The following is a 72,089-nucleotide window of genomic DNA, read 5'->3' as shown; positions in this document are numbered from 1 at the left end:
TGGCCTCAGGGCAGACGCACGGTCACCGGGGATCTCCGCGGGTCCGTCAGCGCAGCCGAACGGCCGCACCGTGGTTTAGCTCCGTCCTCTGCCCGGCGTCGACAACGTCGAGCTAACGTGTCCTTTTTCACTCTCCACTCCTTCAGCCCCACGTTATCACGTCCTCACAGCAGCTTCTGTTAACCTGGCGATGATGTTGTAACCCACCTACACAGCTGTTAAATGATTGGCTGTTTGTCTGTCGGGTCTTTGAGATGTTGTGACTGTTACATTCTGATATGATTTTTTTTCTGGATGCACTGAAATCTGTTTTGGCATTTTCCTCCCAGTGCAATATGTTTTACATGTAGGCTAAGTTTCTGATAGGATCCAGGTCCCTGTTGTGAAAAATTGGGAAATATCTTCAAAACTGGATGTGGCTATATGGATAGATTAAAATCCCAGATGTTGTATGTCACATTGCTTTATTGTAGTAGCACCCTCAATGACAAGAAAATTTCAAACTGGCACTTGCACTGCTATTTTTTATTTTTAAGAAAAACTCCTAGGCCAGGCTAACCTAGAGAGGGAGGCTGATATAGAAATAGGAAAAGCAGTGTGTGTGTAAAATAATTATTGATTATTTTAGAGAAATTAACAACCTAGAGACTAAACACAGAGAAAATGTCTGAAATAGAAACAGAAAGCAGTTTCCCTGTTTGTGTGCAACTGGAGCAAAATAAATAAGTTATAATTTATTATATAATTTATTTTTCATCCTTTTTTTGATATCGTATCGTGGCATATCGTATCGTGACCCTGGCATATCGAAGTGCATCGTTTCGTGAGTTTAGGTGTATCGTCCCATCCCTACTGTCCACTGCCACAATGAAAATAATCTTTTTACATCGCGAGTCATATCGGAATCTAATAAGAGCAGCAATTTTTGGCCCACCTTAACCTGGTGGTGAACTCTATAGTTAATACGCAGCGGTTATTATTTTACCATCAATCAAGAGCGAGGCAGACAGGGTGCTCTCTCACCTCACAGCGCTGCCTTGCAATCTAATTGTGCCCGAGCTTCATCAGTTTCCAGAACAATCAATTGCTCCTCCAGCAAGATGCAGGCAGCCGTGCGCTGGACCACTACACCGCCTTTAATATGAGCTCCACAGTCCAGGCCTCCTAACCAGAGAGCCAGGAGGCAGCTTTGTTGGCCTGACGGGGGCCCTGGCTCCGAACCTGTGTTCCATCACCGCGTTTTTTGCGGTATCTCTCCTGACAGGTCGAGTCTCTCCGTGAAGCTTTGAAAATCAAGATGTGGCGAGAATGTGATGAGACCCTTGAGGAAGTGGCTGAACTTTTGAACCGGCGTGCGCGGGGACGGTCAGGGCTACACAGACAATATTAAGTGGCCTACTGCCTCGGAGCTGTCACTAATGGGGTAAACATTGACATATGAGTGCGGCCTCAAACAACCATTCATCTGAGCAACTTCGCTAACCTTGAGAGGAAGCAACATCCTCCTGTCTGTGACAATTCAAAACAAATAGAGAATAGATTATTTTCATAAACACATTTCCAAGAGGAATCACGCTTGACTAAGATGCATGGGCCCTGAAACTGCATTGTGTGTTTCCACTGCCAAGCCCCACAGTAAGAGTTATAAGTGTATTATGATATTGTATTTATTATAGTACAATAAGTGCACACCTGTCTAATATGAAACTCATTTGTTTTTCAATAATAAACTCTTCCCTCTCGTTTTTTTATGGATGTGCTTGTCAAGAAAAAAGGTTTATATTCATTTATTTTGCTAATTCATGCAAGAACCTCACTATAATGACATGACATGAGATGTAATGAAGTAACCCCGTGATGTGTATCAGAACCCTAAAATGTTGCCTTCGGGTTTTCGGGCTCACACAGTGTGGTAAACTTATTTGTTATACGTGTGTCATTGCTGAAGATGAAGACATATGGCTCTTTTAAAGCCGCTAACAATACCAATCAATAATCATGAATGTCTCAGTATTGTCATATTTCATAAATCAGCTCCATTGTTTTGGGATGACAGTGATCATTCTCTACAGAGTCGCAGCATGAATGCCTGCAAATAATCTTTATCTTTATCACAGTCATGTGAACTGACCACACTCACATCCATTATTTTTGCGAGGCCCTGATACGTCCTGCGATGCTGGTTTCAAAGATTTAAGGACTTCCGGACTTCAGATGTGAATGCAGACAATAATAAACCCTCGCTACATGTGACAGAAACCGTAAAGAGACTCAATGAGATTACGACACGTTTGAGATTTACATGCATGTTAGGAACATTTTCAACCCATTTTCTCCATTTAGGTTGCACCTTGTGGTCCTCAACACCGATCCAACATCCTATAAGTGATTTTTTTTTTATTATTCAGGCTACTTAGAGCAACTTGTCTGCATGTCTAGGAGTTACTATTTAGCAGCAGATTTATGTTTAAGAGCACAGCGGGATAACCTGCTTGGCAAACTGTGCTGGTTCCCGGCCAAAGCTATCTGTAACACAGTTTGAATCAAGAGGAGGAGTAGGCTGAGCGGGAAAAACAAGCCAGAGATATTGTCACAAAGCCTGGATATTTTTTTTTGTACTTAATGAAGGAAATGCTCACATGAACACAAACTCGCCACTGTGCCGCATGAATGCCGGGGCTTCCTCTCAAATACAGTAGGTGATGATGGACGCGAGTAAAATGAATAGGGCTGTCTCTCTCTCACACACACACACACACACACAACACCTCACGGACACATTCATACACCAAAAATAACAGGCTCTTCCTCATGCTGCTACACAAAGCACAATTGAGAGTGATGTGTGCTGCAGTCAGGCAAAGGTTGAAGTACGTGGGAAAAAGCACAGGCGCATAACCGCCAAGAGGCATGCAGCGGGGAGAACTATCTGTCACTGGACTTTTGCAGGGCTCTGACAGAGCAGCTAAAAATGACAATCTAATAGCTGGGATGACATTTTGTTTAAAAACGTGGTGACAGAATGATCCCATGTCTCTGTAACTGTAGCTGCTGCCGGGCCAGGAGTCGGCCATTATTCTCTACTTAGCCACTGTCTGTCTTGGTGGTCACCGTGAGTGCTGCTCGTAATGGGCTATGATGAGTTTGTATGACTTATGATAGGATCTCCCATGTCAGCCCATGTCATGCAAATATTTATGTCAAGTAGGAGCACTTAAGTATGCGAGAACATGCTCTGATAGATGTGAATTCCCCTGTTGGACCCTGCAATGATAGAACGTTTCGGAGGCAGTGGCCTACTTCCTCTCCCCCGCTCCCCAGGCCCGGCCACCAGCGCCGTGCCAGGGCACTGCCCCCTCTTCCTCTGAGAGATCCTGTGATTGAGAGCGTTGAGCGTGGTGTTTACTTTGGCTGCGCCTCAGAGACAGGCAGATGGAAGGAGGGAGAGAGTCAGAGCAGGACAGAGACTTTGGGGTAGGAAAAGACAGATAAAAAGACAAGAGGAAGAGAGGAGCGAGCAGACAGCGACAATCTCAACATCTCATTTCTCAACAGGCACCAATCACTGTCCTCCGATGTGCTTATTTATGCCTCGGCGGCGTCTCTGGCGAATCCTCTCTCAAAAGCGGCAGGCGAGTGGTCAAAAAAACATTTGCAGACATAATATGATATAATGTTGGTTTGTGGGATTGCGCGAGTGGGCTCTGTTTATTCACTCTTGTAAGCAGCATTTACAGGGAGTAATTTGAAGTGTGAGAGCTGATAAATACTAGTTGTGTCCCCCCATTGTGAGGGAGCGGTCTAAGTGGTGAACTCTCTCTTTCATCCTCTTCCATTGCCTGTGGCTTTCTCAAGCGTCAACATTCTTCCACTTATCTTTATAGCCATTAGCGCTGTCAGCCTCCCTGCGTCTCTGCTCAGGCTCACTGTGAAGCCCTCGCTGAAAAAAAATTCCATGAATATCTGTTGACAAGCGGGGATGCCGTAAAACATAAGTCGCAAACAAATTGAGTTATTTGTGTTTCTCGAGGAGTAAACAATGACGGACACGAGGATCTGGAGAGGGGAGGAGCGCAGTGGCCGTTAGATGGATACACCCCGGCCTCGGCCCCTCTGGCAAAACACACACACACGCACACATACACAAACAAACAAACAGTAGAGCCTGAGCTGGAGTGTAAAGTGGCTTCTCAGTGAGTCACTGAGGGCTGTTTGGAGGTGATGGAGTCGGCAGGGTTCTTCACTGTGATGATAAACATGATGACTGACTCTGCATGCGCTTTGCTGAGGGTATTACAAATATCACTGCCATCTACACATGGACTGACTTTCCAGTTGTTAGCATACTAAGCTAAAGCTAAAGCAATCTCATATAGTTCGCTGGGACCAGGCACATCCACTACAGATCACATTAATATGTGGTTTTTAAAATACCATCTATAAGTGACATCCTCCTTGTTTTATTCAGTTGTGGTAATTTATATGTTTTTTTTCACTTCTTGTGTTTTCCTTGAAATTATGATTCACAACACAACATGGAAAGTATATACTCAGTTGCCAGTTCATCAGACAGACCTACCAAAACCTAATACAGTCTAATATCACTGCCCTGTCATAAAACCTACCTTCATGCATGTAAATGTATGTAGTATGGTTGAGGATACACTCCTGTGTTCCTTTTTGATGTCATCTATCTATCTATCTATCTATCTATCTATCTATCTATCTATCTATAGATTAACAAAATATTATCAAATACCTAGCTCCCATATTGAGCTTGGTACATATAAATGGGGAATATTAGAAACACCACGCAATATAATGAAACAGAAATAAGAAGCAGAATGCAAGCTATTGAGTCGATTTCAATACGAATTGAGGGTTATAATGAGAGTGGGATTAATAATACATTAAGCAGCATTAGGTTTATCCAGGCAACTGGGTGTATACCCCACAACACACACAAGCAGGCATGCTTAACCATTTGATGAACTGTGTAAAGTGTTAAACCAGAAGAAAAGCTGCAACAACTGAATTAAAACAAAAACGTTATGACCAATGAATAAATAAATATCAGCTCATGTAATTTATTCCTGGTTGAAAGACTTGCTCCAGCCTCCAGCCCTCAGTGAAGCATTAAAGTACCTCAAGCATCCTATAGGGGGAGCTTGACATCACTGCTCTGTGTCAGGAGGACACACGAGCACACACACACACACACACACACACACACACACACACACACACACACACACACACACACACACACACACACACACACACACACACACACACACACACACACACACACACACACACACACACACACAGAGTAGACCACACACTGGTGGAATGTGCAATCCTGTCGTCAGCTTGTAATTACAAACTTCAACAAGCAAATCCAACCAGAAAGTTTAAAAATAGAGAGAGAAGGAAAAAAAAGTTTTTCATTTTAAAACCGATGTGATGTCTTTCACACCTTTGCACTGTTTTGGCGTGAAGTGGCACACAGGCCTTTAATTTAACACCATGTTGTGAAGATTACAAGCCATTTAGGTCCAATTAGAATGAAAAGGGAAACACATCCTAAACATCAACCTCTTAACCCAGCTGCCTTCAGCTATTGTCGATCTACTGGCCTAATCCCTATACGAGTGTGATAGAATTTGGGACAGACAACATGAGGATTTAGCTAATCCCCCATTAAGGACCTCTGTAATCCTCTTGAAAGTCCTTGCATACACAGCAGGTTAAACGCTGCAGTAACAGCAGAGGTCAAAGGGATTAACCTCGCAGAAACTGAGCTGATAGTGTTTCCAACAACAACAGAAAAAGAAAAGTGTGTACAGCACAAAAGATATTTCTTGGCTCTGCTGCACGGAAAACGCCATAAAATTCAAAAACGCTCATTAATATAATTCCACCGCATATTGCACACAAGTTTTGTCTCTCATATAGTGTTGAATTATGCACAGAATCATAGAGATAAATGGCACTGCTCCTAAATTAGATTTCCCATAATACATTAAAAGAAGACTATCATAACAAAACATAATGCAAACATTGATACACTTTATTTAGGCATAATCACATTTTAATGTTTCTTTTTTTTCTGTTTAATGAGCAAGTTTTTTTTTCTGCTCTCATAATCTTCTATCATTGCGTAATCATATTATTACGGCTATTATTATTTTTTAATTCCTGCAGTAGAATTCCCCGTGTGGTGGTAAAGTCCCTGTGAATTCCTGTGTGGATGGAAACTGTATATGCTCCATATGCTCTGTGGCTACTGATGTCAAGGCAGAGTGATTAGGTGGAAGTGGAGTTTATGTAAGCAATGGTAAGCGCAAATCAGCCCCAGATCTCCCCACAAGATGCTCAAGCTCACTGAGCTCGCAGCACTTCACACAGAGCATTGAGATATGTGATATTAAGTAGACGGCCATAAAACCTTGTCTGGACCCATGTGGTTGACTACAAGTAATAGGGAACAGTCAAATATATATTCAAGTTTTCAATGAAAGCCTGTTGAAAGTGTAATGATGTTAAAGTGCTGTCAGGGGAGTCCCAGCCCGATGTTTTATAGGCTGTTTATTTTATTGGAGGACTAGCCATGAATCTAGGTAGCCTTCAGTGATATTGCCACAGTGAGGTTGAACCCCTCAGTCTGCATGAGAGATTTTATTAGCAAAGCATTTGTTTCTTCATACTAAAAGCACCCGGGACTATGTCTCTCCAGTTCAATGGTGAAAATAACAAACAGATGTGTGGTTCAGTTTTTATTGTGTTCCTGGAATTGTGTTTTTTATTTATTTATTGCGTTTTATTCAAGTAAAAAGCAAAATTTTTAGTTCTGTAGCAAAAACATATAGGCATCTACTTTTATTTGCATTTACTGCAAAGCTGTCTATGATGAGGAAATGAGTAAAATAAAATGAACGCCCGTGTTTAACATAGTAAACACTTGCTGTATGTATAATTATTTTTTTACAGAATAACTGCACTGAAGTCCAAAAGAACCTGAGTTAATGTCATTGCCAACATGGATTTCTGCTTGTGTGCAAAGCTGTGTGATTGTTTACGAATGTTTCAAAACCCCGGGGATGAAATAATCACTTTTTCCCACAAAGCAGAGAGCGCACTTCCATAGCTGTGGATGGGATGTTGGGCAATTTCTGTTTCATTTTCTCAGCTCACTAACTGTTGGCTACACTGCAATATGTGATAACTACACCAGTAATATTTGGTCTATGGGACTAAATCCATTACAATAAGCATTTGCATAATACAGTAGTGTTGTACAACAAATGAGGAATATGTAATGGTCCAATCTGTGTGGGACAGAATGAACACTGCAAGTAAATATGTAATGATTTCCACATGGCTGCACATCTGATCTGACGGGGAGGAACAAAAGCCCTCACTGTGTCTTACCAATGACCCCCGTTCGTATACAGTCACCAGTGTGGTCAGCACTAAACCCATCAATGACCTCACCGGTGCTATTGGCAGAAAGTGCTGTAAATCGAGAAAGCATCAGGTGTGCATCATACAAGACGACGGGATCCTTGGCAGATGAGCGCGGCCGGCGACACGTAATCAGCGGAGTAAATACTTAGTAGCTGTTTGTGCAAACTGACAGGCCGGGGTGACTGATGTGGTTGCAAGAGAGTGGGCTGAATGGATGGCACAGATCAGCCCCCGATGAGGTCAGAAAGCAAAAGCTCGGGCTGCGTTTGGCCCAGCTGATCTCCAATTAAACAGGGGCCTTGACATCACACACCAGAGCAGACCATGTGAGCCACCTCTGGATCACTCGCCAAGACATGTCACACACACCCTCTTAGCTTTCACCACTAGCCCATTATGGAAAGAACACACACACACACACACACACACACAAACACAGAGGAGCAGCACAGAAGAAATGGCTGCACCTAATTTGGTCTTTATATTCAGGCAAAGCCACGTTGAAGGCACCGTGGTCATCGGCTCTGATGTTAGGTACATGATCTAGTTTCTAGTGCAGGTCTGAGGCGGACCCTGTGGGGAGGGAGTACAGCGAGAGACCCCTTTAAAGTCTTGGCTATCACATTTCTGGCCCTCAAAAAACGGAGCCCCCATTCAATATATCTATGACTATTATCTATCAATTAATACATGTCTCCATTGTAGGGGTCCGCTGCCCTGCTAGCGGCCTGACCAGGCAGTGAACTCTTGCATTCCTAAAAAACACGGTCATCCAGCCTCTGTAATTTGTCATGTTAGAAGTTGACAGTAAAAGGTCATCCACTCCCATCGCTGGAGGCAAGAAAAAGCACAAGGATGAAAGTGTACGTTCAGACGATGGCTGTTGCTGGGCTCTCCCTATTTGTATAAGACTGGGAAGACACGCACACACACAGCTTTATCTAATCTAGGCCACCTATCTGTCTTATACTTCCCTGACTACCTGAAAGCAGAAGCACCAGCGGCTCCATTAAAAAGCACTCCGGCTCTTAATAAGCCACCTATTACATGCCTTAAACCTACCTGTCTAATATAGCAATGTTTGTGCATGGGACTGAATGTATAATGCGTAGAGCACAAGGCCTCTCTGTGCTATAAGTCCAAAAAAAAACTTATTTACTACTGTTTTCACGATTTAATCTAATATCTGCACATTCTGGGAAAGATATTTTTACAAGATGTGGACTGAAATATCGCCCCTCTGAGAGCAGTTTGTGTTGAAGAAGAGAATATGTCACACGGCTCACGGTATTCGTACTTCACTGTAGAAGATATCAAGACATATTGTCAAGCAAACACCACCTTCCAACATGTGTATATTTTATGTTGTGGTATAGTTGCACATTCAGTTTCGAAGTCGACAAGCTATCCATTAAATTGGGCCACCTCTGACTCCACTCCAAAGAGAGGGCAGGTCTGCCAACAGCTCATCCATCATGCACAATATCAATCGATTTCCAAACATAAACAGAGCATCTTTGATATAAGGGACAGCTGGATCAGAGGGGGCACGGCAAAGGAAATGCACTTATAGGCATCACGGGTGAATAGTCCAGCTCCTGTCTGCTGCCCCCTCTCCCCGAGAGTGGCATGATTTATCTGGGTCGCTCGCTTCCTGCAATTATTTTACTTCCAAACAGAACACCATCAGAGCCTATAGCGCCATGACACTGTGGGTTAACTCTAATGACTCCTCCGGTTTATCTATAGTCCAAACTGGACAACTGTTAACCCCTGTGCTTAGTGCGTTCGGTCAAGAACTGGACTTAGGTACAAATCAGAGGTATTTGTACTTTACTGGATTATTTTTTATTGTATGTCACTTTATATTTCTGCTGAACTATGTATGCAAAGATGCAAAGATATTCAGTTTAATTACAAAAAAAACACAAAAAGTGACCACATGACATTGATATAATTGCTATACAGTGGCCTCTGAACAGCTATAACATGCTGCTTACATGTTAATGTACAAATAACAGCAGTTAGTTATGTCTTTTATCTACTACTTTTGATACTAAAACTAGAATTTACTGTTGATACTTGTGTGATTTTACTTGTAGAGGACTGTGTATGCTCTGTTGTCAGTTTATTAGCAACCCCTAGATAAAACTAATGTAGTCTAATTTAATCAGCATTGTAATAAATCCTTCCATCACGAAGGTTTCATCGCTCTGTTTTTGATGAAACTGTGATAAGGGGGTGTTCAGTCAGCTGTATGATGATTTTAGGGGACGTAGTTTGCGGTGCTCTGTCTGCTCCCGCCGCTGATCAACTCATTATCTTGACTGCAGTGCACCCATAAAAGCAGCACACCTATGCAAAACAAAGCTAATGGCACGGAGGTTAAAAAGGGCGTGTGTTTCCGACACTGTGAAGGAAGGAAATAGAGTATGAGGCATTATGTATGTATGAGGGGGGGACGAGCAGCGTGTGCGACGTAAGCACTCGGGAGCTGTGGCTGACCATGTTAACAAGATGGGAGTCTCGAGCCACGGTGGTAATGAGGGGGACGATGTGGAGAAACGGACAGGTCTGTGGGCAGCTTTTGACACGATTAGCAAAACATGCCGATAACCCTCAATTCACATGGGCAGCAAAAGAGGACAAACCCAATTTCTCACTGCTTGAGTATTAATTGACATGTGAGCAAAAGCATTCACTGGAGGCGCTCGTATTTACAACAATATTTTCATTGTCAGCGTCCGTAGCTTCACTTCGGCCATTGCCTCCACACACACTGCAGCCCAACAACCAATGCACACATATCTTTCAATTATGAAATGTTAATGTTTTATTAATTATTCATTGATAATCCTCTTGAACATGATATGGAGCAATTCCGTTCAGCTACATTGAAATATTATCAATTATCGCGTTTTAATTTTTACCCTAGTGGCTCCCCTATCTCCACTTACATTACCCTCCTCTGCTCTTGCATGCAGCATTAGAGAGGCGTCATTAGTGAGGACCAGTGGGAAGGCTGCCCGCACTGGAGCAAATGGAAGTCGTAAAGCAGCACTACTCATCGCATGGACATTACACATTGACCCTCCCAATCCCTCAGCCTCTGCAATTGGCTGACAGTGTGCACCAATGACACGGTAAACCACAGGCTTTTCAAACTCAATTTAGTCCGGCATTAATTATTCCTCTAAGTATTCTATGTCCCCGTTAATATTGAAATTCATAAATGTATAAGGTTATGGGCGAGCATGTTGTGGTACACTTACCAATGTGATGATACAATTCCCATTTGATGGTAGCTACCTAATTAAGACTAGCGAGCTGTGTACTGCAAGACTCATATATCTTTGTTATACCAGACAAATGCTCCCCTTGGTTTACGACCAGAGCAAGTTCAGAGTTTTTTGTTGACTGAAACTTCCATTAACTTTCATTTAAAATTCACTTGCTGCCGTATAAGGAACTACAATACCGCCATGTCCATCTATATCTCAATACGCCGGACAAAAATGAATTACCTGTGGTGCTAAATTGAATTTGTTGCAGCGCAGCCTCAAATCCTCAGAAATGTTTGGTGCCTTAAGTGGATTAAAAATCTCTCCATGATGTAAAAGTATTCAATACAACTGGTTGCTCAGTTTCAGCAAAAACAATGCACTGCTGGTGCACTCTGCTTCTGTCATCTGAGGTGAGAAGGGTTCAGATCTTCTGCCTGGGGGCGCCGCTGATCATTTGAACCCTTGGCCTTTGGTCCCGGGTTCAGAGGTGCAGACTCTGCATCTCAGACACGACACAGCCTTGCCCTGTATGCAAAAGGGCTCATGACACAGGCAGGATTTCATTTACTGCTATACCTGCAGAACAATTAAAAATGGAAGCCAAGTATAGGTTTAGAGGCTAGATCCAAGCCATTGAGGAGGATACTCAACATGCAGTGAGAATGAGTCACAGCACATACCAGTGTCTGCAGAGCTGCTGTTATTTATAGCATAATACGGCTGGTTCCTTTTACATGGGACATTTTTAGACCGGTTGAACTTGATGACACGGAGGGCTGGGACATCCCAAGATGATCTCAGTTTGAAAGAAAACTTCCACCAAGTCTAACAGGCCAGAGTGAATAAACTGAAGTGTCCTCAGTGGACAGGGATTAGCGTTACATAAAAAAAAATCAGATGAAATGCAACTTGCAAGTGTGTTTCACCTACATAGTTCAAAGACTGAGCTTGGAGGCATGTGATAAAAAAAAAATAGACTGAAGCATGTAATACAAAATGTGATTATTGGAGGACATGCTTACTGAAATATAATACTAGTCTTCATAGTTTGTAGGGCTGACTCGATTATCATATTTTGATGGGGGGGGGGGGGGGGTGGGGGTGGGGGGGCGGAAATAAGGAAAGTAATGGCAAACAAACACTGCATATCTCCAAAATCAGGCAGGTTTCCAGGATGCCAAGTAGCCTACTCAATTGCTGATGAGAACCGGTGTCAAAAAGGGAAAAATTAGGGGAAAAAAAATCATGATCGATTACCATGGCAACGAACGAAGCTTCGAAGCTTCGAATTTTTTGGGTCAGCCCTAATAGTTTGCTTTGGTTAATCTTGCACATCTAATTGAATCTAAATCCATTCCTTTTATAGAAATCTGTTTCATATGACAACACTTTAAGGTGGGTCGATCTAGACACAAACTGACTTGAGATAAGTACTTTGTTTAGGTTTGAAAAACATCCTGATTTCAGTTGGAATCATAATTCATTAAAGTTAATGAGCAGTTGTGGTCGAGGTCAGGAGAAACCAGCGTTAAGTACTTGCAGCAGAAAAGAGGAAATTAACAGCGGCTTCCCATGGTTGTGTTGTTCCATGCAGCCATCCACCACACCTCACTTTCCTTGTATAACCGAGTGCATTGCTATGAACGCCCTGCAGAAAAAATGGAAAGTGATGGTCATTATTTCCATATTTAATCCATTCATCGCATCTCGCCTCGATCTGTGACGACAGGCTTTTCACCGCACCTTCAGGCATTGTCATTCGCTCCAGCTATAAACTCCTCAGTCTTCCGATGTAGTCGGACAACAACACATTATATGAACCAGTCGGTTTAAAACGCACTTAAACTCTAATTTAAATAAACAAATTTTTTAAAACCACTGTTTCAATCATCATTTCAAATTCAGGATTCTACTGTATAGTTGCATCTTTTAGCAATACTATGCTCCTGTATTTTACTGCTATGTGGAGCAGGGAACGATTCGAGTAAGGTACAAAAGAAAAAGTTGAATCCCTTTCCCTTCTGTACAGTCTGCAGGGATCCCATTCTGCAATAATGGTGTGGGGCTTGTGACATTCAGTGCTGATAGAGGACATCATTTCACAGGAGACCTCACAGAGCAGCTAGACCAGGAAGAATGTGGCCAGATGGAACTGGGCTGAATTGTCAACATTTCCCTGTTGACTAGCCAGCTAAGCAAGTTGTGAAACGCAGGCTGATTTTTACATTCAGGAGGCAACAGACATGCGACACACACACACACACACACACACACACACACACACAGACACGGACACACCCACACATGCACGCACTTCCCAAAAAAAAAGCACTAAAAACCAAAACTAAAGTGAGTATACAGAGCCTCCTGAGTGCCTCGTCTGAGAGGGAGAGGACAAAGGTGAGGACTGGCTGTAATAAAGCCGTATGCCCGCTGTTAAGAAATGAAATGTAAAGCCATCACTGTGATCCATCTTCATTAAACAATTTCCCCTCTCCCTTGCTTGCGAGGGTATCAGTTTCAAGGGGTCAGGTGCTATTTCTCCTCCTCTTGGGTGTCGGCATGTGTTTAAATATACTGTAGAGCGCAGCACCGGTGCAGCGCAGTGAAGCAGAGGAATGGGAGGCCATTGGTCCCGTGCCGATTGGCTGCCATTCAAGGTTACTCTTGGAGGGTTTCCCATCACCCCCCTCTAAGTGATACATTGCAATCTGACAAATGCAAACTGTGACATTTAGGAAAGCACTGGGAGAATAACTACTGTTGTGTTGTTAATATGGGCTCCTCACTGCCAAACTAAATTGTTGGGCAGTCAGCTCTACTAGCCTGATGTCCATTACACAGCCGGATCATTTCATAATTGAACTGCATGCACTTTTCTCTCTTTTTGTTTTTTCTCTCTCGATACACTGGCCTCCAAATTGTTAATTGTTTTTTGACAGGGGAATTGCACACTGGAGAAATGTCAGCTAGTGCGTTATAGACGTACTGGGAAGCACAGTAAAACATTAAAAGATTATAAAATTGTTGTAACACTGTGCAGATAGTGTGCATCACAGTTACTCCACATCAGATCCCACCAAAAAACTGGCTTCAACATCTGTGAAGGCAACAGACTGTTTCTTTTTGGTTGCAAGGTTCATAGTCTGCTTATCATTCAGGGAGCGTGTGGTGAATGTGAAAACTACATTAATTAGGCACATCTAAGCAGAGCATAAAGATTAAAGTACTTTCTTATAGGTAAACAAAAGTGTGCGTGTGCAAAGATCAGATATTGTTTTGACAACGTAATTACATGATTTATGCTCTTTTTTTTTTCTTTCTTTTTTTTTTGGTGCTCCAAGTCAGGGATGGCCTCTGTTTTGTTTTGTTTTTTTGCTGATTCACAGGGAAAGTACAACAGGACAGATCAGATGTATTGCCTTTTTCTCAAAGTCATGTTTGTCTAAATAAGAACTCCGTGATCAATCTTCAGTCTTTCAGTTAAGTTTATTGTCGTGACTGGCTCCTCGTCGTTTTGAGTAATCGCTAGGCATTTTCAGATAGCTGATTACCTCCTCACTGCGGGGCAAATCTGTTATAATTTGAGCAAGCAGGTGCCATCTCACCGCCTTGTGCAGCCAAAATAAACATAGAAGATAAGACCTGTACATTCCTTAAAGCCTCAGTGTAATGCTGCATGCGAAGATTTGTCAGAACATAAAAAATGGCAGCAAAATCATATTGCATTATGCCGAAGAAGTTACAGAGAGCAGGAGAGGGAACTGGAGAGGACTCACGGGAGAAATTTCTCTCTTTCTGTTCCCAAATGCACTGGGCTGTTGCCTATATGGTTTTGCAAGGCGTACATTAATTATACCGCACACAGGAATCGCTTCACTGCCATTGTCACCGAATTACCGCTTTTTCGCTATACAGATCGGCTTCCTCTTCTTTAATGTGCTATTTAATGCAGTTTCTCCTAATCCAGTTCATAGATAGAGGTGAATGGAAATGGTGCTATGTGTGTTTTATGCAAATTGCAAGACAAGGTGATTAATTTATAATGGGTTTCAGTGCAATTGAAGGCAGCGGGAACTGATCAAGGGCAAGGACATTATAGAATGGTACAGGCTGCATAGGGGTGGCTCTGCTTGTTCTGCACTGTGCCACAGCATGACAGTATCTCATTACATCTAGACAAAACACCTCCCCCATTGATAATGAGCATTTTTCATGAGGAGGGACCGTTTTCGTCTCTTGTTGTATTTTCCTGTTCTGGGCCGCACATCATTCTTCATCTAGCTAAATCACGTATTGATCCAGCACCATATCTCATATTCATGCACTATAATATGTTGTGTGCTGTGTGCAAGCGATGTGCCTGAGCCACTTGGAGATCCTCTTGTTTTCCATGGATGCTACGTGCTGTATGAACTGCAATGCATCACCATCCACAATTTAATAACAATAGTCTTTACGTGCGGGCTAACTAAAATGTGTTTCATATTGACGTTGGGGAAGCTCTTTGAAAAAAAGTTGCTCTCTCTCTCTCACACACACATACACACATGCAGCCACCACTGTTAATGGAATTGCATAGATTGCTGAGAATAATTTCCTTGTCTGGGCAAATACAACAGGAAAACTCTGTTTCTATGTTTGATGCCATATACTGATTGTGAACTATAGTGAGCATGCAGGCCCGGGCAGCTTCAGCACTTTACAGTATCGTTGGAGAAATGCTGACGCTATCTGACTCATCTTTTAATTGATAATTCCACAAGGGAAAATACTGAGTCTGACGGTACAGTGTCTGGTTCTTTCTCACACTCTGTCAACCGTGGGATTTAAATAGAGCAGAGGAACTTGGCTGCTACTTGAAAAGACGAGCAAAATATGTGTCAGTCAGCCAACAAAGTGTCACTGCTGCACACAATTTGCTTAAATACCGGACCGGGTCTGGTGTTGTTTTTAGACATCTGCAAATGTTCATGCAGAAGCCCCACGTTTCGACATCGCAATATGATTTCTTCCAGTGTCGTACCTGCTCGCCGTTTGAAGGAAATGCTCATCATATACTTTTGACTGAGGAGAGCAGGAGCCCTGAGCAGCCCAGGAGGCTTAGCAGAGAGACACAAAGCAGCAGTGGCACCGTTCATACCTTCAGGTGACAGAGTGCTGATGATTATAGCAAGGACAATGCCCTGCATGTGTCAAACAATTGGCAAATAATTTATGTCATTTTTTTCCACTGTTATTTCCACGGAGGGCACTAACTGTGTTGCCAATATCAAACCTCCTGCAGAGGAGAGACGGGGGAAAGAAGAAAAAAAAGGGACTTGCTACAAAAGACTGATGGAGGAAGAGAGGAAGAGGGAGCAAGAGGAGTGGATTGGGGGAGGGGAATAAGTGCCAGGCTCAGCTTTTTCCTGACTGAAGATGCACAGCCATCTGTGAGGAGACAAACACACGTATGGCCATCATTTGTCCAACATCTTACTTGATGTGAAGGCTTTTCACTCGCCATGCCAACCTGTGTGGCAGATGATGTATGTGTTTCTTCAGTCCCGTGATTACTAGCATGGAGCTGCAGAGCAATGCTCTTCACCTCATCAGTTCCACAGGCTGCGCTCCAAGGTGGGTGAGGGATTCGCTGCAAGATGGCTTCTGACACACAGCACAACCAAGGCGTACCAGCATGAATATTATACAGTGCATTTCACCACAGCCACCCACTGTGAACAGATCAATCGAGGTGGATGAGGTGAATTAGAATTTTAATAGAGTGCCTAGGTGCAGTAATTAAAAAGAATGATTATATTTTCCCTAAATGTATGAAAAAGTGAATGGTCCATTGGGGCGGTGCTAGCTGCTTTAGTGTTATATACAGTGTACAATGCCTATTTGTTACTGATATACGCTTTGACAGAAATAACACTGAAATTACAACAAATGAAATAATATATATCCATATTATTATTATCTTTCCTCATCATAACCGTCTTACAGGTTGTGGTGCTTAATGTTTTTTTTTTTTTATATCCAATAATGTTCAGGAAAAATAATGCTTTGTTTATCCATGCAAAGCCGCTAACCTGGATGTACATAACATTTTTGCCTGGTGCTCTGCCAGCCATTAATCACTGCCAGGATTCAAGCAAGTATTATTAAGTTTCACTTAATTTGGAAAATTAAGCCCATTGCTCCTTTTGGTCTGTAATTATCTTTCATGGCTGGTGGGTGGTGCATAACAGGTTTATGTATATATGGCGGATACGGCACAGATGTAAAGATAAATGCAAAGATGATGAGGAGTATGGTGGCAAAGAAGCCCAGACAACAACATGTTGTTCAGACAAGCTGAGAGACAAGCGGGTGATAATTGTTGTGGGAGCCATGGGAGCAATAGGCTCTTTGAGAGAAAGGTAACAAACCAGCAAAACAATAGAGATGAATCACACTGGAGGATCTGCTGCAGTCTAGTTTCCACTGAGGCCCTATTAGACTCGGCTCACAAGCTTTATGTTTCAGCCACAGACTCCTGGTTAGAGCTCTGAAAGCTCAGACTTCAGTAGTGACAGATTTTTTTTTTTTAAACGGACCTTTGCCGGACAACTTTTATTCTATTTTATTTTTTTATTAAACGTTGCATTGTAATTTTTTACTCGTCCAAATACTTCAATTGAATTACTGAGCTCCAGTGATAGGACAACTTGACCTGAACATCTTGTGACAGGACGAGGCTCTTTCCAAGTTGAACTGTGGGACAGGAAGGATGTTATTGCTTTAAAGTTCACTACAAAATCCAGCCAAGTGAGCTTAGTCTCAATTAGAGCGCCGTGGGCTGTCTGTCAACAAAAATATCTCCATTGTTCGACGGCTTCGTCCAGAAAGACAGCAATGTTTTTGTAGGGTGACCTGGGCAACTATGCTGTGTCAACTGGTGTCAGGCTACGAGTGCGATATACCAGCCTGCCCGCAGGCTAAACCCCAGACCAGGCCCCTTGTGTCCCAAACAGCGCAAACCAAAGATAAGGTTCCCAGTCTCCTCCTTGACAAATATTTCTTGACAAAGGGCCAGAAGAGGTGACACGGCCACGGTGACAAGACAGGAAACCGGTCGGTCGGCTCCTGCTCGGCATGACAGCACAATGAGGTGGAGAACGTGAACGTGGCGAATGCAGAAAAGGACGATCCTTCCAACACTATAGGAGCACATCAGCTGTAGTGATAATCCTCTAATGCACTACGACGCTTAAGATTAGTTCCTTTTGTTCCTCCGGGGCAGAAGTCGAGGGCGCTCTCTCCTAATGGGACGCTGCGCCACAGAGGAACCTTTGTCCCTCATCAAAGAGGAGGAAGTCCTGCGCTGCTGTAACTACGTCAAGCCTGTCTGAATGCATGTTACACACGACGCAGCATCTTTCATGTTCCAGTTAAGGAGAAGAGGGACAAGTGAACGACTCAACCTCTGACCTCCTCCCACATGACTTTTTCAGAGCATGTGGCGATTCGTCTGAAAGTTTGTGCCCTGAGAAAAGATGACCAGCCGCTGTCCAGAGCAGCAGATAGCATGAATTCTTTATACTTGAATTTAGAATTGGGTAGATTTTCAGTGGGTGTAATTAATTTCCCATGAACAATGCAAGTTTTTTTTTTTTTTTTTGTGCCTTTCGGAAACAAACCAGGTCATCCAGTTCAGTGGTTCTCAAAATGGGACGAAGGAAAAACTCATTAGGTTTCCCCTCACCTCCCTCAGCCGTGGTTGAGCTACAGCAGGTTAAGTGTCACTCAGAAATTAGCGTTCTCCTGGTAGAGCAGTGGACGCCACATCAGCTGCTACCATTTTTGTAACTACATTAAACAAACCCTCTGAAGGCCTCAATGATGCATGCAATCTTAATTTTTATTACAGCAATTTATTATACACTCCCTGAGCTTATGACAGCCCCGACTGTCATTAACAGATTAATTATAATTTCCCCCTGCGCTTGGAGTTAAAGAGAAATATGAATGCATGCAGGCGCCCCTTAAAAACAATGAGAGTTGGGTAACCGTGTTTCATCATTCTGGTGGTTTTACCCTTCACCCTATCCTGAACGTAAATGAATTCAAGGAGCCAGGGATCTACTCCTGAGGTTCCCGCTGCAGCCACTGTGCATAAGAAAGCACTCAGAATCAGCTGATCCACTTCAAAAGGGGGGGAATCTCCGCCCAGTTCATCATGTGCCATGAAATTCAAAGAGGACAGACATGAAAGCTGCCTTTTGGTGCCTCCTCCTTTGTGTCATTGTCAGGTAGAAAACGGAAAAAAACAAAACATGACAACAGTATCCATCGGGAGTGGAGATGACTAAAATTCCTACCGAGGCCACATCTACACATAGCTGTTGTCAATAACTTACAATTGCTATTTGAAGACATATGATTACCCTAAAAAGACAACGTTTGTCATTTCTGCAACAAGTCACAAAGACGTCAATAGCTCATAAAAAATATAATAAAATACATGATTTCAGCTGTAAATGCTGAATTTCCTGTTGTATATTTCCCTTTAACGTGATGCATAACAGCCAGATTAACTCATGGAAGCTCTCCGAGTGACATACAGTTGGATTTTAACCATGGTAACCGCCACAAGCTCAACAGCTAGGCCTACTTAATATCGTGCAAAGATGACTCTGACTATTTTGAAAGACACTGACTACCTTCAAACAGACAGTTAAGTTGTTCTTATGCAGGTAAGCCACTGCTTTTACTGATAGTTGAGGCAAATGTTGTTGAAATATTACTGACATGACACATCTAAAGATGACATCTGGTGTCCATCTGGTTTACTTGAAGCTACGGTGACATGGTGATAATAGTTTTGGTCCAGAGGAAAACTTCCCGGATGTTGCACCTTACTAAAACAATCTAGATGGGCAGGTTTCCAGTTGGCTCACCAGCACCAACACGTATTTAATACTCAAATGAGCCATTTCCAAATCTCCATCTCCAAATAAAACTTTGAATATCAGATTTAACATTTGAACAGGTTATCTGCTGTGAATTTCAGGATAGTATTAAATGAAGATAAAAGGGCTGCAGTACTGATGATATCCACAAAGTTTGAGCAAAGAGCAGATCTGATGTGTGCATGTTCGGAGCACACAAAAGGTGCTGTGAACCAGCTCAAAGCTACTGTGCACTGCTATTTATTGAAGGTCTGTCACCTGCAAATTAAAGCAGGAACACAGAGATATTGAGGTCAGGTTAAGTTTAGCTAATTTGTGTTAAAAGCTCTAAGGCAGGAACATTAAAAAGCTAGTTGGGAGGAAGGTAATAGCCCAATATTAGACAAAGGTGGGGGATTAAACTCATTAGATCACCCTTAATCATCCCTAATGACCCTCACCTGTAATTTGCACCTCATAAAAGTTCTTCCATCTCAGATTCATCATCTTGGGTTACATCGATGAATTTAAAACTACAGTAAGTGAGCGTGAGCGAGTGTTGGTCCATAAACATTTCTAATTTGTCACGTAAAATACTTTAATAGGCTATATGAAAACATTAAAATCTTATAAATTACAGCATAATGGTCATAGATAATACTGTCTGATCATTATGTCACTCCTCAAACATAAAGGTGCATATGCAAAAAGCATTTAGACACAAATGTCACGACAGCTATTATATGGACATTGTCGGCACTTAGAGATGAAGTGACTTGCTGGTAGTACATAGAGATGTCAATGATTAATGGATTATTGATTAATTGCTGACCAACAATGCAGAACACAAGGATGCGTAGTGTAAGTGTCAGACGTACCCAGCTGCACCACTAGGTAGCCTGTTACAGTTAAATCACTGTTTGTTGACCACCTGTCATGCTAACAGATTGAACTGGATAAAGTGGCAAAGTGATTAAGTTGGCGACTATACTAAAGTTGACTACAGTGAACAACACACAAGTCAGTCAGTGCAGAATTGAAAACATTTAGCAGCCACATAGGATCATACATTAAAGTCTTGTACAGCCTTTTGTGACACAACACAACACGATGCATTGTCTGTCCAATCTGCCACACGCACACTGCGACACAAACTGCCACACTCGTGTCAAACTGATCCAGTGTTGTGTGCTGTACTCTGAACCCACACCACGACATTTCAGAGACAACATGAAAACGCTGTAGACACAAGCAAGCAGACAAAGTGATGGTGAGTTCTCACCTTTCACAACAACCTCAACACAGTCACCCTGCACACTCTCATGCACTGTCAAATAGGCTAGATACAACTAACATCTGCTCAATTGTACATGACCTATTATTTACGGCATTGAAACCCTGTTTGGATTATTAGAAAAACAGGTTATAGTGGTGTTCCTTTGAGACAGACTGAAAATGAAAGGAAACCCCTCATTGCAGTGGTCAGTTAAAGCAGAAGTAAGTGATATATTTGTGTTAATATAAGTCTTAAATAGTTATATCTTCCGACAGCAATCACTTACATAGAGTGTTTGGACCGAAACACGGGTCTCTCAGTCACTCTGCTCTGCTCTGAGCCGAGGAGAAAACATTTAGCCTATCGTATCCTACAGTTTTTATCCAATGAGGAGAGAGAACGGCATGCAGGGCTGTGTGTGCAGCCAAGGGACGCCGTGAATGTGGCGACATAGGGACGAGGACTGTTATGGTGCGTTCAAGGAAACTCGTAACTCGTGTTTTTCCGACCTGTGAAGTCGTACCAGTTCGATCTGGTACGAGTTCACGGGTCGGAAGTTACGAGTGGCCGTTATAGTGACTTTCACAGGTAAAACAGGTCGGAAAAACACGAGTGGGTTGCCTGAAACGCTACAAAGTCGTAAGTTGTGACTTGAAGCTGTAATTTACGGTTTCAAAAGCCTGCCTGGAACGCAGCATTAGCCAAAACGACCGGATCGCTTACTTCTGCTTTAACTCTTAATTTTAAAAGTGTATGAAAACATGCATCTACTTTTCCTAAGAGTGGGCACATCTGTGTCAGACATGTCTGTAATATCAGGTGGGATAATGTAGAAGTGTGTTTTTTTAACACAACAGAAATTACACAGTTGAAAAGATAACATAAGACACGGTGGTGATGGTTGTTACAGGTAGGCCCAGCCCATGCATGGGTCCATTGAAAACATCTGGAAGTGTTGTAACAGTAAACACTAAAACTTATATCAATATAGACAGTCGGTACCTAGTTATACAGTTACAGTCTCTTCAACTCAAATATGCATCTCATTTTGCGCTAATATTGCGAATGCAAATTAATGTGTATCAACCATCAGCAAAGTGTGCTAGCTAGTGGAAAGTGGTGACTTCCTACCGTGAAGAAGTGTAGAGCTGCGGTTCTCGCTCCAGTCCTCCATTGTTTTCACTCAAAATGGTTTCTTTTAAGTATTTCCGGTCATCAATATCATCACGAGAAGTCCGCAGCAGATGAAAGCTTGCTTTTCCACTTGTTTCCCCCATGGATGTAGGTTTCCCCTCACTTGCCCTCGTACTTTACGCGGCTAGTGCGGTAGCTGTTAGCAGCAGATCTGCTGTTAAAGGGCCAGCTTCCTGTCTGCAACATGGAGGCCTGTGTGGATGGATTATATTGATCCAGTCAGGTTTCTATAGTGTCACGAGCATAGACTGTAAAAGCAGGTTAGCAGGCGTGTTAACTAGTGTAAAACATAATGATGTGATTTCATCTGTCGGAAAAAAAAAGCCTACGGTAAATAAAAAAAAGAAAAGCCTGTATTTTTCCACAGCTGCTCCTAAAGATCACCTTGAAGATAGACGCTTCTCCTGACCAATCAGAGCACACCAAGAGGGTGGGCTTTTCTGAGTGACAACCAATAGGCTAGCTGTCGTGACACTTTTCAACCTAGCCTCGCATCACCAGGCTCTTCAGACAAGCGAAGAGCCTGGTGTCCGTTACCTCAAATTTCGTCTGCATTCTGGTTCCTGCCTGTAGCGGATACCGAAATCACCAAATTTACCAAAATAAAAGTGTTCACCAACATAAAAATTATAAAATAAACATTAACTTGTAATACAATAAAAGCAAAATGTTAACTTAATGGCTCGGGGACTTTCTTGTAAATTATATTCCTTAAATTAAAGAGTTTTACCGCATTTTATTAGCTTGGTGCTTTTATTTTGAAGGAAAGGTCTGTCTCTCTCGCCCTGGATCCGTTTCCTACCAAAACAGCTTGTCAACGGCCCCAGACTATTTCAACCTGAGTGACTGTGGTGTATAACATAGGTACAGAGGAGAGCCACCTGTTGATTCAATCTGTTTCAGTATGTTTTATATTATTTCATAATGAAGACTAAAAGCCCATTTCTGCCAGTGTTCCTTTCAGAGAGGGTTATGGGCACAAGTGGGCTATTAAAATTAACTATTAAAAGTCTCAAGGCTGTGAAGCTTCTGAACGAGTTTTTGACAACATGTAGAAGAATTTTAGAGCTTTTCATTGTTCTCTAAAAAATAATCCCCTCTGTAGTTATGAAATGTGACTTATGTTGATGGTGAGGACCAAAAAATACAAAACAAAAAACCACAAAAACATATTTGATGTAGGTTATATTGTTGTCACATGCAAACTATTTTATCTGAAACCATATATTATATTAAACTAAATATATTATATTATATTATATTATATTATATTATATTATATTATATTATATTATATTATATCAGTTTCTCAGAAAAACTGATGAAATCAATGCTTAAAGCTGATGATTTAGGGAGTCACAGGAGCTACAAGACAATGTTTTTATATTAAACAGTGTCCGTCAGTGTGTGTTCCAGACAACTTAGTGACCCTAAGTGACCCTTGGTTGCACATTTGACGGAACAGGAGTGGTTGTTGGAAGCTGGAGATATTAGTTTTACACGGTAGCACCATATTGTCTCCCTGTTTGCAGTGGTTGTGTGTGACTGTGTGTTAATTGAGTCCACTAGATTGAGGTGTTTATCTCCTGGAGGTGTCTGGAGGACCTCCCCTGCCTGAACGTAGCTCACTGGCAGAGAGGTAATAATCATCTTTCCACGCAGGCACTGGTTAGACTGATTGATAGAGGGAGTCCCAGAGCAGGGCTGCAGATCAGCTGGCTCAGTGGAGAAAGGAGGAAACACCCGTTAGTTGGGTGAATCGTCACGCTCGAGCATGAGAGGCAAGTAAAACTCAGCATGGACTTGTTAAATGCCCCGCTGAGTGGGTAGTGTCTGTGTTTTACTTTCTCTTCCCCTCTGAGGTAAATCCTTAACTGGCTTGTTGGACCTAGCAGCCTGTGTCAGTGCATTAAGACTGCTACAGCTGGCCACAGTGTGAGAGAGGAAGGAGAGCAAATCAAGACTCTACTACCCGTGTTGCCCCACTATGTGAGACTTACAATCAAACAAATCTTGCCTGTGGTAACAAACTGCTTTCTCTTTAAAATGGCTATACTTGTTTGTGTGATTGAGAAGTACAGCATTTCTCAAAATAGCCTGCATGCATAATTCATTAGGCCTACTACCACATAACAGTAGTCTTAAAAACAATAATCCCTTGACTGAAAAGCTTAATTACATAGGATGAATGCTATTTTCTAAGGTATAGATGATGCCTATTGTGGTGGCTTTAGCATTTGTTGCAAGCCAGAATGAACAATGTATGGCGCTCTGCGTGAGTAATGCTACAGAGCTGAATGTTTCATTTATGAGCTGCAAGACACGATGCTACAGAGAGCCACGTTTCATTAAAATTTAACCAAGACAAATGATCTGAGAGAGCATACCATCTCTTAGGCTGCTTCCCCACATCACATGACAGGCAGCTGGACACAGAGAGAGGGAGAGGAAATGCTGCCGGCCAGCTAATGGATGACAATAAATATGTGAGTTTCTCACTGAGTTGAACATAGACTCAAACTCAAACTGAAACAGCAAAAACCGGGGTGGTTGTAATAGTTGTTTGAGACAACAGCACCGAGGCAGGGGGTGTGTGATTAATGCTGGGGGTGAGAAAAGGTTAGCATCATGTCATTAATGAGACTCACAGTGCCACAGTAAATAGACATCCTATTGTTGTTTATATTATTTATTCTTATGTCACAGCCTTATAGGGATCGCTGAAACTGAATGCTACACTGACATATAGCATTGCATAAAATCAAACTGCTGATTTCTTGTATAACCCAATCTCCTTTTGTCTGTTGTTTGCTCTTCACAAACTCCTGATGGAAAAATCTGTCTCTTTAGCTGCTAATTGCTCCACTATGTTCAGAAGCCAGTTGCTGACTTTATCCATCTGCTGTTTGGTGATGGTCAGTGAGGGCACGACAGGTTTATCTGAGCTAGTTCACTGAAAACATCTGCTTGCTGCCTCCGTGAACAACCCTGAGACCAGTTAGAGTCAATTTTCATCAAAGTCTGAAAAGCACAAAACCAAAACAATGAGCTCAAAGACACTAAGGCTAATCTTCTTATAGCATCGAAACAATTGGGCAACCAAGGAAACACTACGACAAAATAGTAAGCTATATTTCTGATTTAAAGTTTTACTCTAATAATGACAGATTTTAAGAATGAAAACATCAACAGATAACTTTTGTTGCAATTCTGTTCTTACCAACAACGATGAGGGTTGAGTTGTTGCTGTCACTGACGTCTAGTCTGAAAATCATAGCTCTGAGATTATACCCTGTAATTTGTAAAGTTTGACGCTGTTCAATTCATTTTTTTCCCAATTTGCAGCTCGTTTTGCTGAGTTGTGATGTTATGAAGAAGTTGTTGATAATGCTGCTTGTATCATTTCGCAGATGCGTATTTTTCACTGATTTCACTTGTAAGAAGTCACACACGGGTAGTGTAAGCAGGTCAAACTCTGTGTGATATACTTATGCTCAATGAGACAAAATATTATGTGGCCTTGCTCTGTGCACATACTCACTATGAGGGAACAGCTCTGAACATGAGTCACACCAGTAGAAAATCACATTCCTCCAGCCCTCGACTGAAGAAGTCTAATGTCAGCGCTTCCCAAGAAGAAAATCATGTCATTTATTTTCCTGTCAGTCAGACCTGACTAGAGTGCTGTCACTCACTATGAGCAGCAGAGCCAGGAACACACTGCTCTGCTACATACCATTAGGATCGGAAACAGTCACATTTTCAAGAGTTAGTACTGCACTTAGGTTTTTTCATGTGGGAGCTGCACTTGCAGCCTACTGGGCATAATCCAAGCTTTCAACACGTGGCTTTAGGACAACAGGTCTGAGGATGTAACACCACATAGGACCCTTATGACTTAAGATATTGCAGCTGTAAAAATAAAGAGTTCGGAGCATTTGGAGCAATAAGAAACCCATGCTATGTAGTGCAGAATACAGTAGAGAAACGTAGGGCTTAACATAAGTTCTTTAATAAAGCATAGCCAAGTTTTTCAGAGGCAGGGGAAGGTTATGCTATGTATGCAGTCATTAGAGGTTCAGTATAGAACAGAAGGAGATTGATGAACTTGTGCAGCTCCATGTGGTCTGTGTAGCCTGGTCATACTTAGGCGAGCTCCTTACACTGCTTTCCCCAGGGCAAGCAGGACTATTGGTTGAAGTTCAGATATAACTTCATTTTCTATGTGGATGAAATGCACCTTAAGGGCAGAGGCAGTGGGTAGAGGAGAGGAAGGGGTTGGGCCGAATCTGTGTTTCCCGCTCACACAGATGCTCAGTGAGACTTAGAGGCTGGGGCATAAAAGAAATCCATTGTGGCTGTGGAGCCTGACTGCTGACAGAAATTAAATTGTGTCCACTGACTTTTCATATAGCAACCCAAGGTCTTTGTCAATAGTGCCAGAGTCTCAATACCATTACTGAGCAGGCAAAAAAAAAAAAAAGCCTTTCTGTCCATACTCCAAATGTCAACCTTTCAGTTTCCTTTATCTTACTCTCACACACCAGCAATTTCTAATAAAGGAGGAACACAACTGCAGCTGTGAAATATCACACAAGGACAATCAACATAACAGCCTTTGTATTAACACAGAGAAGTTAATAATAAAGGTACCTGTGTATGTAGTGTGTATCTATTGCAGTTCAACAGCACTTTGTGACCCCATGTTCATTTAGTCAGCAAACCTGTAATGAAAATAAGTATTATGTGCTTCCATGATGCAAATGAAATAATGGTAATATTAGAAAGTAAAGTCATGTGGTCCCATGTTGTGTCTTTTTCAACATGTCTGATTTTCCTCTATGAAATGATCCCAGTCATTCAGCGTTTTGTCTTTATGCAAACATGAATTTAAAATGTATGATGCATTTTAAGCTAATAAAGGACATGAACAATTTCTGGTAGTAATGCAGTTAAACTTACAACATGGCATTATTTATGGAAATTTCTAAAGATAATACTCTATTTGAATATGTTTGTTAATGTAATACATTAGAACATGTCAGTGTATTAAATAGCACTGTAAGCCTATAGTGAAAGACCTGTTTCAAGTTTTTAGCCTTATTAGTATGGAGAACACAATCACCACCAATGGATTATATCAGATGTTGGTTACTTTGGCTCAGATGTAAACAAGTATATCATTTAAGCTATGAATTCATTTATTAATGACATTGTAGAACAATTAATCTTCTCAAGAGAAACAAACAAACAAAACAACGACCCATCTTGTCAGAGTACATGTAAGAATTACAAAATTACAGTATTTTAATTATTTCGGGGGAAAAAAATATTTGGCTTCAGTTCTTGAATATAAAATAAATTCACAGCTGTTTTTACTCTCCTACGCAGATGTCTGATACCACTGTGTAACATTGTGTGTTTATTTTTAAAACAAATCTATGCAGCCTGTGCTGTAAAATCTTGATCCAACAAGACAAGATAGTCACAAAATTCCCAGCTCACTCGTACTCTCTCCTCACTTGGATCTTCTGAGACGGATACAGTGCTCAAACGAATATCAGATTGACAGACTGATACATGAGGATCCCAGACGTGTTGATAGTAGCAATCTGTATGAAACACAGGCCAGAGCAGCACACAAGAGAAATTACTTATTTTTTTGATGCATGGATCCCGCTGTTGAGCCTAGTTCATGGAGAGTTCAGTTGAGCAGCAGGCTCTGTCATGGTCCTTTTGAATGGATTCACTCTCCACTATCTCTCTGGCAGGCCGAGGGTAATGGATGAGGTGCAAGGTTCCAACAAAAAGCACATCTGCATCCACACGATAAAAGTGTTTCACAAAGGAGAGGCAGTTTTCTTTGAACGAGGATCCTCTCAGAGTTTTCCCACACATGGTCCTCATAAACGGTTGAGCCCCAGACGTAACCGAAATGTTACTCCTCTAAAGGTAAACTGATGAACAAATATATATGCAACTACAACTGCAACCAAATTCACATGTGTATTGCAGCGCAGATGCAAAATCTCAAGGCACACATTCATGCATTTTCACAGCCGACCTGCAGAACTAGTTATATGGACATCATGAGATAGTGTTTGACCAACACTATTCTGATAACGGTGTGGTCATTGGTATAAACTGCTCTGTGATGTGTTTCCTCTTTGCCTTTGGTCCATTATTGAGCACATGTCATTGCTCAGGGTAGACAGTATTGTGTAATTGACTGGCTGGCCCTGAGGCAACTGGAGATGTTAGGCATCTCCGTGGTCACACCTCAGTGCCTCACAGTTGGCAAGGCTGGGCTTGCAACAAATCACACTCCACTGACAGCCACGCTCGTCTTTTTCGCCGCTCGCTTCCTGTGGAACTGCAGCCACAGCAACAAAAGAGGCCGAAAGACAAGGGCAGCACATTTAAATATTACTCAGCATCAGAAAAATTTAGCCCATCTCTACCTGCAAACGTGGACCGACTTGTTCCGATCAGGAAACTGTGAGCACATGGCAGAGGCGCTTACCCTCCCTGTAACCTTAGAGATGGCAGGGAAGCCTCTGGTCTATAGCAAATGGGAAGGTCTGGTTGGGGGGGGGCGGGTGTATTGTCTGGGCACTCCAGAGAGAGGGAACAGATGGGGACGCGTTCCTGTTGTTGGGCCAACAGGACACTTTAACAAGCAGATTGCACATTTACATTTGTGACTGAGAGCTAGAGACATTAGCAGCCAGCGCTTCACACAGAGTAACATACATTGTTGCGTCCAACATATTTAGCCAGGACAGATGCAGCAGAGAATGTAGCTGTCGATGCATGGATGTACAGATGCACCCATTTCATCAGTCTGGGCAATAAACAGATCAAAAGTGGAATGGCTGTTTCAGTAACCAAAGATATTAATCATTTCTTTCAAATCACACAAAAAAAATATCAATATAAAATCAGTGGCTCCAACATAGACAGACAAAATGCTGGGAAGACACAACAACAGGCAGCATCTCCTCCCAGAGACACAAATGTATTCAGATTATGCCTGGTGGTCAGAGTGCATCCCAAAATCCTTTAGTTTGATTTTGTCCCATCTATCATTATTCTCTTTGGCAAACACAATGCCACTGGTTCCCACAAGAATTATAGGGCAGCACTGCAGAAGACAAACAATTTACTGGCACTTTGCTTCACTGAACAACACTGTCAGCCTGCCAGGAACCATCCATTTTAAACAATACGTGTTTTAGTCACTGAGCTGCACATTTCTTGGACACAATAACTCATCGTATTCAAAGAAGCATTTAAATTATGCCAGCTACTTAAGATAATAGAAGCAATTCCAGTGCTGGAAACATGGACTCTCATCTCACAGATGTGTGATTTCATTGTATGCGAAATGATCAAAGCTTAGATCAAACGAGCAAACAGGATGTGTTGGAAAAACACCATCACCCTCACCATCTCTGCTCCATATATTGTGCTCTAAACGACCTCACCTTTAAAGAGGGAGAGCAGATAAGATTCTTCTTGGCAGGCTTTTCTGCATTAACTCCCTCTCCTTCCAGAGCGTAAATTAAGTGGGTAGCTAGTGCAGCGTGCTGAAGCAGGAATGTGGGCCTGAGGCAGAGCAGAGCAGAGCAGAGCAAAGCAGCGGGATGCTCCAGGGGAGCCGGAGGCCACATTATGCTGCAGCAGGGCCAGAGAGCTCCGAGTCTGACAGCCCCGCGCCCTCAGTGGACACACCAGGACCACTGCCACCATATTCTCAGGACATTTACATTATTCAAAGATAAATGCATTGTCAATTTTGTGTCTCCCAACACTAGATATGTGTGCCGCTTCACTCCTCCCGCAGCCAAAGGTGGGCTCACCTCCACCCACTGCAAGACATGCTACAAATGAAATCAAATGTCTTTCTCAGTGGTGCAGAATTACTTAACCCTGCGCGCTGCCACAGTGCTCTTGGATTTTTTAGATTGTAATGCAGAGGTGTGTAGGTAAGGAGAACAATGGAGGTGGGAAATGTACCTTGGAACTGAGGTGCTTTAAAAAATGTGGCTTCACATTGTAGCTTTTCAAACTGAGATTTTGAGTCTTGGAATGATGATTTTGAACTGTTCCTACATGTTGTCCAGAAATTTCATTTCAAAAATTAACATAATCTTTTCAAGTCATATGAGCATGTCTCCAATGTGATTACGGTTAAGTACATTAGAGAAATGGCAAGGTTCATTTGATTATCAAAAAAATAAAAAAGCAACATTATGTCATGTTTGGCTTCTGGTCCAAGGAACAGACTCGCCCCTCAATGTTCTCTTTGACTTCTTTATCATCTCCCAGTTTAAATGTGAAATGTGAAAAGAGCTGTAATGGTCACTTCACATTTGTTAAGTTGTTAAACTATTCGAAATGTTTCCATCTTCATCTATAATATGCAAGTGGTGAAATAATTAAAGCCAAAAATGAGCTGGTTGTGTTTCAAGATTAAAATGCAATAATAACCCAGACTGTGACCTCACTGTGTGCTCAAGGAACGATGAGAATAAAGTAACCATGCACAAAGCTGAACCTGACAGTTAAAGGTTAAGTCTGATTATATTCAATATTTTTATTAATGTCCACACTTTTCCATCAAAATCATAACTGAACTGATCATTACCCGATATATGCTATTCCTGTGTACCATAGACAGCCATTGATACTCACAACTATCATAAGTGGTTATAGTATGATGAACATGTTCCTTTATTTTCAGTCAATCCTGTTATTTTACTAGTGTATGTTAATCCGCCACTGAAAATAGTCCCAAACAAATGCAGTAGGTGACATTTCCTAAAGTAAAATCCACAGTCCTCAGGTGATTTACTGTAGGAAATTACTCTGTCTTTAAATTCTTCCCAGTCATTTTTTCCCTTCTTGTGAGATAAAGTATCCGTTGCAAGTCTTGGTGTAAAGATCCTGTTCGTCACACTGATAGTGATCTACCTCAGGACCTCCAGTGAAGCAGGATTCAGTTTCAGTGCATGCCGTTCACCGTACGGGGGAAAGAAGTTCCACAGGACAGGCTGCAGGCTGAATGTTGAAACTTCTTCCCATGGATGAATTGTTAACTTTAATACTGAAACTTATGAATATAGTTATTCATTCAACAATCCATCTCTCATATCTAAAAGTCCAAGACTATTTTACTGAAATAATGTGTCTGGGATTACAAATGAAAACCACACAGGATCATTCTTTATCCAGCAGACAGATTAAATTCCAAACCCTGTTACTGTAATAGGCACACTTGTAGCTTGCCATGAATTAGAGCTCTAATTATATTAGGTACTATTTTAAACAAAATAACACATTTCTTATGATCCATAGGTGTAATTTATAGCAAAGCCAGGTTCATTTTCCTGGGCAATCAATTTCGTGGTGTAGCAGAAGACTAATATAATTATGTAAAGTGCTGAGAGCTGAGTATCGCAGTCAGCACAGAGGGGTTTTTTCGAAGATAAATGAAGATGCAATTTATTCACTCATAATTTCATACAGAAAATGTTATGAAAGAAATCCATATGTGCATCAGAAAAAAAGGTAGAGGCACTAATACTTTTTGATATAGACTACCAGTGCATTGTAGTCAAGGCCTGGGTAATGTATGAGTTACTTCAGGTTTCCTCACATCACTGAGCCATCTTTCACATGAGAAAGGAGGAGAGCAGCCTTTTGGCCAAGCCCTCTAAATCATACCCAGAGGAGTGAGTCATTTATTATCCTTACAATTATATCAATATCACTAACACATAAGATTGCGATAAATCCACGCACATCAGTTTCCGTGACAACTTGCATGATCAATGTGGGGAGGGTCCTCAGCTACTGTTACTCTTTCTAGTTTGGCTTCAGGTTTTTTTCCCCCTTTTCTTTTCTTTTTTCATAGTTGAAATATTTGATGAATCCAGCAACACTATAACCTCACCACATCTCATCTTTCTTCACTTTATCTTCTGCAGGGCCCTGTTGAAAACGCCAACCCATGAGTCTGCTGTTATGGCAAAGTGAGTGTGCAAAGCAAAAGGCCACCTACGCCTTTGCTGGGAATCCATTTGAGTCAGCTGCAGAGTGGGAGCTGACAGGGAGAATAATTATTTTTTAAAGATATTAGGTTGCTTCAGATGTGGATTGTGGCAACAAAAAAAGGAGAGTAATTCTACATCAGCCAGTTGTTCCTGCAGTGAAGCACTGAAGTGTCATTTCAAGAGCTTTTCCTTTATCATGCTATTTTTACATTTGTCAGTGTGTGAGGACAAACTTCCCCCATTCATGCAATATGCTTTCCTTAGAGGGACAGGTGCAACCAACAGACAAATAATGAGCTTTTTACATGGTTGTGATGTAACCCTGCAGAGTAGTCTCATGTAGCCTTTCTTCGTTCCAGAAGGAGAAATACAGTGTAGACTTTAGGAGCTGGCAAACAACAACACAGATGCCCCCACCATGAACAGAGTGTCTGCCTCATCTGCTCATTCACCTCCACACTGCGCTGTGAATCCTTAATGGCAGCGGAGGCCAGAGAACAGGAAGGACTTCTGACAACCGGTGTCCTCTCACATTCACATCCTCTTGTCAGTGTGTACAGATGGTCAGGGTGTGTGATGCAGATCACCTCGTCCTCCCCTCCTCTTGTCTACTATACCAAAGAATTACTCAACATCACCATAAGGTGAGGCTGCATGGGGGGGAAGAAATGAAATCTTGACTGTCAGTTTTGGGATATTAAAGCATTTATACAAACCTTTTTCTATCTTGTGGGCACAGTGAAGAAATGTGGTTTACTGTGAGGGGAAGAGAGGATACAAAGAAAAAGAAAAACAAAGAGGAGCTGCTGTATTTTCTATGGTTTAGATGAGAAAAGGATGAGTCAATGTTTAAAAATGAAGTCCTTTATTTGAAAATAACATGGGTTTACACATATCAATAAATTCTCTTTTATCAGTCAAATATCAAACAAGTTTACTGGCAATTCAATTTGGCACCTTTTACATCACACATAGGCTGTTATACAGATATCATTAGCATTAGAAATACATGTAGATAAGTCAATGGGTCAGTGAGTTAATATTTAAATGGTTTTGTTGTTCACACAAAGAGATAGGGAAATTAATTAACTAATAAACCCAGACACAGCAGTATCATGTTATGACTTCCCCTTTATTCAAACTACATTACACTCATCACACAAAGCTGCCAACAATATTCAAAGTAAGTAAATGAGACGATATATACAATACAATACAATACAATACAATACAATACAATACAATACAATACAAGAAATAACAATTGAGGTATTTTATGAGGGCCTATAAACTGCTTGGATTTCTATTCCTCATCCAAATCAGTTACAACAGTGAATCCTGCACTTTACATCAAGTCTCTCGTCAGTATGGTTATCAACAACAACACAAATTATTTCTACACTCCTTTAAATAAAATAAATTAGGGATGCTGAGATAAAACCAAAGCAGACCTTCATGCAGCTATTAGGCCACTTTCAGCTCTCTTTCTCTCGTCTTCAGCTCTGGCAGTAGTAGTTTCACCTGTGCGGGTCAGTCCGTGTAGCCACTTTTAGTCAGGTTGTGTTCAGATCAAAGTCCTCACACTCTTCTCCTCCGTTTAATGCCGTGTGGTGAAATCCAGACCATAATCCACAGTAATTTCGGTTACAACAAAGCAGCAAAGAACACGGAAGTTCAAATCAAAGCGGTTTCAAAAATAAAATAAAATAAAATAAAGAACTATACATATTTGTATTTAGCCTACTGGAAATATCTCCTGCAACGTTTTCCCTACACTGCTGCTCCCTCTTTTCTGTCGAGCCTGCGCGCGCGTGTCAGAAAAAAACAAAAGCCTCCTGGGATAGAGATGGACGCTGCTCACTTGCACAGTTGAATCATCGCGATATGTTCTGTCGACGTGCAGACCAACTTTCCTTCGAGGGCTGATTAAAGCTCTGCGACGTTGTAGGCACCGTGGGAAAAGACAGTTCCTCCAGTGGCCACCTATAGAAGCAGCTGTGACTGTACCTCTTTTATTCTACTGCAGAAACAGAAACGGCAGCTGCAACACACACACAAACAAACACACTCACTATCCTCACTGCTGTAAAGCTCGGTCTATCACCTCAACCTGAATTTCCACAAGAAAATCAAATCAAAAATGTTTCCGTCCACATGCAGCTTGTCCCCATTTCGGATGTCCTGAGTGGACTTGCTCTCATTAATAGTTTCGCCTACAGTAGGACTACACTTCCCCATATGTAAACATTACCCTCACTGAGCAGGCGTGGTCTGCTCTGCCTTTATCCAATCAGGGACACAAAGTGAGCCCTCAGCTCAGCTGCACTGCCTGCTCCAACAAAGCCTCATCAATTTATCCCACATTTGATTTGATTTAGTTTTAGTTATAATCTGAAAACAAGTGCATATGCAGACATAAAAACCTCCATAGTTTCCTATTTGTCTCTGTGTAAAGTTGAATTTCTTATTCGCAGGGCTTAGGGAACTTACTGCTGCAGATTCTAATTGAGGGGAAACCTGCTGTTTTCATGCCAGATTGTTGAATTTGATCTCAGCTGCACACTCACGTCCAATTACAGAGGCAGAGCAGAGGATAAAATCTCAAACTGCATGTGCTCCATTTGGTGCATTTCCATTATTCCCTATTGGTGCTTTTGGCTAATGATAAAATTTCAAAGATGGTTATTGATTTTTTTCTTCTTCTTTGAAAAAGATCCAAGGAATTATGAATAGTTTTATTATTGTTTTTCAATTTTGGAACTATTTCCTATGCATTTTTATTTGGGACCGTTATTTTTATGCAAACTGAATGCAAATCATAGAAAAATAATGGTGATTATAAGAAATGGTTTCTGTTTTTCATTTGTTTTGGATGGAAAATAATGTTTCATTCAGTTTTAAAATCAAAACTATTTTCAGGGGGTCCATTGTGCAGCGGCGGTGGGGGGGAGATGAGAGAGAGAGCTCACTCAGAGTTAAAATGGCCGCCATCCACCGAGTACTGAGATGATTTGTAGCCTATTGTAGTAGCTCGTAGCCAAAACCCAGGATGGATCTGTCCATAAAACCAGATGAAATAAAGTTAAAAGCAGTCATTACAGGATTTAGGGTAATACCTGCATGCTGAGTCACATTCACCTCCCTGGCTGGAACTTTTTTAGTTGGAGCAGGAGCAGGATGGGGGGTGGACTATGACTATATGACTATGGGACCTGTGCGGATTTAAAGCCGCTGATGATTTTTGTGACAAGAGTTTCATTTGCCTTGATGCGCTCTTAAATCCGAGGATATATCATCTGAGGAAATGTAAAAGCAGTAGGGTTCTTTTTCTCCAACTCTTCCCCCACCATTACAGATTGGGCTGCTCGGTTTGAGATGTGTTACTTGGATCTGGAATGCAAATGCTTTGTTCACGAGGAGGAGGGATCAGCGAGGAGTCTGAAAGCGACGAGTTTTTGATTAATGAGCTTTGAAATGGCTCTCCAGGAGCAATAAAGGATGAACTGCTCTCTCTCTCTCTCTCTCTCCCTCTCTCTCTCTCTCTCTCTCTCTCTCTCCCTCACACACACACAGCCTATAGCTACGCAGAGGCATCCATCGTTGCATCATTTCCAATGTCAAAGAAGCACCATGTTTTTTCTTCTTCTGATTTTATGGTCACTAATACGCCCTGCCTTACCCATCATCAAGGAATGGGGCATATTTTTATACTTCCCCTCCGCCAGTGTGTGCAATTTATTTCGAAAATCCGTCTCAGTGTGTACCAATCAATTAAGGCAGCCAGTGATTAGGCCTCTGTCTGCAGGAAAATGAAGCTTATTCTCTTGCCCCAGCAGATAGGAAGGTATAATCATGTGGCCAAGTCTTAAAAAAAGAAAAGAAAAAGAAAATGATGTGACATGTGGAAGATGCAATAAGCTCCATAGACTCACTTCCCTCATAGCAATAAAACATCAATAACCTCCAGAGCCTTTTATTCCGCTGAAATGCACTTTGCATTGGAAGCATAGAAGCCGTCTGATGAGTTTTAGATATCATGGTGTCTAATTATCGATTGGCTCCCCCCTGTTTGGACTGTACAGTAGAGCTGCGAGTCAATACGCCTCCTTTGCTATATACTGTTACCTGACAGTTTCACTGAATGAGGAATTAAAGTGATCAGAAAGCAGTGGATGGTCACGTGCTTCCTGCTGCAGGGCATTTTACAAAAAAAAAAGAATTAAACAAAAGGCAATAAAAAAAGACAAGTTTGAGCACTTTATTTACAAAATGTTAAACACAATAAAATATAACATTTCAATATCATTAGGGTTTCATAAATTTATGGATATCCAACTGAATGGAATAACAATGGAAGACAAATAAAAAATAGCAATGGACTACACAAAATGACATGCTGGTGTGTATAATATTTGATACGTCGATAGTCTACGTTTTGCTTAAGGTTTGACACAAGATTAACCATGGACATATAGTGGTGTTTATACACTATAAATGCCCCATTTATCCCAGCTTTACAATTAGAAATGCTCTTTTTCAACAATACACTGCGAGTCATAGCATTTTCTGAAACCCTGTTTTACCAACACTTCCAAGTGCACTGATCTGTCCAATCTTACAAATTAGTCCCACACGTATAAATACTCGCATTGAAACGATAAATAATGTGCAATACAAAAGTATAATTAAATAATAAATAGGCTATATGCTAGTACAAACGATTATGCAGCATAATAATAAGAATAAATAAATAGGATGCCCGTGAGGAAAATGAGAGATCCTGACAAACAGACGAAATATTCCCCTAAAAAAGTCTTTCTCTCTAAAGATGAGCTTCTACTTTTCGTGATCTACAAGACTTACCTTCAAGTAACGGAATGAAATATTCAGTCAAAAACATTGCGCATTGCACTTGAGAAAAAAAAAATCAAAAACAAGAAACAAAAACAAACAAAACAAAAAAGCAACAACTGACTAACAGGCTAGTCTGCCTCTGCGCATCCCCAAACATTCAAGAGAAATGGACAAAGCTGTATTATTTAGAAAAATTATTACACAATAGCATTAATAGTAATATCAATAATACTGTAATAATACACACGACTCGCTTGGAGTGTAGTTATTAGACTAGTGAGGTAATAAAAAGAGCGCAACGTAATTTTGGCACACACACACACATACACACACACATACAAACAAACACTCATTCATAACCTGCGCGCACACCCACATACACAACACACTCTCGCACAGAAACCACATATTACAAATGCGTGAGTTTAGGCGCTTCCTGAATCCTTCCCTGAGACGCTTGGTGAGAGGTGAGGTCTGTGTATGTGGGATGGGGATCACAGGGTCCATGGTGGTGGTTTCCTGGGATCTGAGCGGCACAGCTGTAGTCCACACTGGTGGATGAGGGGTGGGGAAGATGGCCGAGGTTGAACATGGGGCCCGAGGCTGGCATGGAATCAACAAAATTCCCACCCACGTAAACGGGGCTGCCTTGCAAATTGGCGTTGGCAAAGCTGCCGTTGCTCTGCATGCCGTGGTGTTCGTACTCGGAGCCCGGGTACCTCTTCTGTTGCGGGATGCAGCCGCCCAAGGGCGCCGTGTACGCCGCCAAACCGTACATGTTTTGCTGTGGTTTGGCGAAGGACGGGGGCGAGGGCGCGTCATAGCTGAGGCTGTTCACGTTTTGGAGCTGGCCAGAGTATCCAATGTGATTTGGGCCACTCAGCGGCGGGCTTCTGTCCGGGGAGTGTCCCAGGGGAGAGTGTGCGAGCCCTTTAGCCTTCTGGTCCTTTTTGTATTTCATCCTCCTGTTTTGAAACCAGATCTTTATTTGGCGCTCGGTGAGATTCAACAGATTCGCCATCTCCACTCTCCGGGGGCGGCAGAGATAGCGGTTAAAGTGAAACTCCTTCTCCAGCTCCACAAGTTGCGCGCTGGTGTAAGCAGTTCTGACCCGTTTGGAGGCCGGTCCCGGTGGGCTCTTCTCATCACTCACCTCGCCACCTGCAAAAAGAAAAAGAAAAGAAAAAAAGAAAAACAGCACATGTGCGTCTTAGCCTCTGCTCAGCCATATTAATAATCATCGTCAGCATCATCATAATAGGTCATAAGCTGGAAGCACAACAAGGCCATGTCACCTGTTCACTCCTCCCACGCCCCCCCCCCTCCACCCCCCATACACACACACTTCTCCATCATGGTGTCGTCTATCTATACCTGAGGTGGTGCAGTTGCTGCCCTTCTGCTTGGCGTTGGCGCGGGTCTCCTTCATCCAGGGGAAGATCTGCTTGGTGAGGACCGGCGTGGAGGAGCTGGAGGCGCTGCCGCCGGACGGAGACTTCTTCTTCTGGGATGCAGGAGTGTTGTTGGAGCTGGGGGAGGATGCGGACAGCGGAGGCGCCTGCTGCTGCTCCGCAACACTTGTAGCTTGGCTGCTGCTGCTGCTGCTGCCGTTGCTGCTCTGACTGCCACTTTGCCTCATGCAGTCTCCGTTCAGGTCACTGTCTTTGAGGGCCGGTGGCCGGACAGCAGAGGTCTGGATGGGACACACTGAGCCCTGGTAGTCATTCTCGATGTTGGGCGTTGGGTAGGACTGATGAGCGGGGCCATAGTTGTAGGAGTCGGGTTTGGGGTAGCTGTAGCTTCCAAAAAGTCCAGAGTTATCGTAGTATGTTGCTTTCTGCATTTTGTGGATTCAAAGCCAATAAGCCAGAGCAGCTCTATCCAATGGCATGGGTGGTGTTTATTCACGTGATTGATGTTTCCCACCGTCGCTCCAGTCTGTGACCTATAAAGACAAAATACATCAGACTCATGTGGACACTCATGGACACGGCCTTAACTCATTATACATGCACACACTTTCTATTCCCCCCCAGTCACTGTTAGATATCTGAGCCTCATGTCTTCTATAAACTACAGCAGCTATTAAAGTGTGAATCACCAGCTGTCTGTGAGAGAGTGATACATCACCACAGCGACAGAGCCGAGCCCGCGTGCGTCTCACTCATTTCTGGCACAAAACAGTTAAAGTTTAACTTGCACCAAGAAAAAACCCAGAGTGACCCTCTGGGAGGCTTTAGGAGTCCCTCAGAAATAAGCTGAATCAGCGTTTGACACTCACACACACACTCACACACAATACCCTTTTCACTAATCACAAGGTCTGACAAAGCCCGTCATGCATTGTTCCCTGTAGCAGTAATATATAGCCCACCAAGGCCGCGCGCATGCACACGCTGTTGGATCACATGATTACACATCCGAGAGGCTAAATACTGGAGCTCTCCACTGTTTGTTATTTATGTTAGCATCAGAGGGATGTAGGTGATAGCTCTCTCTCTCTCTGTGTGTGTGTGTGTGTGTGTGTGTGTGTGTGTGTGTGTGTGTGTGTGTGTGTGTGTGTGTGTGTGTGTGTGTGTGTGTGTGTGTGTGTGTGTGTGTGTGTGTGTGTGTGTGTGTGAGAGAGAGAGAGACAGAGAGACAGAGAGAGATTGGGTGGGTGGGGGTGGGAGGTAAATATGATATTTCATTAGCCTCGACCCATATATTTTGTCTGGTTGCTCACTTTCCCTCCTCTGTCCCACTCATTCATTCATTCATTCATTCATTCATTCATTCATTCATTCATTCATTCATATCTCAACTTTAATTCACTCAGGATCAGTGGAGGATTTTTAAAAAAGCCATATATCGCAGTGTTTCTTACATAGCAGCTGACAGTCAGTAATTTAACTACGTAGCCAAACTAAAATATGCAAAAGCCATATACTGCTTGTATCACTACTACTACTAATACAACAACAACAACTACTACTACTACTACTGTATGTTGGTGGCTTGAGGAGGTGCAGCCTGCGCCGTGCATAACAATTGCACCTGTCAGTGTGGACCGCGGCAAAATTTATGACCGCAAATGTTATGGTTGTAAACGGCCTCAGAGAGGAATGAAAAGCAAAACACTCCTCAAGACTCTGAGCCCTCAGAAGTGTAAAACTAAGCGTAGGAGGAAGGCAAGGGAAAGAATTTCATACTCGGCGGCTTCTCCCAGCAATACACAGGGAGCCGGTTTATAAATGATGCCTCCATTCAGGCTGTGAGCGTGAAGTCCTGCAGCCAAACGCCGAGGTAAAAACACTGGAGCTGCTTTAAAGAGGGGAAGATTGGCGAAGGCGCATCTGTGCGTAAAATGTGGAAATCTTGGGATAAGGCGGTGAAATTCTTCCACATTTTACTTTTTGTATTTTGCATGTATGTTTTTCTTTTTCTCCTTTTTAAGGAATTATTTGACTTTTCGTTCTTTTCATCAATGGAAAAAAAAAGCAACATTTACTTCCTAGGTTTCACTTTATGCGGGTGAGTGTGTTCCAAACGAAAAAAAGGGAGGCACGTATTTAAATGGCACTGTGGTCTGCGTAAATAATTACACGTCCAGGTTAAGTTAAAGTCATCCCTCATGTCTGTTTACGTGATTTAAGCCTCACTGTGAAACTCTGAGAGCGCTAATATGCAGCCTAATAACTAATCACCCTTTCACCTGGTTAGCAGTTGGCTGTGTTGTCTGTTGCCTTCATTAAAGAAGTGTTACTCACCGAAATCTGTGCAGATCTCTTTTATTTCCCTCACGCATTCATCACTGCTCTCACCTCGACCTGAAAGGGAAATAAGATTAAATAAAAATGTCTTCTCATTACTGTTTTTTTCTTTTCTTTTTTCTCTTTTTAAAAATGTCAACAGTGTATGGGCCTTAAATGAGATGTTACATACCCCCCAAAATAAAGATGAATATCAGACCCAATTATATCCACACTAATACATATACAATAACAATAAAAATATATATAATAATAATAACAGGAATTTACTTATGACAGCTCAAGTAAAAAGTAAGTTTGGTCTGTTTCTTTTAGCCAAAGTGAAAAACTGAGAACAAAGATATGAATGTAGCTATATATATATTTTTTTCCAACTCACTGCTGTCAGTTGCCAGTGAGTGAAAAGTCTTACATGTGCACTTTTTTATACAAAGAGCCAGGCCAAACATTTAGCAGTCATAAGCTTTTTTAGCTGACCCTCGGGTCATTCAGCATTAAGACTAAGTTTAATGAACAACGAGCAGTTTGGCTTCAAGTGAAGAGCCAAGTCTCGACTAAATTCAAAAGCAGCTCTCCACATCAGAGGAGAGGATAGAGAGGAAGCTCTGCCGACGAAATGAAACATCGGAAAATTAATTCTCTGTTGATTGTTTTTTATTTATTTATTTATTTTATTTATTTATTTGTTTTGTTTTTCCCTGTGAGCGTGAGAACCAGCGCTGCCGTGTCCCGCCTGCATCTGGAGATAATTGCTTTGAAAAATATGATGATGATGATGATGGAGATTTGAAGTGAAAAACCTTTTGGATGAGGATTATTTTGTTAAATCTGCGCCTCCAGTGCTGTTTTTCTTTTTGTGGTGGTGGTGGTGGTGGTGGGGTGGGGGACACACTGGGGCTGCTAGTAGCAGACATGGTCCTCTTTTCAAACAGCAGTGTTTTTCGCCTACGCGTTGTTACGGTAAGTTTACTGCACACAATGGGCCGGAGTCAGTGTGGAGTGTTATTATCTCTACTTATCCATTCAAAGTTCACTAATATTTCAAGTTAAACAGCCCTGAGGAGGCGGGCTGCTATTGCTGCAGAAATATTAGTTACATCCAGGAAATAATAGCAGCTAATGGCTCGATGTCGCTTTGGTATAATGCACGGATGGATTTCTTATTCTTGGAGAAGTTATGGGATGCATGCTGGTAAAATGCGTAAATCCATACTGCACAAAAAAAATACTCAGTCACTGATTCTACATAAAAAAGAATGATGGAATTGAATCTTAAAGCATCGCCAAACTATAAAAAATCTATTTACCAAATAGGAATACTTGACTTATAAATAAGCTTTTATTGTCTTAGCGACTCAGGCCTGCTGTTTCCTACTATATAAACAACACAGAGATTAAACATCACAATAAACCAAACACAAGTTCAACACATGACGTCTCCCAAATAGCAGGAAAATAGAAAGTATTTGCCTTTGTCCTCGCTGGCTCTGCAGCCCGGTATAATCCCTTAAAACCTCCAATATGAATTCATGTTTAATATAACGTTGCAGGTTAACAAAGCCGTACAGTTGAAGCCACATAAATCACCAGCAAACGCCACTGTGACGATAAGACAACAAATTAATGTGATTTACGATCCAAGAGTGAAAAAGAAAAAAAAAAGTTCCTCAGCTACTTCTTCTTCTTCTTCCTCCTCCTCCAAAGAAGCAGCTGAGCTTCTCTCTCAGCGAAACGTGAAATCAGCTGAAAAGCAGCAGCTCGCGCTCAATGTGTCGATAATATTTGAGAAATAAATACACATCTGAATCTTCTTCTTTTTTTCTTTTTTTTGAAGAGGCATCGCGCTGGACTCCATATCTCCGCCACGGTTGCCGGTGAGAGCGACATTAACGAGCATCACCTCCTTGAACGGAATAAATCATATCTATATTTCCTTGCATTATATTAACCCGTGGTTAAAGGTTGCTTTCTGCCTCGCAGTCGCTGCTTACCTGCGAATCAATTCATCATAAAGCAGCCTTCCCATCTCTCTCAGTCTCAGCTCCTTTCCAACGCAGTCTCTAGAATAAATCCTTCAGCCCCTTTGTCTGTAGACAATGCTGTCCTAAACCTGATCTTGCTGTTTTTCAGACATTTCCATACACCAGTGGAGACAGTATTCCCGAAAGAATGGAAGGACTCGCATTCAGCTACCAATAAAAAGCGAACAAGGTATCCTTATTCCAGAAAAAAAAAATCCCTGGCAATCAATCACACATTGAAATATACAGGAATTCAGAAACGGATAGGCCTGTGCGCACTTGGAGCTATAACATTAGGATTTTTTTTGGGGAGTAGGTGGAGGGGGGGTCGTTTCGGACGCTTTATGGTGACAAATAAAGGCGCTGCTTGAAGATACAAGCATATTTGTTCACGTGATTGTTCTCTTCTTCAACCGAGTCTTACCTCACCAATCCATTTTGATAAAGGGTGGCGTTTATTTCCTCCTCAACTGTGTGAAAATGTCCCTCTGCATATTCCCTACGTTTTCCCACCTCCTCTTTTATACACTCTCATCCCTGTGCTTACAAAACACAGACAGTAGATTTGCTCTGGTTTGGCCACTAATAATAATAACAACAATAGAGATTGGCTTATTGTGTATTGTTGCAGTGCAGTTGCAGCATGTTAGTGCAGTGTGTTTGCGTAAAAATTCAATGATCTGTGTATTTTGGGTGCTGCTGCAGCTTTGACATTTGCATCCTTTTTTGGAAAAATTTGACATAATTTCTACACAAATATAGAAACTATAGGGAATTTCACAATGATATAAAATAAAACGGCCCTATAACACAAAACATGCAAGTATTTCTAGGTCTAATATTGTTTAATAATACCAGACTACTTTCTGTTTAGGCGCCCAATTACTGCAAAGAGGTGGGATGTGCATTTTCAAAATGATTTATGAAATAAACTGCACGTGGGTTTCTTGTTTTTTTCTTCCTCTTCATCTTCCAGCTGGGGCTGGATTGTATTCAAATAAACCACATTATGATCTTTTGTTTGTTGTGTCTGACTTCACACTCTGGTGAAACACAAAGAGTGAGAGCCAATTCTTCCCCTGCATTGTTTCTAACCTCAGTTCATAGAATAAAATAAAAATAATAAATAATAAAAAAGCACAGATTTATAAGCAGTAGATAAATACTCTAATAGAAGCGGGTGAGGAGACGCGAGGGGGATTTGGAGCCGCAGAGAGCGTCGGATGCTTCAGCGGTGAATGGGAGCAGGAAAAGAAGAAGAGGGAATGCAGGACTGGTAGCGTCGCAGCATATGTTCAGAGGGTAATAAAAGTGAAAGATTTACAGTTTTCGCCCGGCCCCCCAACAGCCTCGCACCCTTTCAGGAATTACTGAGAATGATTTACAAGGAGGTAGAGCTGTCAGCCATGGCCAAACTTCCACTACCTCTAAGAAATCAAAGTGAGATCATCTTCTCTGGCGATAAAAATAATAAAAAAAAACAGCAGAAATGAACTGATCTCCACAGCAGGAGGGAAAAAGCAAAGAAGATAAACAACCTGTTATTTTCTCTTATTCTGAAAAGCTCGACCTTAAATCAAGATGATTTCTAAGCAGCACTGTGTAATTCCAATACTGCCTATTACGCACAAAAATAAAATAGAAAATAAAAATTTTAAAAAGCTTGTTTTATTGTGGGCTAAACTGCTCCAAAATCTGACTTAGCCTGTGAATAAAGAATGAATGGGCCCTGATTGGCCACACTCAGCTATGTGTCCGAAAGAGCATTTATTCAGAGTGAGCATCCATAAATACACGTCACTGTCCTTTCCTCTTTACGATCTATCCCATCAGTCCCTTTCAGGATCTATGCGTAAAAACAGCAAACTCCAAAATAAAATAAAAATCTAGCATTTCTAACATAATTTATATGGAAAGAGAATGAAAAAAAAACAATCATGCACACAGCGACTACAGCCACAATTCTGCTCAGAGCACAACATCACACATCAAAGGGAGCAATTTATCAAATATCACGACATTTGATATCGTCATTTACCAAGTCGGGCAACAGTGAAAAATGCTGAAATATTTACCTACCCAAGCATCCATCGGTTCGGGTTGTGTTGCTAAAGTGCGGGGCTTACGGTTGCGCCGGGTATCGGATATTATTTTCTTGGGGGATCTCTTCAGTTTTCAAGTCTGATAGAGTCCTTGCGATTAATGACGACGCCGTGTTTCTAGGGGGACGTGCTGCATTAATTATTTAGACAATCACGTGGTCGAGAATAGAGAGCGGAGTGGTATAGTCTCTGGATTATATCTCTGAATGCAGACAGCGCACTTTAATATATCTTAGGGGGTTGTCTGGCTCGGAGAGGCTTCTGCGAAACCAGCTGGAAATCAAATATGGCCGGATGGAGAGCAACGACGTTGTATTCCTGCACTGGGTGCAGTGTCATTGAAAATGGCACTGCCTTTGGCTCCCATTTATTGCTGTTCAGACATGTAGGTCAGTGTGGCTACACACTGCACGTTGTAGTAGGCTGCTCTGACCTGATAACTGCTGCTGGAAGCTCTGTTATCATCTATTTATTTTCAATGAATGTTAATATCAGGACTGAAAGGCTTTATATTAAATGGCTCTTTAATAATAAATGAACAGAATTACGAGTTTCCTTTGAAGACTAGTAGGCTAATGTATAGTAGGTAGGTTAGTTGCCCCCCTCCCCACCCCCCACTCCCCACCACACACACACCTCATCGCACCCTACCCACTCCCCCCAACCTCCCCCCTCTCCCTCCCCTCCCTCCCCTCCCTCTCTTCAGCATCTATGTGCAGATCATTTATGGCAGGATGGTGGATTGGTAGCATCACTCTGTCTCAGCTTCGCTCTGAAGCCATAAGCAATGAATTTATATATACATATACAACTCTCTCTCTCTCTCTTTCTCTCTCAACATATATATACAAATATACAAACACAATATCAGCATATAAGCGCCCGGCCACGTCCATATGGGCCCGCGTGGCGTGTGGTCAATGGGGATGATCACAGCACAGACAGTGGTCACTGGGGATGGAAACACCGCTGAGTGTGTGTGACTGCTGACTGTCCCCTCACATGTCTGTTTATGGCCACTTGTGTTTGGATTAGAGCTGATCCTGCAGTGTGGAGGGTGGAAGGTCAGTGTTGCAGTGGGTCATCTCCAATAAAGGCATAACTCGTGAAACACAAGGGGGGTGTATGATGGTGGGGGGGTCACATTAACGATTATATGGTTAGTATTTATGTACTATGTGTGCTATTTGTTTAAACAGCTCAGGGAAATGCGGTTTTGGTGCAGGAGAAGCAGCTCTGAACAAGTTTTACGAGGCCACTGAACATCAGGGTTCCTGTTTTACAACAAACAGAAGTCATGTGGAGATTCATTTACTGTAAAGAGTGAAGCCAAAGTTTTGCTGAAATCTAAAGGTTCTTTTCATGAGACGGAATCACCTTCAGAAGAAGAAAAAAAAACACCACATCCACTAACTAACAGGCTCAGAGCCTTTTACATGAAGCGGGGATGGGGGTTTTTTGCGCAGTGCACGCGCCGCTTTAGATAAAGAAGAGCTAACGAGCGCAAATGAAGACACGGCGGAGTAAAAATTGATTTCTTCATCACATTTTTACACATAAACTACAGATCCATTCATGTCTAAGATAAAATTAGATATTTATGTTTCTAACTTGCAGACTGGAGGAGAGGGTGCACGCGCACATTTGGTGCGTTTGTGTATGTTTTGGAAAAGACAGCTACAAGTCCATTTGGCTCCACATTCTTGTCACCACAACTGTTTTCTCAACAAAACTGACCCTTTGATAAAAGGCGCAAAAGCGAATGAACCAAAAAATCACCTTTAGAATAAAATACAAAGGAGAAATCTGAGACAACATAAGAGTCTCAGGGGGTCAGAGAATATAAATTTCCTCAGATTTATTTATTTCTTCTCGAGTAAGGAATTAAAAAATATATCGCGACAAAGTTGCGATCTTGCAAACATTTAAATGCAATAAACAGTAGAAATCTTTATTTTTTTCCAATATACTTCTCACATCTCAATGCACAATACAAGGTAGAAAGCATGTACAAAAATAAAACAAAAAGACTGCATATTGACATGAGGAGACACACGCACAGATCAGAACCTCCTGGGGGCTGCGCCTGATATAAATACTGTTAAAAAACGTGGAGGGGGGTTTAAAATAAAAGAAAGAAGGAGGAAAGAAAGGAAAGAAAAGGTGGAATTCACGCACTGACTCTTACTTTGAATTCTTTGAGCTTTGTGGAGAAGTCTCCAAACACAAGGCGGAGGAGCGCAGAGCAGCCTGGGAGAGAAAATGCAGCCTGTCCGGCGGGTCAGGGGGGTCTGGGGTCAGTCCTCGCGGCTGAAACGTGTCCCCTGGATGAACCTGCCGCTGCTGCTTTGTCGACCTTCGGCTGAAATACCTTTTCAACTCCCTCATGGAGAAGACTTCACAGAAGAAGACTGGCCGGAGCTTCTGGGCTTCTTTTTTTTCTTCTTCTTTTTTTCTTGCTTTTGTTTTAGTGTGTGTGTCCGAAGACAATGACGGTATAAAACTAAACAAAAAAAATCTCTGTCTTAAAACGTGAGGTGAAAGCCCCCCCTCGGTCAGCCTGCTGCAAATGAAAAACTATAAGATTCCCACATTAACTAAGACTAAAAAACTTTGCATAAAGCCATGCTAATAATGCACAAATAGTTCCAACATATTTTAGAATAATTCAACTTCAACGAATACTTTTAATTAATTAAAAATCGGTTGTGTGCTATAGGAACATGTACAAGGGCTCGCTTCTCTTTCTTTTGAAACAAATAAATAAAGACGTACAAATCATATCAAGATAATAAAAAAAGAACAAATATAAATCCTAAATATCCTGGATTTTTGATTCTTTCCGATGATAAACATCCAATATCGAATTCGATGCCATGCAAGGGAAAAACAAATGATCTTTTCATGAAGGACTTTTCAAATGGCGTGAGAGAGCCTCTGAAAATGTACACTGTTTACAAAGATGTCAGGAGAGATTTATAAGGGCACTCAGAATAGTACGCACACAGGAATGTCTTGCTTTTTGGAGGGGGAATAATATTTAGGGCTAAGAACATTTTCAAAGCTTTATTGTACAAAATAAGTTAAAAACATACAAGTCACAAAGAAACGTGGGACTGAAATATTCAATATTCAATGTTCAACGTTGAGCGGGCGTGTTTTCTTTTTCTTTCTTTGTTTTTTGCAGTAAGGTTTGACTTGTGTTTTGGCGTGCCTCTATGCAAATTACGTTTGCTTCAAGTATATAGGCCTTTATATATATATTTATTTATTCATATATATTTATTGTGCGTTTTATTGTGAAGTTTTCAGACTGAAATAAACTTTTTGTGTGTGTGGAATTTTGAACTTCCCTGTTCTGCGATTAAAGATGTTTCAACCAGCGTGAATCCACGTGAGACACTTTTGTTTGAAAAAGAAAAAAAGAAAATCCATGAAATCAGCCGAGGTTGTTCATTAAATGTCCCCCAGGCGAGAAAAAAAACGTCCAGAAAAAAATAAAATTAAAAAAATTTAAAAAAAATTTAAAAAATTAAAAAAATGTTGAAAATGAAAACTTTCGATGTTTTGTGTCTCTGAGGAAATTTTAAACAGGAAGAGGCTCAACTTGCAAAAGAAAAAAAAACCTCTGAGTAACAAAGACTGATTGGTTTTGTGACTCAGTCTTGAGTCAACACTGCTAGGGTCTTTTTCTTTTCTTTTTTTGTTAAATTAAAAAATAATAATAATAATAATGAAAATAAAAAGATGGCTAAAAACGACATCAGTCCATGCAAAAGTCAGATGCAACCTTTGTCTCTTTTATGTACAGTTATTTCCTATAAAGCCTCGACCCCCTCCTCTCTGTCTTATAACGCTGTGATATCAGTCTGGTTATCCTTCTGGATGCTCTGCAGATGGCTGGAGGCTGGTGCGGATCTGCCCTTGGTGTTGGGCAGTTTGTGGTCTTTCTTCCATTTCATCCGTCTGTTCTGAAACCAGATTTTGATCTGCCTCTCGGAGAGACACAGAGTGTGAGCGATCTCGATCCGCCGCCGCCTGGTCAGATACCTGTTAAAATGAAACTCCTTCTCCAGCTCCAGGACCTGCTGCCGGGTGTAAGCTGTTCTGGACCGTTTGGGCTCAGGTCCGGTGTAATCTGGGTTCACTGTTGTGTTGGTGGTGGTGTTGGTGGTGGTGGTGGTGGTTTTGGGGGGGAATAAAAACAACAACAAGAAGAAAAAGAAAGAAAAAAGTCACCAAATGTGGCCAGTGTAGCATGCAGGCAAAAACAATACAAGAGTATAGCCTCTCTCCCCCCCTCTCTCTCTCCCTCTCTCTCTCTCCTCTCCCTCGCTCTCTGGACCCGGGGCGCTCAAACTTTAAGACAAGGAAATAACGAGTGATTTTAAGTGAATTTGTGCAGATTTGCGGCAGATTTAAGCGCCATTACGAAGCGGTCAATATATGTTTCAGGAGCTTTCAGGCGCTCACCTAGCGGCCTATTTCCTGAGCTATAAAAATTTATGACTTGTGTAATTGGCGAGGCCTTTCAAAGACTCCCATAAATATTACACTGAATGATTTTCTAAAGTGCAGGCAGGTCTCAGCTGATCCAGAAGAGGAAGAAGAAGAAGAAGAAGGAAATCTTACCAGTAGTAACGTGGACTTTCTTCATCCAGGGGTAAACTACTGCAGGCTGCTTGGCTTGTATCCCATTTTGGCTCTTTGTGTTTTGCTGCTGTCCACAAGTCCGAGGTCCGGGCATTTGGACCGGGGGCCCCTCGTGCTGCTCAGTCTGTGCGCTAAAGGGGCTCGAGTGGCCGGATCTCTCCTGCACATGACCCCGTGGCTGCACTGTGGAGTCCTGCACAGTGTTGCAGCTGAAGGGCTGCTCCGTGTAGTTTGGCCGTGGGTAGATCCCTGGATGCTGAAAGTCTGTGTCCTGCGATGGACTGTAGTAGCCCGTGCCCTGATCAGGTATATAGTTATTCTGGGAATATTCCTCGCACGGAGGAAATTTCGGGTCCACATACTTAGAGTTCACCATATACGAACTCATGGCCATTAATTTCTGAAGGTAGAAAATACTAATTTTTCTCGAGTTGTCTTTTTTCCTCCCTCCATAAAGCCCTCCTACTTGGTGTCAACTGAATAAAGTTAGCGAACCATGTGACCAGATCGGCCAATGGAGGTGACGCTGGTCCACACACGAGTAAACATACAACTAAGGGCAATTTTTATCTAACTTAAAGTGAAACTAAATTACACCCGGATGGAAAAAAACCCCAAAACAAATAATATTGAGTAAAGACATCTGTGTGCACATGTAGAAAAAAAGGGAGAAAAAAAGGAAAAATACAAAGAAAATGTGACATGTGATACTTTACTTCAATATTTTATATATGTATGACACATGAATAAAAATAAAGATATTTGTTTATATGGCGTTGTTTTATCCACATATTTATATATAAATGTATCAGTTTCTAAAGTGTAACTTGGAGGCTTTGTGTTGAACAGAGAAACCAACAAAAGGTACAAAAAGCCCCTTGGCATAAAAGCAGCGAATAATGACATGGGGACAATTGATGGACAGTGTCTTTGTCAGGAAGGGGTCATCCAAAAGTTACACCAATCTCATCACTTCATCTGCTCCCATCCCCTTTGAAAGAAGTGTCTGAGGAGCCTATTGGCCAGGAGGAGCAGGAGCAGCAGCAGCAGCAGCCTCAGCCTCTGGGAATCAATAATGTAGAAGCACAAACGACCCACAGGAAAGAAAAAAGCTACAGCTGGACTCCACTCAGGGTTCGTTTCTTTTTTCTTTTTCTTTTTTAATCCCAAATCCACCTCATTCCAGCACACTGAGCTAAACACAAACCCACTCTCCTTCCTAATTATGTTTATTTTCATGTGCAACATTTCTGTATATCAAATTTCCTGATTTAATCCTGTGGAGTGCCAACACACCCCTCAACTCTTCCTCCTCCTCCTCCTCTTCTTCCTCTGAACTGTCAGATGTGCTCTCATTCATAAAGCAGCAGCATTAGTTACTACTCTAACTGTCCCTGCAGACTGTGACCGCACATCTATAAACCCTGTCCTGATTAAAGTCAATAAATCGAAGTTTTTTCATCGACCATATACTCCCCTAGAATCGAATCTGTGACTGTGGTTTCATCACACAAATTCGGTTCTACAGGGTATATATAGACGACGGGAAGCGACAAGGCCCACACAGCCACTCCATGACTCCAGCCAAACTACATTAACAAAGTGCAGCCAGGGTAAACACATACAAAACAAAGCCACCACAGAATCAAGGTTACATGAGGAAATCAGAGGCTCGCATCGCAACCAGATGGTAAAAACCCCACTGATTGGATTAACATGAGTGCCATTTTTATTCACTGTCAACTTCTCCTTTAGCTTTTCTTTTATGTGCTTCTTGTGTTGTTTGTTTTGGATCTAAACTGGTCACAGCAGCTTCAACAGACACGTCACTCTCTGAGAGGAGAGGTGGAGGCCTGCAGGCGAAGCATTACTGTCATTTCCAGCTGTTAAAACCACAAGATAAGACAGTGAAGGAGCGACACTCAGGTCAAACAGAGGTTTCTATACGCAGATCAGCACATAGTCCAAGTTCACACCAAGAGGTAAACAAAAGTCATTTTAAGATTTTAAAATCAGTTTCCAGTTTAAAAATCCAAGCCAAGGATGAGCGTCCATGAACGCATCAGCAGATAGCAGGCTAATACAGCGGCGCTTATCACCAGCGGCCAAAAGATGAGGCCAGAGGCCACAGAGGTCAAAGCAAATCATTTAGAAACTTATCAAAAAACTTCAATTATTTCAGCTGCTGCTGACAGCTCAATGGGTGCAAAAGTTTACCAATTCCTCGTCAGCCATTAACCAAAGCACCATGTCGGCCCCTGCAACTCCTCCTGAAATACCCTCCACAAAGGCTTCATATATTCCAACTGAACCCAAACCAGACAAAAAATTTTTTTTTCAAAAGCCACAAATCAATAATTTAATGAGCTAAGTTTATCCAAATATGTTTATCAATCAAAATCACAAGAGAGTGAGATGTTGTAACAAGATTAAATCCTTACAGGCGCTTTGAGTCAGATTAAATGAATGAAATTGTAAAACCTGATTTGAATTAATTTAATTTGTGTGACACAAACATGACTAATGGAAAAGTTTGAATAAGGTCTGAATAAGTTATGTTCCCTTCTTTAAGAAGAATAAAACTGAAAGAGTTTTACAAGCTGATTATTTAGTGGATGACGCGTGAAGCTGTTTTTTTTTTTTTTGTTACGTTGTCATACTGAACTACATGTGAAGTTGAATTGTAAGAAGTTGAAGTTGTATTTTGACGCACAGGCCTCGGGAGGATAAGCCAGGAAGCAGACAGTGAAAAGTCGATTTGATACTTTTCTGTTGCATTTTTTGTTTTGTTCTTTTGTTTTTGTTTTTTTAAGAGCAGATCAAGAAGAGACCATCTCTGCTCTGACTGTTCACTTTTCAATTCCTACCAAAGCAGAAAAGTTATTCGTTTCAGACCAAGCTAAAGAAAAATTCGCTCTTGCACTTCACATTTCAATATTAGTTAGACAGCCTGACCTGTCTTTCACCTTGCGCTGCTGGTCCTTCAGACGGGTCAAAGCCGAGATCCGCAACAAAGGAACGATAAAGTCAGCGTTTCCTGGCAGCTCCAGTTAAATCAAAGGTCTAAAGGACCAAAGAGCTTCAGCTCGAAACCACTTGGTCACATTTTCTACTAAAAACAGCCTCTTCTGACTGTTTGGGAGCGTCACGAAGCGTGGGGCCTAGTTTATCTCATTTTCAGGGAAGATTATGGAGCTTCATTTATATGTTATTTTTTATTTTATTTTTTAGAGACACAATAGAGGTGAGGTTAAAATTAAACTTTAAATTACTAAATAATCAATTTAAATGATTAGACTGGATCTATAACGCTGACTGGCGCAGATCGTCATTTAAGGCCTGTAATAGAAATGCATTAGGCCTGGAGTGAAGTCAGCAGCAGCCGCGTAATGTGAAAACTAAAAATTAAAATGATAATTGATAATAATAAACAGAATTGTATTGTTGTAACTTCATTGTATTTGTGGGTTGTTATTTTAAATTAGATTAAAAGTGGAGCATGAACGAATAGAAAATAATTCTAATGAATTACAACGTAATTGAGCAAAAAAATGTGAACTTAAAGACGTTTTAACGATAATTCACCAAAAATCATCCAACCAGCTGAGCCTGCTGACAACAGGTTGATTTGTCCGCCCACCAGCAAATAAAATGGAACAAAGTGAAAAATAAAATAAAATAAACCAACCACAGCAACAGTTTGAACAACAGCATCCACAGAAAGCATCGACTGAGTGTTAAAAAGGGTTCAAACCCCAGAACCGACGCTCACACTGATCACAGGATTCACCACAGTTTCCCCACAGACAGCAGCAGCTCAGTATAACCAGGCTCTGTGTGTGTTTGTCCTGAGCGCGCACTGTTGCAGCTTTTTAGAGGCAGGAAACAGCAGCACAGTCCCGTTGCAGCACTTACGTCTATGACATCACACGCCCATATCCACGAGCATAAGGATAAAACAGAGCCTTACCACGGAGCCCGCAACACATGGCGCACCGCACAACAAACGCATCCATGCTGGAGGAGAAGCCTGGCCCGGGCTGCAGCTCCCTGCCAATTGAAGCTCTATTCCAACCCATCTGGACGCTCTTACTAATACACAATGAGAATTATATTTTGGCTTGTCAAGTCTCAGGCCATAAAACAAACTTTAATGGCGTCACGTGTTTCCTCGCAGCCATTCACAACAGCGCGCAGGCCCATAAATAACCCTCAAAGTTGCACTTACTCAATAAGGCCGATTACACTGATGTGCACTGAGGAAAAGTCGTAGAAACGAGGAAGCTGAGAGGCTGTGGCTCAGAAAGTCGTTACAGAAAAGGGAACAGAAGGGCAGGGATGGATTTTTATACTTTTTATTTTCATTTCGACATTGTAGTATTTATAATATTTAACATTTACCAACACTTTTGCAGTGGTTAAAAAAAAAAAACAGGTACTCTGTTTGATCTCTGATTATCAATAGGCCATATATTAATATAGACCAATAATCTCATTGCATATGATCTGATAATATTATTCAAACTGAATAATCTCCATTATTGCATAGCCCAGGCCTGGTGGTGAGTTTACTGACAGTCTGACATTTCTAAAGTGTCAACAACATCACTAATATCATCACATATGCGTCATTGAATCGCTCTAATATACATTTCTCTCCCCAGTGAACCTGCCACAATAAGACTGATGTCATTCACTCTTCCGGACCAATCCCAGAGAGCAGAGCAGAGCGCGCGCTCTCGCTCCTCCTCCTCTCTCCTTTTTTCCTGTCCAAACAGGAGAGGAGCGTGATGATACTGGGGTCTGGGTGGCTGCCACAGCGGAGCAGGTTATGATAAATCAGAGGCTTGTCACTTTTTACATGCATGTCCTCGTAAAATAAAAAAATAATAATCTGGAGATGATTTGAAGGTAAACGCCACCGCAAGGCCTATGGGTGTTTAAGAAACAGCAGCACTCACGTGATGAGCTATTCCTATTTTTTCATTTGATGCATTTTTATATCTAAATGCGTAATAATTTCACTTGTTGCTCAGTTTCCTGTGACGTCAACATCTCTGACATCCTCTTCATCATAAGGAGAAGGTGTCAGACTCAAGAGTCCCTAACATCAGCTGTCACTCTGTGCAGTGCACCATCTTTAACTCAAGTGCTGCCTGATGACAAAGTAACCACTGTGCATTCATTCACAATAAACATCTGTCTGCCTCTGTGCTGCGGCGGTGTGACGCACTCTGTGGGAACTGCACGGCACCAAAGGCAGATACATAATAATAATCACAGCGACTGATAACAAACTGTGATGTGCCCTGCAGCTGCACCAGAGGATCAGAGGCTGCATTTAATCCTAAAAAAAAACCACTTTTCCAAAAAAGAAAAGAAAAATTGGAACGCGTCACGTGACCCCGTGTCTCAGCCAATCACAGCGCTGGAGAAGCCGCCGCTGGAAGGCTGCTGAAGGGCAGCAGAGGGACTGAGTGTTGGGCAACAGCGCCTTCTGCTGGAGCTTCAACGCCTTATCCCACTGTTCCCACTGTAAGAAATGTCTATTATCCAAACAAGTGATTTCAGGAAATCTAATATTTCATCAAACTGTTGATACATATGATCAAAATGAAAGAAGAAAAAGCAATTTTTAAAATGCTAAATAGTTGATTTCAACATCTGCACAGTTAAACAAGTTTAACAGAGCCGGTGGGCTGATGGAGCAGCAAGATTTATGTTTATTTTTGATAATTGGATAGAAATAAATATACGGTTGTTGATAATAATAAGAATCCCGAGCCTTTAAAAAGCTGTCCTCCAAGGTTTATGAAATTCAATAAGACTTATCAGACGTGTCAGTGAATATCAATGTCTGTAGGTGCCCATCTCTGCAGTGCTGTTGTTATTCCTCATCATTACACACATAAACTTCATAATAAACCGTTTGTTCGTGCTGTGATGGTGGTGATAAGAAAAAATAACCAATGAATTAATCAGTTTATCTGAGTGGGAAACGAATAAAATGTATATACAAACATTAACATTTATTTTTAGGGGGGAAAAAAACGTCTTTTAGGTTTTAAATATGTTCATGTGAAGAAACATGTTAACAAAATCTCTCACAGTCACAGCCAGTAGCCCAGAGGAGGCTCATGTAGGACTAGAATAGATCTCAGAGGGGATTTGAATCAGGGTGAAAAGGGGAAACCACATCCATTCATGGAAACTATCTGTTCAAAGTGCGCAGAGGCCTGCGGTCAGACGCTGTTCTACTTTATTACATTTAACACAACATGCAGAAAATGATAGAGGCTGTTGTGTGTATGTAGTCAAATGGAAGCCCGCTGTCTAATTTTCGCAGATTTCTGCCTGTGCCTTGTGTCTTTCCAGGGTCCATTTTGCCGCATTGCAGTGAGGCTGTAAATACTTTCGCAGCTGCCTGTCAGCCAACAGTGAAATACTGTCTTTGTTCAGTTGGCCCCATCTCTAGGCAGCTGAACAGCACAGCTATGAAAACTGAGCCTCTTCTGCCAGGGCTTTTGCATATGTGGAATACACCTAAAAGCAGACTTTGCTCTGTGTCTATTTACTGTGCAGCATTTTTGAGCTAATGTGTGCAAATATTCTTCAGATCAATGCAGAATTTCAAGGAGCAAATAAAATAAAATAAAAATAGACAACAAGAAATGTGGCTCCATGAGCAGGCGATGGGGAAACGAGCAGCATGTCTGCTTTGGCATGATTATTTTAAAAAGAAAAAGAAAAAAAGAGCCAAATGTTCATTTACAACAGGAGCTTGTTGAAATGAGTGGCCGCAGTTATCTGCGTCAAAACACCACACAGACTCGTCAGACACCATCAGCAGAGGCTTCAAACACATGCTACACTTCTGCAGAATGATCCTGAGCCAGAATGAATACATTTCCCAGAGGCATCTGATAATCCGTCCATTGCTCCTTAAAAAACACATCCATTAGATTCTTGCAGCACAGAAGCAGCGACATTACATTTCATGTAATAAAACTATTTATCCCGACGCACCTTCAAACATGTGAAACCACCACATTACCTGAGAGCTGTTACCCTTCAGCTCATTTACATGACTAATGAAACAGGAAGCTGTCAGGCTTCACGTGCAGACACACTTTAAGCGTAAATTAAAAAAAAAAAAAAGAATCTGTTATGGCAGAGAAATCTTACCTAGAGCCGTGAGGTAATCCATGGTCACTGTTCTGTGCTGTTTACCTGAACGGTGCATTTTAGATAAAGCTGCAAAAAGGAGCCGGAGCTGCTGTGTTTGCTGCATGAGGAGGTCAGACAGTGACAAAGTTGAAAAGCGCTCCTCTTGTCATCCAGGAGAAGGAGCAGAGCTGCAGATAGAAGAGCTGATCAGTCGTTTATGAATCGAATTGAAGACGTTTCTCTTTTTTTTTTTGACCGTGGCGCATCGGTTTGAGCACCATAGACGCAGAATGCAGTGGGGGAGAAAAATCGCCTGGGAAATCAGGAAAAGAGCCATGAAGACGTTTGCCTCTCACACATGACCAGTGGCATCCAATGACAGGCGATGGAGGCACATAAAAAGGTCTATTACCAAGTTGTAAATTGTCCTCTCACAAAAAGGAATTTCGACTGCAGCAATTCTCCCCATCTTTGCGCATAATAGCAGAAGCCCCCTCTCCATGTCCTCCCCTGCAAAAGAAAAAAAGGAGGGTTTCCCTCCTGTTTTCTTTCTGTTACTCAACAACCTTCAGTCGCAAAACACAAGTTCACACTGTGGCCTGTAAATGAATATGCGTCAGTATAAGCCGCATTTTTGGGGGAGAAGAAATTGCGAATTTTATAAAACGAATCCGCTTTTAACAGGAAAAGCATGATTTTATTTTACTCTTAATGAAAGGCAGCCTGCTTTTAGACTTACAAAAAAAAAGTCAGTAGAAATTATTTAAGGCGCTTTTTGCATGAAATAGATTTTATATTTTTGTCCAGATTTTATATTTTCTTCATCTTTTGATTTTTTTTGTTTTGTTTTTCAGTGAGCGGCCTGAGCACCAGCTGTTCACATAACGTCACATGATGATAATAATAATAATAAAAAAAAACAGTTTCCCTATAAGTGATACTGACATGTGAGCAAATGGGGGAATGAAAATACAAGTTTACCCTCCACCAAGTGGGTCTAACGCTGTGACAGAGGAGGTTATTGTTCCGGACGGACAGGATGTTTTAAATGGACACGCAGCTGTGGGTGAACACACCGTCACAGGCCGTAGTCCGCTCCCACAGGCCTCTGGAGCTGCTGCATGTCACAAATATGAAGGGAAAAGATGAATTATGGCACACAAGTTGTGCGTTTTTTCTCCACGGTTTTTGACCCTTGAGATTTAAAGGCTAAACACTGTCTGTCCCGTCTGTGTGAATATTTCTGCAGCAAAAAAAAAAAAAGGAATTTCTTTCATTTCATTCTTGTTCATCTGGTGGCATGCCAGAGTCAGCACGGTGCGATTTATGGTCAGGCTATGGCTCTGTCTCTGGTTTCCTGTCTTATAGTCTGAGAGCTTTCTCTACTCTCTCTCTCTCTCTCTTTCTGTGTGTGTATGTGTGTGTGTGTGTAATGCAAGACATCAGAATTTGTTGCATTACACAATTATGACAGCACTGTAACCGTATAGTCCGGTGTAATCTGTTAGGATAAGGTCCTTTTATTGGGAGAGGAAAAAATCTGGATTAACATGGGTTTAGTCTCGGTGCGGAGATACGGGACTATTTGTCTGCTCATTCCTCTAACATGATGTTACCGCCTTTTATTGGAGGTCACACATGGAAACAGAGCCGCCACGTTGCACTGGAGGAACGGTGTGAGCTCTAGTGTATGAATATGAAGATATTTGTTTCCACCTTTATTGGCTTTATAGAGTATAGAAATCAAATAAGAGAAAATAGGAACATTTTAATACAATTTTTACCCTTATGTGGATTTTTAAAAATATTAAAGTGAGCCATGGTTTCATAATGAAATGAATGAATTCCCTTGGTGTGATGAGAGAGGAAACTAGACCTTGGCAGCACTGGGGTCGGCCGGGGTGGGGGTTGTTTTGGTGAGGTGCAGTTTAATCCCAGACAGAGGTGGTTGTTGTGGGCTGCTGCAACACTGCAAAACTAAGATGATGTCCAGTTTGAGAATATAAACCACATCAGCTTTCTCTCATACTATTTCTGTTGCGTGTATAGGCTTGTTTTTAGACGGGGATGCCAATAAAATATCATTAAATTGCTTTTTTGTATTATTGTTATTATTTTTGGTTTTAAAAAGTGAATTTAAAGGAGATGAAAAAGTTGACATGTGCATAAAAGGGGAGGTGGCTGACAGGGAAGTAGCCTGTGGGTTATGGTAATGTGACATAATCTACTTAGGTTCAAATGTTATGGTTTCCTTTCATCACAAAGCTCTAATTGTATTTTCAGTGTGGCCTGATTGCTGGTAGTTAACCCTCATGCGTTTTTTTCTTTCTTTCTTTTTTCGAACCCCCTTTTGGATTTGGATTGGCTACTACGGAGACTATATTTGGAATAGAGTCGGAATAGAAACAGAGGAGAGATAAGATCAGATCAGATGTTCTGTTTACACCGCAGCTTCACACTTCAGTCATCGTGACTGTATTAAATGTTCCTGAGCTGCACATCCTCTGACTGGAGGCTGTGCAGCTCCTTTATGATTACACATATTTCATATACACACGGGCCTCTATGTTGCGTTCACGTTCCAACGCTTGTGTGTCACATCCATCTCAAATCATTTGCCCGTAGAGACTCAGTGCTGGTGCGGCTGCTGCATTTGAACGTGCCGTACGTCAAACTGCGTCACTAACCTGAAATGATCCAGAGTCAGTGTTGGTTTGGTTGTAGGTTAAAATTCAGATCAAAACTTAACTGATCATCTTATTTAATCATTTTACAATAAACTGATGATGAGTTGGATTAATGACATGACAACGGGTCTGTTGGATTTTTAAGTTTTCATAATAGATCTGATCATACAGTGTTTTCTCACAACTAATACAAGACTATAATACTAGACCCACTTGAATACACTGATGAATTACAGCAGCATTTGGTTTATCTGATAAAAAAAAAACAAGGCGGAATTCTTATAAATATGTTTTTAATACAAACAATAGGGGGAAAAAACAACCAAAGAAAAAACATGCTAAGCAACTACATAGGTTGACAGACTGAAACAATATTTAACCCAACTAAATATTAAAAACTATAAATATGCATTTTATTCACACACACGCACACACACACACTATGGCTTTATGAATATACCTAAGAAACTGTTCCCTCGTGCTCATATCGACATATTGTCTCTCTCTCTCTCTCTCTCTCTCTCTCTCTCTCTCTCACACACGCAATACACACATTTCCTCTCCGTGTTCTATTTAATACAGCATACTGTTTAACGCTGCTCCAGAAAAGCCTCCAACATTAGTGAGAGAGATTGGGATTGTGTTCCCAATCAGTAACGCTGCAGCTCAGTTTCACAGCCATTATATCTCAGCCACACTGACAGAAATATCACCGGACAGGCCGAGTGATCCGAGGCAATAAAGCATCTACAGCCGGACTGAAGCAGGCGAGCTGACCTCACTCCCTGCCTGGCCTGGAAGGAAAGAGGCACATGACCGAGGATGGCTGCACTAAGGGGGGGATATAGTGACAGATCCCCCCCTCTCTCTCATTCCCATATATATACTGTATATGTGTGTCCATTGTGCGTCTCTCATCATCAAAGAATATGCTTTAACCAGTTATTACGCGCGTGTAGACAGCGTGCAACCCCAGTAATGTATGTCCCAAATAAAGAAGTAGAGCACACTGGGGTCAAGTTTTCACCAATGGCAGTCACCTCATAAGCACCAGTGGATTACAGGCCAATGTGGAGCAAAGTGCGTCGGGATCAATTCCACATTTTCTCTAAAATTGCTTCAGTATTTTTTTTTTTTTGCGTCCAACTGGAAGCCTCGTGGCAATCATCGCTTTCAATGGCGATGACTGAAGTAATGCTCAATATATATGAGTAGTATTAACTGACTAAAGGATGGGAGGGAGGGGGTCTCTCTAATTCTGCTGCTGCTGCACTGGGTTGAAACACACGAAGGGGAAAGTCATGCGCCCAGCTGCAAGCGACAGTAAATGTCTCTCAAACGCACGAGCAGCCAATAATCAGCAGATCAATGAACATCAGTAAAGGCCTTAGTTACTCAAAGGAGTCAGAGAAAGTTACTTTTGATTTAATCTGATTAAAGCTTTAGAACTGACATGTTATAATAGTACAGAGATGATCCTGTACAGTGCGTAACGGTCACATGCAGCGCGCTGTACCATTTGGAAACAGGAAAAATAAGATAGCAGAGTCTATAGGTTATTTCCTTCCCAGGCCCAATATAGCAGCAGCGCCTGCATGTGTGCAGCACCACGACTCTGCTTTGTTTGTGTCAGTGATTTCAACAGAAAGACCCAATGTTGCAACAACTCTTGAATTTGTACAAAAACGGTCCTAAAGGCAAAGCCCGCGGACGACAGAGGCCTGGTTCACTGCGCACTGACGTCCACACATGTTCCATCTGCTTGATGAAAGGCAGAGGAGGATGTGGCCTTTGAAAGGAAAGTTTAAAGGAGATGAGTTGATTTTTAGATTTTTTTTAAAATAGTGACAGACTGAGACTGCCTTTTCTACATAATTCAAAATGAGAGGCTGGAAATTATTACACATTTTAGATTTTTAAAAACATGTAGGTTACACCAACAACTGTAAGGGGCTTTAAAAAAAATAATAATACACGATTTAAGATTTTCAGGTTTTCAACATGTAGTTTAATAACAGCAGCTTTCATTTCATATTGGGAATTCGTCCTATCATTCTGGCTTTAAACTTAACTTCCATAGCTATTTACTTGAGTTTTTAGAGAATGATAAAAGCAAAAAAAAGGCTCCGATTTTAAAGGAGTTATTCACATATAAACTGACATTTTTCCCCTTTCATCTAGAACAATAAATCCATGAATATAGAGACCAGAGCTTGGTATGGTCCACGTTATGTTGTGTGCATGTTCCAGCTGTGAATAAGCTGCTGTGACTGAGACTAAAAGAACAATATCGCCCTCTAGCGCTCTCCTTCCCTCTCTAATGCAGGATGAACAGACTGCAGGCTGCTGTTTACACCTAGAGCTTCCTTTACATTAATCAATAGGTTTACTTTTTGCACTATAATTTTTTTTTTGCACAAGTTTAAGATCTAAAAAAAAAAAACAATACATTTCAAAGTCAACTTCACTACAGGTTCGAGGTAATAAGTGAAACACACCCTGTCCTAGTAGTTTGATAATAAGAGAAATTGACCAGACTGCAGCTACAAGTCAAAGTGAAGTTTTTTTTTCTCCCCATCGGTGGGAAGTGGAGTTGATGAATAAACGTGACCATTAGGGTGATGGTGTGTGGGGGTGATTTCCTCTCAAACAATTCATCGACCAGACACCCCTGTGGAAAAGTGTCTACATACTGTTTGTCAGCAACAGACGCAAACGCCCAAGAAAAAAAAGGAGTTGGAGGAGTAGGAGGGGGGTTCAAAGAGAAAGCGTAATTACTGGCCAGGCTCATAAACTCATTTAGGCCAGACGTCTAGCCATTTCTATAGCTTTATTGGACCGCGCTTCTTCCTGCTTTAAAGCAATTATTCGTACAAGTTGGACAATAAATTGGAAATCCACCGCCAACACCTCTCCCAGTCGTAAACACTTTATTACTCGCTACTACCATTCAAATCCAATTTTTCGTTTTCTTTCTTTTTAAAATAAAAGTGAAATTTAAACATACAGCAAGTGACCTCGAAGCTGGAGATAAGGAAGCTAGATTGGTTGGAAATATGTGTGTGTTGTGTGCAGGACTCTCAGTGCAAAACAAGGCCTTAGGGAATCATCTTTTAGATTTAAAGAAAATCAAATACAACATCAGCAGCAGCAGCGTGCACACAGTGTGGTCACGTGGGAGCTACAGGAGGAAATGTCCATGTATTTATTGATGTTTTTAAATTGAGATTGTTTTTTTTTCCTTTCTTTTTTTTGTGGGGAGAAGGCAACACGGGCGTTATCAATATTAACTATACACCTGCATTGTCAAGTATTACAGCAAGTTACAGTCTGCACGGTTTTTACTGAAGGCAGCTGCGTTGGGAAAATGTTTTACATACAACTCTGGGTTCTAAACAACTAGAAAAAGCAACACACACACACACACACACACACACACACTCTCTCTCTCTCTCTCACACACACCCTAGGCAGGTTTGCTAGTGTGGAGGAGGAGGTGGAGGAGAAAAGTGGGTGAACAAGCTCAGTTTGTGATTGTGTGAAAGTGTAACAAAGAGAAATCTCAGTCTGACGAATCCCGTTTTACCAAAGCATATTCCTGCACGCCTGATGCGGTTTCTTTTTCTTTTTTTTTTTGGTCAATACTTTACGGCACTGACGCTCAATATTTACTACTCAGGATTTCTTGAAAAAAATAAAACAAAATAAAAATTCAAAAATAAAATAAATGGATACCCAGGTTGTAATTGTCCAGATGGCTTGTTTGGTACAAAGACCAGAAGGTGTGGAGTGGCAGCACGACCAAGCAGAAGCAGTTGTTGGACTCATAGCTGGTCTTTGCTGCTCCTCTCTCTGTTCATCTTCTTCATTTTCATCCTCCTGTTCTGGAACCAGATCTTCACTTGTCTCTCGGTTAAAGTGAGTATGCGGGCCACCTCGTAGCGCCGGTCTCTGGTCAAATACATGTTGTAGAGGAACTCCTTCTCCAGCTCTAGAGTCTGATATTTAGTGTAGGGACATCGCTTCTTTCTCGTGGAGCGTGCGTGGATCCAGTTCGCTGCAGGGTTGCCTAAGAAGGAGAATAAATATAATCAGGGAGGGGAAAAGACAAGACACATGTTGAGCTGCATGGAGAGACACATGTGATGAGGATGTTGCTCAAATTCAACTTTAATGTAAACAGCTTTCCCCCTCAAAAAAGTGGGGTTCAGTGGGGAGTTAGAGGAAGAGGAGGAGGGGGGAGGACACTACAGTGAACATGGGGAATAATGAGGTTTAAGTTTTTGATTGACAGTGCGCAAAGATTGACTGCTTCGATTTCACGGTTTCCACCGAGCAGGAGAGGAGACACAACGAGGCCTAAATCTAGACATCAGGTCAAAAAATGTGATCGAAAAGCAGCACCGTGAGTGTAGTTTAGGTGTCCTGTGACATGAAATAGCTGAGGATCCCCCTGTAATAACCCGTGTAGGGCGGGTTTTTCCCCTTCCCGAGCCGCGGTATGCTACGAGACACTTTTATAGGTTAGTAAAACCTCCAGTTTTACACACCCAGCTCATACAGTTCGTGGGGCTGTAAATCAGCAGCGGCTATTTCGTTCACTTACTTGGGTCAAGTTGTTGTTGTTTCTCCTCTTTGGGCTCGCTGTGGCTCGAAAGCTCACTTCCACTGTGCTCCCTGCTCGCCTTCTCCGGACACTCCGAGGCTCCACACGCGAACTCTCCGGCGCCGAGCGGCCGAGCCTCCGTCTCCGCCGCGTCGCTGCACTCGATCGCGGCTTTACTCGGCGGCAACACCTCGTTTTTGGTGGTGGAGGAAGTGGAGGAGGAGGTGTTGGTGTTGTTGGTGGTCCCGGTCCCGGTCCCGGTCCCGTACGGTCGACCGGAGCCGGAGTGAAATCCCGTGAACGAAACGTGGTGATTGGAGATGGGGTCCATCCAGGAGCGGACGCCGACATATCTCCCGTCCGAGGCGGGCAGATGGGACTGGTGGTGGTGGGAGTGGTGGTGGTGGTGGTGGTGCATGTACGGATGATAAATCCCCTGCGGGTGAACCGAGGACCACGACGACGAGAAAACGGCGGACTTTGGTGCAAAATTGCAAGAGGAGAAGTCTGCGTTGTCCCCGGCACCTGACGGCCTCGGGGTCACCGTGTGTGGAGCCTGAATAAAGCGAGCACCGTACACATCCTCCGGCTCCTGGCCCATGATAGCGTCCACATAGCAGTTACTGAGAGTGCCACTGGAAGACATTTTTGATCTCTTCCTACTCTTATAATAAGGGTTGCACTGTTACGGGAAGCTTCTCTCTATGAACAATCATAGTATTTTTGCTGGCCTGCATCTACAGGGATTGGTTACATGGATCACGTGGTCATATTTACCAATACAGCGAGTAAATCAATCCTGCCCTTGCTCTCTCTTTTTTTCTCGTCAGGTTTAATTTAGCTTTTCATTTCACAAATAATAAAAAGCCCCGTCAGATGTGACTAGAGGGAGAAAACAATCCTTCAAATAATTGCAAATGGCTTCTTAACCCCCCCTCTTTTTTTTCTTTCTGTTTCTCATGAGCTTGAGGCTGCAGGATGTTGCAACAATACAAAAAAAGGAATAAGACATGTTCCCCCCCACTCACACACACACATTCACAAGTTTATATTCACATTCACACAGTGTTCACCAAGGCGGAATCCCTGCATCTTAATGTTTGAGAGAAAAACTCTTATAATAACGTCCTGATACCCTGAATGCCAGTAAAATGCTTTATAGACTTAACGGAGTCCTCGTAAAATAGATGTAATAACACGCTGTAAAATAACAGACGCCATTTTTCCGTTCACAATGCGGTGAAATCCATTGTTAATATTCTGCGAGGAAACATTTTTTGGCTTGAGTTGAATTTTTTAAAGTTAAGCAGGAAAAGGGCAGTTGTGAAATTATTGTATTCATTCAAAGGAGAGCAATAATATCTTTATGTATCAATAAATGTTTTATGAGGTGCGTGTGATTATACACGCCGTCAATAAAAAAAAGAAGGGGACAAGGGGAAGCAAAAGTCCATCTGTGAGTGAAAGGTGGAATTTAAAAGTAATATGCCTTTTCTTTATGCTTTTATTGTGAAATTATTATTAGTGTTTTGCATGGACTTGTAACTTCAGTCCAGAACATTAAGGCACGTGTCCAGATAAATAAAGCCAGGTTTAGCTCCACGTTGCTTTATCAGGGATTATTGATGAAATATGATGTTATTGAGCAGAATGAGAAGAAAATGCAACGTGGCCACTCACACACACACTCAAACACACTGACTCAGGCCTGCGGTGCTCGTACATGGAGGAAGAGCTTGATTCTTTGCCTGTGGATTTGTGCTTGACCATAACTTAGCCCGGCTGATTATTAGTTCAGTCACAAACAGGCCTAGAAATAAAATCAACACCATGTTTATTTGATTAGTCGACCCCCGCCTCTTTTTGCTATTTTTTTTTGTGTGTGTGTGTATGTGTGTGTTGTTGTTTTGCGTCCCCCTTCTTCTGCGGCATAAAAGGCTGCAGCATTCTTGCGGTCTCAGACTATTTTGCATTTTTATTTTTTATTTTTTCTTGCACTTCACGCGACAAAGATGAGGGCGTAGTTTTCAGTTTGTCATCACAAGCGTCCAAAGATATTGCACTTCCATGAAGACAGACTCATTGTTTTAAACCCGCTTGTGTTGAGCCTGGTGACAGCCCGCAAGCTAATTATTATTCTTATTAAGCTTTACAGCCTCATTGTCACATGCAGCTAAACACAAGTGTAAACATTCAGTGAAACTTGAGGCACAGCACAGTAGAAGCATGTATTTTATTTTACTAAATTGCAAAATCCTCATGAATAACAGTGTAGTTTTTGGTTTTTCCTTGCACCTCCGCCTCGGGTGTTTTAAACAAAATAGTCCCTGCATTAAAGGGCAAATACGACCGCCGATCACTGAGACTTGAGCAGCACAGACAAAGAGAAAAAACAAGCTTATTTGACAATCTATTTATTGCAAGTTACATGCCACAAACATGCAGTAAATTCACAGATAAACATTGTTTTCCGCCACTTTAATGGGCCATAGAAACATTTCACTATTGAGCAAATGGTTTGCACGTTACTGTAAAACAAAGGTTGCACTACAGGACAATAAATGTGCTTTCATGATTGAAATAAAGTAACATCTTTCCACACACAAGCTCACCGTCCCCGACACAATAGAACATCTTTGTCTTACATGGCAGAGGGAAGAGATCTAACTCCAATAATTTAAGACCAACAACACAAAATAAAGTGTTACCCTGTGATAAAATAACACAAACACACGACGCCAGACAAAGTACTAAAAATGGCATGTATTTATATAGCCTATACATATATATAGTCACAGTTTCGTTGAAATTGAAGATAAACGTCCAATGCCACCAAAGCATCAAACTGAATATGAGAGACATAATAAAAATAAAAAAAATAAAAAGAGGAGCTAACCACTGATACACATGCGCGCTCAGGAGAAGGTGAGGTTTGAGGTCAGTTCTCGGATGCGGTTTTCCCTGTTCATTTTCTTCAGTTTCATCCTGCGGTTCTGAAACCAGATCTTGACCTGCCTGTCGGTCAGGTTGACGCCCCTGCTGATCTCTAGGCGGCGCTCTCGGGTCAGATACATATTGAACAGAAACTCCTTCTCCAACTCCAAGGTCTGGTGCTTTGTGTAGGGGCATCTCTTCTTCCTGCCACTCTTCGCCGTCAACCAGTTGCTCGTCGGGGGGCTGCAGTCTGGGAAACAGTCACCATCAGACACATCATCATCATCATCATCATCATCATCATCACAGCTTATTATTTCATCCTATAGCGCCTCAGGCTTTTTCAAGTCTCACCTGCTGCTTCACATCTCACCTCTGGGAAATAAGACAATAATATAAAAGGCTTCCCTCAGAATAAATAATAACCAGGGTGGATCTTATTAGTCACCTATACAACACCACTGATGAGAGAATTAAAACCAAACCCCAGCTGATCAAAGCGCACTCTCATGTCCGTGAATGCACCTTCACACAAATTGAAACATAATGGAGAAAAATCCTTTCACTTCATTATATATAAAATGCATCAACGTGTCATTAATGTATTTTTATTTTACACAGACTGAACTGATACAGTGATGCATTTCAAATAGTGATTTTGCTATCAGATTGAAATACTTCAAATGCACCTATTTCTATTCATCACTGAGTCACTGGATTTTCAATTTATACAAATATAAGGTGGAATGATCAGTTATTTACAGTATGGCTGTTTTTTTAGTTAATGGAACACGTAATGTGCATCATGTTTAAGTATAAAGTAACAGACTGTGAAATATATCCAGCTCTATATAAAAAAAAAGGCATTATTTGGATTTAAATATCAGGAGCAGGGGACACACAGTCTGCATGCTGCATGGTAAAACCATTCAGTGCTGCCTATCACTGCAACCTGAGAAAGACTCTCATTAAACATTACGACTTTAGGGTTGTTTGTGTTTTATACTTGGTTTTATGATGCTGGAGCCTTCTCAGCACAGCGCCACGAGATAAAAGCTTTCATTGTAGCCAACCCACCTTTCCCTTCCTTCTGTTGCAGCTCGGGACTGGACACAGAGCCTTCTTCCATGGAGCAGTTCTTGTCCTCCGAGCTGGACTTAGGAGGAGGGGGTTCCGGACTTTCAGCCGGGGGGACCGGAGTCCTGGAGGTCTCGGGGTCTTGCTGGACGTCCTCACGTTTCTTTTCCACCTCTGCGAAATTAGAGGAGGACGAGGAGGTGGACTGCGGCTTCGGGTTGAGCCGGCTGAGCTGCATCAACGTTGGGTTTGGACTCGGCGGCTCATGGCAGTAGTTTTCCTGATGCTTCCCGTTCGCATAAGTTTGGCTCAGTCTGAAATAGCCCGGTACCGGGATCTCGGGTCCATCGACCGGACAGGACTCGGGAACAACATTAGAATATGCGGGGACTTCTGTCAGGCTGACTTTCTGCACTCTCTTATCGGAGTACATGCAGCAGTTACTCTCCTCCTTTATGCTCTGTGAAAATGAACAGTGTGTCATCTGAGTGGACGGCTCTATTCTGCAGGGTCTGTTCGGATCAGTCCAGTTATCTATTTGAGGTATGTACGAGTGGACATTCATGCCCATATTTTGGTGGTTGACCTCCCCTCTTTTGCCGAAAGACGGCAACAGTCCACAGGTTTGCATTCCGTAAGTTCCCATTTCTGAGCCGGACGGTACGTACATGTTGCTGTTGGAGTAAAAGCTGTCCGTCCTGCACGCACCAATTAAAGAGTCCACTAGAAACGTGTTGGCCGCGTGAGGAGAGCTACTGGGGAAGGACATTTTTGGGGGTTAAGTTCTTTAGAGGAGAGAGATGTCCTTTGTAAGCTGACATATCTAGGAAAAACAATCTCCGTGTAAGTCAGGATGCCTCCCGACCACATGACAAGCCCACCAATGAGATTTGAAAATGGCCTTGAGACGCAGCCTCCTCTTCCCCCCGCACGCGCTCGCACTGCGGATGCAGACGTGGTCAACAGCGACACCTACAACACGGACTTGAAATTGGTTTACAGACTCTTCACACAAGACAAAACAAGGGACTTCACCGTTCTCAGTCAAACTGGAGCGTTTAAAAAAAAAAGACAAAAAGAGACAGTGCGCATTGATTTGGAGTTCACGTGCGCAATGATTCAGTGTCTGGTGTGTTATTTTATGTGTAAAACGCACGGTGGATATTTGTCTCTTTGTGCGCGACTGGAAATATGCATGAGTGTGTGTGTGTGTGTGTGTGGGTATGCGTGTGTGCGTAAAATGCTGCCTACATGGCGCATAGGCGACAACTGCAGACTATTTCACAGAATGTAACCAGCTCCACTGAATCTATTTTTTTTCTCCCCCCATTCATATTAACCATTCACATGACTCCAAGCCCACCAACGACAGAGCCCACATGAACTGTATTTGCATATGTTTTACTGTCTCGGTCTGTCCATGACTTTAAACTGGAAACAAAAGGATAAAGATGACATAATGTAAAAATGAGCCGCCGCCTCTTTTGTCTCATTCATTCAGGGTGGAGGGTTTGTTTTGTTTGTTTGTTTGTTTTTACAGATTTTTTTTTCTTCTTTGGATCGAGTTCATTCGAAATAGGACAAACTGCCTTTTTACATTTCCTGCATGATGTCAGCTTTAAACTAAATGAACCTGGGCGGTATAAAAATGTGAGGCCACAATCACAATCGTGAAGGAAAATCAACCTCTCGGAGGGTTTGGACGCATGAAGGTCAACAACATTATAGTTTTTTTGCAAAGCTTTAGTATTTGGATAGAATAACTTTACATATAACCCAGGTGGAAGACTTTATATTATATACAGTGTTTTGAAATTATTATATGCATACATCTGATGTGGCTATTTGCATTTAAACGTCGAAAATGCAACGTTGAAAACAAGAGTGTGCATGAGGTGTCGACGCAGTTACAGTCTGGGGACTTTTTTTTTCTTCACCTCAGAGCTCCATTGTTTTCGTCTGCAGAGAGGGCAAATGTGTGACATGGAGACTGTGCGAGTTAAGCTGAAGCCCAACAATGTAACACTAATAAAAACACAAGTTGCAGAAGCAGAAAAATACAAGTCACGAGACAAATGTTGAGTATTAAATTATGTTTTTTTTTTTGTTTTTTTTTTAAGTAAAACACACACGCAGTGAACGCAGCTTGAAATAATTATACATTTGGTATTAATGCGACACCGACTTTGCTTTATATAAGACTGTTAAGAGTTGGTTTCAAATACACGTGTGTGCTATGCAAATGCACCAACATCACAAGACTCACTGACAAAATACAGGCCTGTTTTTATTCTCCTCCTTTTAAAAAAGAAAATTATGCAATAACTTTAGAAAATACATTCATCGTTGTACCATATTGGGTTATTTTAAATAAAAAGGGGTGGGGGGAGTAAAAAAAACAACATTTAACTGAGACATCTGACAACACCACGGACATCAGTTTTGATTTAATTATCATGTTTCTAATAATGGACAAATGCTCAGAGATATAGATGAACACTTGGTTGTTGCGCACGTCATGTGACGCACAAGAACAAAAACATCTTTTACGTGAGAGTTTATTTATTTATGTGTAAACAGCTTACTCAAATACACGCTCAAAATATACACAGGTACTGGTGATATTTGGAAGTGAGAAATCAAATTGGTCCGCTTGTGTGAGAATAACAAAAATAATATTAATAGCCTAATAAATAATAATAAGCCTGATAATAAAATGCCAGGTGATATATTGATGTTTAAAACGTAAAGATAGAGCGTATGAAAATATAAGGAAACATACAGGGGAAGGGAAACTTCAAAATAACAATAACAAAACGACATAGCTATTGTTGTAGTTTCATGCAAAAGTGAAAGCTTGAAAGTGCAACAACGCCTCTGCCCTTGAGTGGACTAACTCTCTGCTCTATTGTATTTCAAAATAAAAGCATACAGGAATTGCAGACACACACGAAACGACAATTTAACAACATTTGACGACAAATCTGCAGCTTGGAATTAAATGCAAAGTAAACACAAAGCGCATTTTCTGTCTGTTCCTGTGGCCTGCAGGACCGTGAGGCCTTCAGGTGTAGATCGAAGTCTTTGAGGTTCAGATAGATGACAAAGACGCGCAGTACAACTAGATTTCTTTTGTTCACTTGGTTCCTTTCAAAATAATAATGATAAAAAAAAGACTTGAACGTGACTTGCAAATGTAATTACCGTCTGGGAGGCGCCACAAAGGATTTGTATCAGTGCAGTGGAAACACGCTGTGTGCTACAATTGTAGCAGTTTATATTCCCATACCTCCAGAGAAAAAACTGTTTTGAACGGTTTGCTATAAAACCAGAAGCTTTGGGGCATGTTTTAATTTCTTATTTTTTAAAAGAGAGGGAAATTAAAATGTCAGAAAAAAGAAATTATAATGAAAACACAAGATAATTAGGACTGATAAGTGCAGCAGGAATTCAAATAGATGTCTAAATAAAACCTGATTCCTCCACTGACTGACTCTCATGTTAACGTTGCCTCAATTTGGCTGAACTCTGCATTCCCACTTGAAAGCCAGAGCAGCAAGTCTGCCCTCATGTGGATAGAGCGAGAATCAAAGTGCAACACCCCACACAGTTGGTAATGCAATTTCACTGTAGGACATGATGACAACCCAATTAAACGCTTAATGAAACCTCAGTTTTCTTACAACCTTTTTGGGAAATTACTTGGAGACGTGATAGACTTACATCACACATGAAATGAGCATTAATCCCACCGCGATGTATTCATAAAAAATAAAAAATAAAAAGGTGGCTGAGACGTGGGGAGTCATTGTTGCTGCAGAGACCCATACAGTGGAAAATAATCCACTACTGGCATCACATGAATTATCAATAAAGAGTAGGAGTGTGTGGATTTGATTTGGGTTGGATTCATTTAGTCTGTTTATCAGTCTGGAGAACGGTAGCTGAGAACACAGCTGAGGTTAAGTTCAGATCTCGTGGATCCAGACTGCCATCTGGATCTTTAAAGGCAAGAAACGTTTCACCTGCACTGATT

General features: G+C 41.7%; 5 protein-coding genes across 5 annotated transcripts in view; all 5 read right to left on the bottom strand.

Annotated features, from left to right (window-relative positions):
- Nucleotides 1–37,463: 37,463 nt before the first annotated feature.
- On the bottom strand, nucleotides 37,464–56,935 carry hoxd3a (homeobox D3a; the record flags this gene model as incomplete). Its single annotated transcript, XM_083996518.1, has 4 exons — nucleotides 56,768–56,935; nucleotides 40,804–40,863; nucleotides 38,429–38,999; nucleotides 37,464–38,215 (listed from the first exon to the last, which is right to left on the bottom strand). The coding sequence occupies exons 3-4, from the start codon at nucleotides 38,895–38,897 to the stop codon at nucleotides 37,464–37,466; spliced, it is 1,221 nt and encodes a 406-aa protein (XP_083852644.1). The 5' UTR covers nucleotides 38,898–38,999; nucleotides 40,804–40,863; nucleotides 56,768–56,935.
- hoxd4a (homeobox D4a) lies at nucleotides 48,487–49,991 on the bottom strand. The gene is made up of 2 exons (XM_083996698.1): nucleotides 49,562–49,991; nucleotides 48,487–49,076 (listed from the first exon to the last, which is right to left on the bottom strand). Exons 1-2 carry the CDS (start codon nucleotides 49,974–49,976, stop codon nucleotides 48,778–48,780), a joined length of 714 nt encoding a protein of 237 aa, XP_083852824.1. The 5' UTR covers nucleotides 49,977–49,991; the 3' UTR covers nucleotides 48,487–48,777.
- A 6,116-nt stretch (nucleotides 56,936–63,051) lies between the features above and the next one.
- Nucleotides 63,052–64,784, bottom strand: hoxd9a (homeobox D9a). The gene is made up of 2 exons (XM_083997407.1): nucleotides 64,043–64,784; nucleotides 63,052–63,505 (listed from the first exon to the last, which is right to left on the bottom strand). Exons 1-2 carry the CDS (start codon nucleotides 64,686–64,688, stop codon nucleotides 63,261–63,263), a joined length of 891 nt encoding a protein of 296 aa, XP_083853533.1. The 5' UTR covers nucleotides 64,689–64,784; the 3' UTR covers nucleotides 63,052–63,260.
- A 1,708-nt stretch (nucleotides 64,785–66,492) lies between these two features.
- On the bottom strand, nucleotides 66,493–69,065 carry hoxd10a (homeobox D10a). The gene is made up of 2 exons (XM_083996288.1): nucleotides 68,054–69,065; nucleotides 66,493–67,226 (listed from the first exon to the last, which is right to left on the bottom strand). Exons 1-2 carry the CDS (start codon nucleotides 68,820–68,822, stop codon nucleotides 66,958–66,960), a joined length of 1,038 nt encoding a protein of 345 aa, XP_083852414.1. The 5' UTR covers nucleotides 68,823–69,065; the 3' UTR covers nucleotides 66,493–66,957.
- Nucleotides 69,066–71,876: 2,811 nt separating this feature from the next.
- The window catches only part of hoxd11a (homeobox D11a), a 2,944-nt gene continuing 2,731 nt past the window's right edge, over nucleotides 71,877–72,089 (bottom strand). Inside the window, exon 2 of the mRNA XM_083996157.1 lies at nucleotides 71,877–72,089. This exon is cut by the window's right edge and continues 1,227 nt beyond it. The gene's annotated coding sequence lies outside the window, so the exon portion shown is untranslated.

This window comes from Trachurus trachurus (assembly GCF_905171665.1).
Source record: "Trachurus trachurus genome assembly, chromosome: 21".
NCBI lineage: Eukaryota > Metazoa > Chordata > Actinopteri > Carangiformes > Carangidae > Trachurus > Trachurus trachurus.
The sequence above is the reverse complement of the archived record's forward strand: the minus strand, read 5'-3'. Positions and strand labels throughout refer to the sequence as shown.

What these genes read in the sequence shown, in the direction of transcription:
- hoxd9a (XM_083997407.1), bottom strand. Translation starts at nt 64,688, where the DNA reads ATGTCTTCCAGTGGCACTCTCAGTAACTGCTATGTGGACGCTATCATG. An exon ending in ACAACAACAACTTGACCCAA is followed by an intron (nt 63,506 to 64,042) that starts GTAAGTGAACGA and finishes TCTCCTTCTTAG; the next exon opens with GCAACCCTGCAGCGAACTGG.
- hoxd10a (XM_083996288.1), bottom strand. Translation starts at nt 68,822, where the DNA reads ATGTCCTTCCCCAGTAGCTCTCCTCACGCGGCCAACACGTTTCTAGTG. An exon ending in GCAACAGAAGGAAGGGAAAG is followed by an intron (nt 67,227 to 68,053) that starts GTGGGTTGGCTA and finishes ACTGTTTCCCAG; the next exon opens with ACTGCAGCCCCCCGACGAGC.
- hoxd4a (XM_083996698.1), bottom strand. Translation starts at nt 49,976, where the DNA reads ATGGCCATGAGTTCGTATATGGTGAACTCTAAGTATGTGGACCCGAAA. An exon ending in GAAAGTCCACGTTACTACTG is followed by an intron (nt 49,077 to 49,561) that starts GTAAGATTTCCT and finishes CCAACACAACAG; the next exon opens with TGAACCCAGATTACACCGGA.